Source organism: Erinaceus europaeus, chromosome 23, assembly GCF_950295315.1.
Source record: "Erinaceus europaeus chromosome 23, mEriEur2.1, whole genome shotgun sequence".
Classification (NCBI taxonomy): Eukaryota; Metazoa; Chordata; class Mammalia; order Eulipotyphla; family Erinaceidae; genus Erinaceus; species Erinaceus europaeus.
Window position 1 is genome coordinate 14,950,533 of NC_080184.1, and position 64,737 is coordinate 15,015,269.

Consider the following 64,737-nt stretch of genomic DNA (forward strand, 5'->3'; position numbering starts at 1 on the left):
ATTTACCTCCTTTTTATCAGATAGAGACAGAAACTGAGAGAGGGAGGGGGAGACAGAGAGGGACAGAGAGACCCCTGCAGCCCTGCTTTACCACTTGTGAAGCTTCCCCCCTGCAGATGGGGACCAGGGGGCTTGAACTGTAACGGGTGCGCCCAGACAGGTGCGCCTCCACCCAGCCCTCCCAGCCCCTTTCTGATGGTCTTTCCTCTAATAAAGTCACAGATCCCGATACAGGCCAGGGCCCCGGGCTCAGGGCTCGGGGCACACGGCACAGGCAGCCCTAAGTCGGGGCAAGTATCTACGTCTAAGTGAAGACGCTCGCTAGTCCCTGCGGTTTGATTTAGGACTGTTTCGCTCAGGAGTCTAGCAGGAAGGCCTTTCTGACTTTGTAATCAATATTAAATCACTAATGAACATGATGATGGTGATACAGGTAGACAGCAATATTGTTCTGCAAAAGACTCTCCTGCCTGAGGCCTCGAGGTCCCGGGTTCAATCCCCAGCACCACCAGCAGCCAGAGTTCAGCAGGGCTCGGGAGGGGAAACATTTTGTTTGTTTGTTTGTTTTGCCTCCAGGGTTATTGGTGGGGCTCAGTGCCTGCACTATAAATCCACTCCTGGAGGCCATTTTTCCCATTTTTGTTGCCCTTGTTGTTGTACTGATGGTTACTGTTGTCATTGCTGCTGTTGTTGTTGTTGGATAGGACAGAAGAGAAATTGCGAGAAGAGGAAGACTGACAGAGAGAGGGAGAGAAAGGTAGACAGACACCTGCATACCTGCTTCACCCCCTGAAGGTGGGGAGCTGGAGGCTTGAACCGGGATCCTTACGCCAGTCCTTGTGCTTTGTGCCATGTGCGTTTAACCCGATGCACTGCCCGGCCCCTGAAAAAAAAAAATCTTAAAATAAAACTTAAGTAAGGAATAAATGACTGGGCACTGGGAGGTGGTACACCTGGCTGAGCACACATGTCACCATGAGCAGGGACCCAGGTTCGAGCCCCCGGTCCCCACCTGCAGGGGGGAAGCTTCAGGAGTGGCGAGCCAGGGCTGCAGGTGTCTCTCTGTCTCTCTATCTCACCCTCCCCTCCCTCCATTTCTGGCTGTCTCTACCCATAAATAAAGATCATAAGATTTTTAAAAAGGAAAAAAAAATGAATGAACAAGGAAGTGCACCAAGTGTCCGGCTCCTCCCGTTTATTCCCCCTCAGCCTCAGGGTGGGGCCTTCCTTCTCCACAGCCCGGTCCTCAGAGTCTGAGCCAGTGCGGGCTGAGGGGAGACGGCACCCCCAGACCAGCCAGGCTCCCCGAATTCACAGGAGCCCCTGAAGTAAGGCACCCCAAAATCTCCACTGCCTCTGGGGACACTTTGTGTGTGTCCTCACCCGGGACTCCCCCCAGCCAGGGGTCCCCCAGCCCAGGGCTCTGCATTCCTCCCAGGAGGCTGGGGGACCCCAAAATTCCAGCCTCGGGGGGTGTCGCCGCCATGCTCCCCTCCCCAGAAGCCTTCTGTGAGTCAGAGGAGGGCACAGGGCCACCCTCAGGAGGCTCTGTGTCAGCCACTGCCTCCTGGCCCCAGGACCCAGGATGCATCCACCACCAGGGCCTCTTCTGGGGGTGCCTCTTCCTCCGGGCAGTCTTCTGGGCTGATCCACAGCCAGGCCTGGAGAGGGAGCAGGGCTGTGGGAACCCTATTTTTTTTTTTTTTGAGGAAACGGCCCTCCTTCTTCCACAAGGGGGACCGGGTGGGGGCCGACTAGTAAGTGAGCACCCTCTGGGTGGACCCTGAGTTTCATGGAGGCCTTGGACCTGCTGCTTTCACTTGGGGGGAGGCTGGCTCATGGAGGACGGGGGAGAAACACACTGGCAGCGCCTGGATCCAGCCCGACCTGAAGCTGCCTCCTACACGCCCACCTTTCCCTTGGATCCCTGGCTCAGCAGCTGGTTCTGAGGGGCCAGCAGCAGGTCTTGGGGACCCCACCACCAGGGGAGTGGGATTTGGGGCCCATGGCCAGGAAAGCGTCCTACCTGTTTGCTGTGACTGCTGGGGAAGTCGATGGCCGAGCTGGCCCAGGGTGTGGGCAGTGGCGGGCACAGGTGCCGGGCAGCCCTGGGGAGCGGTAGTCAGGCTGGCAGGGGGAGCAGAGCCGGGGACCCCGCTTCCCACCCAGTCTGCCCCTGCGGAGCCTCCATGGTCTGGGAAGCGGTGAGAGGTACCTGCTCAGGCCCAGTGAGCCCAGCACACCCAGAAGCAGGACACCCAGGAAGCTCCCCAGTGAGACCAGGGCGATGGAGGACACGGGCAGCTGGGCTCCTGGGGGCAGAGAGTGAGTTGGAATAATATGTCTCTGCTCAGAGAGGCAGATGCACCGCGGTGCATGCTGGGAATATCCCTCTCCCACTCAGGGATGCTGAGGCCCCGCGGTGCATGATGGGAATATCCCTGCACTTAGGGATGCTGAGGCCCCGCGGTACATGATGGGAATATCCCTGCACTTAGGGATGCTGAGGCCCCGTGGTGCATGCTGGGAATATCCCTGCACTTAGGGATGCTGAGGTTCCACGGTGCATGCTGGGAATATCCCTGCACTTAGGGAGGCTGAGGCCCCACAGTGCATGATGGGAATATCCCTGCACTTAGGGATGCTGAGGCCCCATGGTGCATGATGGGAATATCCCTCCCCACTCAGGGATGCTGAGGCCCCGCGGTGCATGCTGGGAATATCCCTCCCCCACTCAGGGATGCTGAGGCCCCGCGGTGCATGCTGGGAATATCCCTCCCCACTCAGGGATGCTGGGGTCCCACAATACTTACTGGGAATACCCCTCTCACGGGTGCTGAAGCGCTGGGGCTGGCTCCAGATGCCTGTCCTCCATGCCGTATCCGCCCGCACTTGCACGGTGTAGGCTGTGCCCGCCTGCAGCCCATAGAGTGGGACGTGGGTCTCTGTGGGCGCCACCAGCTGCTCTGTGGAGCAGGGAGGCCATGAAGGTCGGGCTGGCCCTTGCGTTGGGGACTCTCCCCTGAGCCCTCCCTGAACACACCCTCACCACTGGCCTCTACTTTCCAGGGAGAGCTATTTGGTAAAGAACTGTTTTTTCTGGGGGGTTAGGCATTGGCGCACTCAGTTAAGTGCACAGATCACCAAGTGCAAGGACCTGGGTTTGAATCCCAGCTCCCCACCTTCAAGGGGGACACTTCATGAGCAGTGAAGCAGGTTTGCAGTCCTCTCTCTCTTTCTCTCTCCCTCTCTCTGTCATCCATCCCTTCTCAAAATCTATCTGTCATATTGAATTAAAAATAAAATTGGTGGGAGTCCGGCGGTAGCACAGTGGGTTAAGCGCACGGGGTGCAAAGCACAAGGACCAGCATAAGGATCCCGGTTCGAGCCCCCGGCTCCCCACCTGCAGGGGAGTCGCTTCCCAGGCGGTGAAGCAGGTCTGCAGGTGTCTGTCTCTCCCCCTCTCTGTCTTCCCCTCCTCTCTCCTTTTCTCTCTGTCCTATCCAACAACGACGACATCAATAACAGCAATAACTACAACAATAAAAAACAAGGGCAACAAAAATGAATAAATAATTGTTTTAATTTAATTTAATTTTATTTATTTTCCCTTTTGTTGCCCTCGTTGTCTTCTTATTCTTGTTGTAGGTATTGTTGTTGTTATTGATGTCGTCATTGTTGGACGACACTGTACCATCTCCCAGACCACATAAATAAGTATTTTAAAAAATAAAATAAAATAAAGTAAAATGGGTGACCAGGAGCAGTGGACTCACTTTGCCAGCACAGGTCACAGCAATAACCCTGGTGGCAATGGAAAAAAAAAGAAAAATTATTTTTCTAATGTTAAAAAGCATTTTCATTAAGCGCCACATGGTGCAAAGCGCAAGGACCAGCATGAGGATCCCAGTTTGAGCCCCCAGCTCCCCACCTGCAGGGGGTTCGCTTCACAGGCAGTGAAGCAGGTCTGCAGGTGCCTGTCTTTCTCTCCCCTTCTCTGTCTTCCCCTCCTCTCTCGGCTTATTTCCAGGAGAGGCATCATGGCACAGCTCACTGTCCATCGGGCTCCCTGGGCTGTCCATGGTGCCCCCATGTGGTGCCAGGGCTGGGCCCCAAGGAGTCTGCCCTCTGAGCTAGGCAGCCCAAGATTAAGTCACTGATTCTAACAGAGGAAAGAGTGAGAGAGAGAGAGAGAGAGAGAGAGCAGCTGTGGTATATATAGTGCTGGGAACCAAATTCAGGATGTCCTATACATCCTGTGTTCTATCCACTGCACAACCTCACAGGCAAAAGAAAAAAAAATTTTGGCAAATTACAGTTTAGATTTTCATGATAGTAACAGACCTGGGCACCACCCTCCTATTCTTTACCATGATCCCTCTTGATTGCCTTTTTCATCTGTATCTGAAGCGAGGGATCGAACCCAGGGCCCTGTGGTCAGAGACATTGCCAGCATACACTGGGGATGCTGAGGCCCTGCGGTGCATGCTGGGAATATCCTCCACTCAGGGCCCACGGAGGCCAGTCTGTGCGGAAGGCCACAAGCCCCACCTACCTGCCACCTGGCCACCATCCTCGCCCCAGTAGCGCAGGACGTACCCCGCCAGGACCCTGGGGCAGGCACTGAGCGGGGAGGGCTCCCAGTGCACCCACGCAGAGTCAGAGCTGATGTTTCCCACCGTCCGGAGCTGGGGGGTCCCGGCGGCCGAGGCTGGAGAACACCCCAGAGCATGGCGCCAGCCTTCCCAGGGGGCGGGACCCCCACCCCACCCCGCCTCCCCGGGCCGCCTGGGACACCTCCTGTGGTTCTGGGGGGCACTCACCATTGCCCCCGAAGTGGTGTGTGAAGAAGACGGTGGACCAGGAGGTGAGCTTCCTGGGGCGCTTGGAGGCCAGGAGGCTGACTCCGTAGCAGGCTTCCTGCCCCGGGGCCACGGCCGCCAGGACCCGGCTGTGGTTTGCTGCCGGAGGAGGTGGCGGGTGAACAGGCCTCCGGCAAACACCCCCCAATGTGGGGAAGCTCATTAGAGCAACACCGGAGAGGCCCAGGCCGGAGGGTGCGAGCAGTGTTTCCCTAACACCTTTGAGGTGCGGCCTCGCACAGCCTGGGTGCCCTCCAGGCTGCTGAGGCCCGGCCCCACCACCCGGGATGCTGAGACGCCCACCACGGGGCTGCAGGGAGGAGGGGGCCCAGTACCCCAGTCGGCAGGTTCCCAGTTCTTGGCTTGAGTCACCGTGCAGGAGACCGGCTCCCCGTCCTGCGCCCACAGCCGCCACTCCATGCAGTAGGTGACTCCCTGCTCCAGGCCCGGCCAGCGCCCCAGGACCCCATTGGCTCCCACGCTGGAGTCCTGCACCCCTGCTCCTGCGAGGGGACACGGTGGCGAGGCTGCACCCTCCCCTCTACCTCCCGGATTCACGCAGGGCTCTGATACGAAACTATCAACCTCGGACAGAGGGAGAGAGCGAGAGAAACGGAGCGTTCACAGGGCCGCCCCTGGTGCCTCGGCACTGCCCAGGTGGTGCCCGGCTCCCGCCAGGAGCACGGCCAGACAGGGCTCCACCTTGCAGTCTCTCTGGGTGTCTCCGCCACGAAGGTGTAAAGTGCCCAAACCTGTAGACCCTGCCTGACTCTCACGCTCTGACTGCGGCCAGGTCCCAATAAAACTATTGCCGGGTCGGGCGGTAGCGCAGTGGGTTAAGCGCACGTGGCGCAAAGCACAAGGACCGGCGTGAGGATCCCGGTTCCAGCCCCCGGCTCCCCACCTGCAGGGGGGGGGTCACTTCCCAGGCGGTGGAGCAGGTCTGCAGGTGTCTGTCTTTCTCTCCCCCTCTCTGTCTGCCCCTCCTCTCTCCCTTTCTCTCTGTCCTATCCAACAACGACTACAGCAATAACAACAACAACAATAACTACAATAATAAAACAAGGGCAAGAAAAAGGGAATGAATAAATAAATAATTTTTTAAACTCTATTGCCAACAGCAATGGCTCCCGGGCAGATGGGGGCTGGTGGGGGGCTAGCTAGAGGGTCTCCCAAGTCTCCCGCCCCTGGGCCCTGCACCCACCCCAAGCCCCTAGCCCCAGGCTCACCTCTGGGGGGGACAGCGACAATGGACGTGCTCTGGTTGTGGGTGTCCGGGTCCCTGACGACTGTCAGGTCATAGGCGGCCCCGGAGAGCAGCAGGTGCAGGGCCTGCCCGGGGGCCAGGAGCCAAGGGGCGGCCTGCGTGGGGCCGCAGCAGGAGCGCATGCGCAGGGCCACGCGGTAGTCTAGGGGCGGCGGGCACAGCTCGCCCAGCTGCGGGGGCTGTGGGGTGAGACAGAGAGGGCTGACACGGCCCCGACCGGGTGCTCAGGGGCAGAAAGGAGGGTCACGGGGCCTGGCTGAGTGCACCAGCCAGCATGCACAGGACCCCTGCCCTGCACCCCGGGACCCCGGCCCTGCACCCCGGGACCCCGGCCCTGCACCCCTGGACCCCAGCCCTGCACCCCTGGACCCCAGCCCTGCACCCCTGGACCCCAGCCCTGCACCGCGGGACCCCAGCCCTGCACCCCTGGACCCCAGCCCTGCACCCGTGGACCCCAGCCCTGCACCCCGGGACCCCGGCCCTACACCCCTGGACCCCAGCCCTGCACCCCTGGGCCCCAGCCCTGCACCCCTGGGCCCCAGTCCTGCACCGCGGGACCCCAGCCCTGCACCCCTGGACCCCAGCCCTGCATCCCTGGGCCCCAGCCCTACACCGCGGGACCCCAGCCCTGCACCGCTGGACGCCAGCCCTGCAACCCAGGACCCCGGCCCTGCACCCCTGGACCCCAAAACTGGACCCCGGGACCCCGGCCCTGCACCCCTGGACCCCAGCCCTGCACCCCTGGACCCCAGCCCTGCACCCCGGGACCCCGGCCCTACACCCCTGGACTCCAGCCCTGCACCCCGGGACCCCAGCCCTGCACTCTGCAACCCCCGGCCCTGCACCCTGTGACCCCAGCCCTGCACCCCTGGACCCCAGCCCTGCACCCCTGGGCCCCAGCCCTGCACCGCGGGACCCCAGCCCTGCACCCCAGGACCCCGGCCCTGCACCCCTGGACCCCAGCCCTGGACCCCGGGACCCCAGCCCTGCACCCCTGGACTCCAGCCCTGCACCCCGGGACCCCGGCCCTGCACTCTGCAACCCCCGGCCCTGCACCCTGTGACCCCAGCCCTGCACCCCAGGAACCCGGCCCTGCACACTGCAACCCAGGCAATGGACCCTGGGACCCCCAGTCCTGCACTCTGCAACTCCCAACCCTGGACCCGGATATGAGGCCTGCACTCCAGGACCCCTGGCCATGCACCCCAGATTCATAGCCATGCACCCCAGAACCCTCAGCCATGAACCCTGGAAGCCCCTACCCTGCACCCCAGATCCACAGCCATGCACCCAGGGACCCTGCCCCTGCACCCTGGGACCCCCAGCCATGAACCACTGAACCCCTGGCCCTGTGCCTGGGACCCCTACCTGTCTGAGCAGGGTCAGCCGCCGCCGCCCACCGGAGCCCATTGGGGTCAGCGAGACGTCCACCGGGGGCTCCGTGGTATTCTCTGCAGCAAGGGGGGGGGGGCGTCAGGAGAGGAACGCAGGGCCTCCACCAGGCCACAGAGAGGTCTGCCTGCTGCGGCCCCACCTGGCTGGGCTGCAGGGTCCCTGCTTCACCTCTGGTTCCCGGCTGCCCCCCTGCAGGACCCACGGCCCCCTGACCTCAGGTCCTGCCAGGTGCCCCCGGTTCAGGATCCCGACACTCTAGGCCGCTCAGAACGACAGGCCCCCAGGTCCCCCAGACACACAGAACCCCCAGGGCCTAAGGAACCACTAGACAGCCAGGATCCCAGGACCCCAGCCCCTAAAGCACATTCGTCCCCCGGGCCCCCCAGACACCAGGTGCCCAAGGACCACAGAACCCCAGACCACCCAGGCGCCAGCCCCATAAGCCCTCCCCAGACCTCCAGGGGACCCAGACAGGCAGACCCCTTACACCCCCAGGCCCCACAGACCCTCAGGACCTCCAGATACCCCAGGGGCCTCAGACCCCCCCAGACCCCAAGCCCCCAAGCCCCTCGGGCCCCCAGACCTACCAGACGCCCAGAACCCCCGGCCCCGGCCCCCAGCCCCGGCCCTGCTCACTTTGCGGGACGCACACAGAATGGCCCCAATTGCTCCATGGGCCTCTGGGGCCCCGGCGCCGCCTCCGTATCTGCAGCTCCTGCGCCTGGGCGGCCGCCAGGGGGAGCAGGCACAGCTCTGGGGGCACATGGGGGTGTCAGCAGTAACCCTGGACCCCAGCCCTGCCACCACAGCACTGGAGGAAGCTCAGGGCTGGAGCCTCTGTCTCCCTCTCTCCCAGTCTCTCTCCATCTCTCTCCCATTAAAAGTTCAGGGCTGGGGAAGCATCATAATGGTTCTCCAAAAGACCCTTCTGCTTGAGGCTCTGAGGTCCCGGGTTCAGTCCCCAGCACCACCATCAGCCAGAGCTCAGCAGGGCTCTGGACTGTCTCTGTCTCTCTGTCTTTCTCTCACTCCTTAGAGCGAGCAGATCAGGGAATGAGAGGGCAGCTCCAGACCTTGCTGACAGACCCACCCCCGTGGGGAAGCACTGGGACTTACCCCTCCGGCGGCCCCGGGGGCCAGTGTCCTGCTGACGCTCACAGTCCCCCTGCAATGACAACACCACACCCGGTCACTCCCCGGGGACAGACGGGGGTGGTGGTGGTGCAGAACAAGGCAGGATGAGAGGAGAGACCCACAGCCCCACCTCAGTGTGTAGGAGCTTCCCCAGGCGTTACCACAGTGCTGCCATGTGGCGCCAGGGCTCATAGTTATAACGTGGGCCTGGGAGGTGGGTGACTGGAGGCGGGAGTCACGGAGGGGGTGAGACCCCAGAGTCCACACAGGCTGAGGACTCACCAGCTCCCAGGAGCCGCCATTCACTCGGACCCTGGCCTGCGGCTCTGCGTCCTCCTGGCGGTCGGGGGGCTCCCAGGATGCCAGCAGCCGCTCCCCATGCCGGGCCACCTCCACCGCTCCCAGCGGAGGGTCATACTTCACTGCGGGCAGAGGGGGGTCTAAAACCTTCCAGAGACTCTCCCAGGCCCGACGGGGAAGGCACAGGGGTCTGCAGACAGACCCTCCTGCCTGAGGCTCTGAAGCCCCGAATCCAAGCCCCAACACCACCATCAGCCAGAGCTGAGCAGGGCTCTGGGGAAATCATTAATTCATTAATTCAATTTCATTAAAAGTGTCTCAGGCCTGGGGGGCACATCAAGTTATTACCACACGCAAAGACCCAGGTTCAAGACCCTGGTACACAACCTCTCATTTCACCCTCTCAGTTTCTCTGTATCTCTTTTATTTTTATTTATTCATTATTGGGTAGAGACAGAAATTGAAAGGAGGGGGAGATAGAGAGACAGAGAGACACCTGCAGACCTGCTTCAACTCTCGTGAAGCTTTCCCCCTGCAGGTGGGGACTGGGGACTCGAACCCGGGTCCTAGCACACTGTAATGTGTGCACTCAGCCAGGTGCGCCACTGCCTGGCCCCCAATCACTGTGTCTACACCCTGATCTGTGAGCGGTTTCCACTGGAGGGATGAGGACACAGAACTCTGGGGGTGGAGAAGGGTGGGACTGTCCCCTGGATCTTATCATAAATATTATGAGATCCAATATTAACTCTTTCTAAAAAAATTTTTAATATTTATTTATTTTCCCTTTTGTTGCCCTTGTTGTTTTTATTGATGCCATCATTGTTGGCTAGGACAGAGAGAAATGGAGAGAGGAGGGGAAGACAGAGAGGGGGAGAGAAAGACAGACACCTGCAGACCTGCTTCACCGCCTGGGAAGCGACTCCCCTGCCGGTGGGGAGCCGGGGGCTCGAACCGGGATCCTGACGCTGGTCCTTGAGTTTCGTGCCACGTGCACTTAACCCGCTGCACTACCACTCAACCCTCCCCCCCCCATATTAACTCTTAAAGCCAAAATTAAATCACTAAATATTAAGTTGTTTTTTTTAAAAAAAAAGAGGTGGCAACTTGCTGACCAGCACTGCTTACACTGAGGGGTCGATGGGTGCACCCTGGTCACCCCAAGATGCCAGCAGCCCTGGGCTGGGACCTCAGGGTCCCCTGATGTGGGTGGGGGGACAAGGGAGGTGACAGGCCCCCAGGGGAGTGTGGAGTCTCCCTCCCCACAGAAGCCGGGGTTTTGGGGGCACTAGGTGTCAGGACACATGAGTCCGGGGGGCTCACCCCAGTTGTTGAGGGTCAGGGTGACCGGGGGGGACCTCAGGGCGAGGCCGGGCCCCCGGGTGTCCACCCACACGGTGACGGGCCGCAGGACACTCACGCCGTCCTGGTCTGAGAACGGCCGGCTGGTGGTGTTGACCGCGGGGAAGTGACAGCAGTGCCCTGACTCATTCATGCTGGGGACAGGGGAGCAGCCTCAGGCCTGGTGGGACCTCCCTGCCCAGGATGTCTGCTGTCCCCCCTGCCCTGGGGCTTCTGGGGAGACGGGTCTGGGGCTCAGGGGGTCTGGACAGGATCCTGTGGTCACAAGGGGGAAGGATGGTGGGGTGGAGGGGGCTTGGGGGGCCCCATGGTCTCAGGGGTGAGAGTGGTGGGGTGGAGGGGTGGCTCAGTGGGTAAGGAACACGCTTCACCATGTGCGAAGCCCTGGGATTGAGCCCCACGGCACGTGGGAGGTGCCGGGGCACCAGGGCAAGAGGGCCAAGGTGGGGTGCTCACCAGACCCGCAGGAAGTGGAGGACCCCGGCCACGGCCCCCTGAAACTCCCAGGAGCACTCATAGCCGACGCTGAGCACCCGGTAGCAGTCCGGGGCGCTGGGGCCCCCAGGTCCTGCGGAGTCGGGGGTAGGCGGGGTCCCCGTCACAGCCGCCCAGGACATGCGGGGGGCTCCCGGACCTGGGCCGGTCTCCCCAGGGAGCAGGTCTTGGAAGCAGCACCCGATGGAGTCACAGGAGCTCCCTGCAGAGACAGACAGCATCACACAGCTCAGAGTGGGCACAGGACACCTACTGCCCACCAGGCTCCCCCATCACCCACCACCCACCGTGCATCCGCTATCCACAGGCCATTATCATGTACCCTCCTTCCACCATCCACCGCCATCATCCATTCATACATCCTCCATCCTCCATCCATCCTTCATCCATACATCCATCATCCATCCATCCTCCATCCACCATCCTCCATCCACCATCCTCCATCCATCCATCCTCCATCCACCATCCTCCATCCTCCATCCTCCATCCATCATCCATCCACCATCCACCATCCTCCATCCATCCATCCACCATCCTCCATCCTCCATCCACCATCCTCCATCCACCATCATCCATCCATACACCATCCCCCACCCACCATCCATCCACCATCCTCCATCCTCCATCCTCCATCCATCATCCATCCACCATCCACCATCCTCCATCCATCCATCCTCCATCCACCATCCACCATCCACCATCCACCATCCTCCATCCACCATCCATCCACCATCATCCATTCCCCATCCACCATCCACCATCCGTCCTCCACCCTCCATCAAGCACCCTCCCGGCACCTCTCCACAGTCATCAGGGTCCCCTGCCCCTTTCTCAGTCTCTGGCTTCCAGCTGGCTGCCCCTCCCACCCGAGACCCACCTGAATGCTCGTTCCTGGTCCCTCCTGCACCCCCATGGCCCCCAGCCCCTCACCAACCCCCAAGCTTTGGAGAGAGAGCCAGAGGGCAGAGCTGGGGCCGCTCACACCTGCTGCTCAGACGGGGAGAGGGTGTCCCACAGACCGCGTCCTCCGCGGGGTCCCCGCTCGCCGTGAAACAGAGCCAGCCTGTTGGGGGGGGGTCACAACCGGGCGGCGGGGACCCCCAACCACCTGGGGACTCACCAGTCAGCCTGGGAAGCAGGTGGAAGAAGAGGAGGAGGAGGAGGGGGGCCCACCTGGCCCCCAGCCCCACCATGCTGGCTTCCCGCCACTGTCCTGCCCTCTGGGACAGAGAAAGAGAGAAAAGACTTGAAAAGCCAGGTGCCCCAGACTCAAAGTGAAAGAGAAAGCCAGGAAGTCAGCTCAGCGGAGGTGGCCTCATTCCAGATGCAAGCCACCCAACCCCCAGCACAAAAAAAAAAAAAAACAGGGGCTGGGCTCTGTGGCCTCCTGGGGCACCTGGCCTGGCCCATGTTTGTTTGTTTGTTTAGTTTGTTTATTTATTTATTTTTAAATATTTATTTCCTTTTGTTGCCCTTGTTTGATTGTTGTAGTTATTATTGTTATTGTTGTTGTCATTGTTGTTGGATAGGACAGAGAGAAATGGAGAGAGGAGGGGAAGACAGAGAGGGGGAGAGAAAGACAGACACCTGCAGACCTGCTTCACCGCCTGGGAATCGACACCCCTGCCGGTGGGGAGCCAAGATTTATTTATTTTTAAAACAGAGCTCTGTTCAGCGCTGGCTTATGGTGGTGCGGGGGGATTGAACCTGGGACTCTGGAGCCTCAGGCATGAGAGTCTGTTTGCATAACTATTAAGCTATCTACCCTCTGCCTCCATGTTTATTTATTATTTATCGGGGCCAGCAGGGAGCTGAGCCCGTCCAGCACCACATTAACGGGCACAAGGACCCGGGTGCAAACCCCACCACCACATAGGAGCCCTGTGAGCGTGGGGAGTTTCACAGGCAGTGGAGTCCTGCTGTGGGGTCTCTCTGGGGGAGAAAAAAACAGTCTCCAGGAGAAGTGGAATCAGGGAGACAGAAATTGGGGAGACAGCACAGGCTTCTGCAAACAGACTCTCCTGCCTGAGACTCTGAGGCCCCGAGTTCAATCCCCAGTACCACCATCAGCAGAAGCTGAGCAGGACTTTGGATAAAGAAAATAATAATAATGATAATGAGCAGGGCTTTGGATAAAATAAATAATAATAATGCAGGGAGACAGCACAGGGGTTCTGCAAACAGACTCTTCTGCCTGAGACTCTGAGGCCCTGGGTTCAATCCCCAGCACCACCATTTGGTGCTCTGGAAAGAGAGGAAAAAAGAAAAATCTAGGTATATCAATATGTTTTTGTTCACACAGCAATCAAACCCGGGTCCTCTGGGGCGTCTCCACAGCTGCAGACTCAGTGCCGTCTGGCCGCTGGGTTTAGGGGTCTCCCTCCATGGGGCGCTGGGCTGAGGACACCCCTAGGCCCTGCAGGACAGAGGCTCAGGGGAGTCTCCGGCGACAGCCCCTTTTGGGGGTTCAGAAAGGTGCCTGGCGCTGGGCTTTGGGGGTGAGGAAGGTGGTCATTTTGGGGGCAGCGGCAGAGACCTCATCGTCTCTCCCCGGGGTCAGGAGGCTCGTGGACACCGAAATAAATGAACCTCCATTAAAACCCACTGACGAGGGAGTCCAGTCCCCCCAGGACACCCCCGGGGTGGAGGCCTCTCCTCACACGGGACACCTGCGTGTTAGCTGTCAGGCCTAGGTAATGACTAAAGGCACGGCCCCTTGGAACAGACCTAAAATAAACTCCTGACTTCTTCCCACCTGAAGACCTCTAGTTTCATCTGCTCTATTCTTACTGTTAGGTTCCTGATTATTAGACAACTTAATTAGACCTATCTTTTAAAAAATTTATTTATTTATTCCCTTTTGTTGCCCTTGTTGTTGTTTTATTGTTGTTGTAGTTATTATTGTTGTTGTTATTGATGTTGTTGTTGTTGGACAGGACAGAGAGACATGGAGAGAGGAGGGGAAGACAGAGAGGGGGAGAGAAAGACAGACACCTGCAGACCTGCTTCACCGCCTGGGAAGCGACTCCCCTGCAGGTGGGGAGCCGGGGGATCCTTGCAATCGATCTAAGGATCGAACCGGGATCCTTAGCCGCTGGTCCTTGCAATTTGCGCCACGTGCGCTTAACCCGCTGCGCTACCGCCCGACTCCCTAGACATATCTTAATGCTTTTCCGCCACCAAGTTGCAGATGCTGCCATGAAGCCACCCTGACCTCCCTGGGCCGACGCCCTCACCCAGGTGTCCTGGAGCCTCCCCTCCCCAGAGCCCTGCCCCACTAGGGACAGACAGACACTGGCTGGGGGTGTGGGTCCACCTGCCAACACCCATGTCCAGCGGAGAAGCCATGACAGAAGCCACAACTCCCACCTTCTGCTCCCCATAAAGAATTTGGGTCCAGGCTCCCAGAGGGATAAAGAACAGGGAAGCTTCCAATGGAGGGGAGGGGACAGGGAATCTGGTGGTGGGAGCTGTGTGGGATTGTGCCCGTGTGAACTTGTTAATCATTATTAAACCACTAATACAAAGAGGAAAGAAAGAAAGGAAGGGGAAGGGAAGGGAAGGGTTTGTTCGGGCTGGGTGGTGGCCCACTTGGTTGACTGAGTGCACCTGTTACAATGCGCAAGGCCCCGGGTTCAAGCCCCTGGTCCCCACCTGCAGGGGGGAAGCTTCTCAAGCGGTGAAGCAGGGCTGAAGCAGGGGTCTCTCTGTCTCTCTCCCTTTCTGTCTCCCTCTCTCAATTTCTCTCTGTCTCTATCCAATAATACATAAAGATTAAAAGCAGAAAAAAGGAAAGGAAAACATAGATATAAAACAAGGGCTCGCTAAGGTTGGGGGTTCCCTGAAAGGGCGCAGAGGCGGTCCCCCCCCCCGCAGGGAAACTGGTGTGGGGAGCCCCACCCGGAGCCGTCCCCGGGGCCAGCTGGTGATGAGGTCGGCGCCAGGGAACAAAGGGACAGTGTCCGCGCTGCCCCGTGACCCCTCACAGCCGCCTCAGGCGGTGACAGGGTGCGGCACTGGCCCGGACGTGAGGGGGGCTGCGGGGACCCCACACGTGGGAGCCGGGGAGAGGCGGAGACGGAGACGGAGACTGAAAGAAGGGCCTCAAGAGAAAAGGGAGGAGCAAAGGCAGGGCGGGACCCTGAGAAGACACCCCAACACGGGGTCTTACGGGGGCTCTGCTGAGCCAGGGCTGCACCCCGCCTCCCTTCCCTGGCCTCCCGTGGAAAGTGGGGTTTGTGCTGCGGACAGAGAAGGGGTCTCTGCACCAATGTGGGGGACTCTCCAGGGAGCTCCCAAGATGAGTCCACAACCCTGGGGCTGCCTGGGGAGGGGCCCCGGGTGTGTGTGGGGGTCTCCGCGTCTGCTTGCCCCCTCCCCGAGGAGGCCGGGCGCCCTGGGCCCCCTACTTCTGCTGGCCTGCCCCACTTTCACAAGCCCACAGCGAGGCAGGAAGGAAGGGGTGAAGAGGCCCCGGAAACGGTGACGCAGAGCTGCCACTGGGCTCCCCACCCCCTCCACGTCAGCTTCTTCCTGGGACACAGAGGTGCTGAGTGCTGGGTGCTACCCCACCCACTCATGGGCTCCAGAGACACCTCACCCACGGGACACACAGACACCTCACCCACGGGACACACAGACGCCTCACCCACGGGACACACAGACGCCTCACCCACGGGACACAGAGACACCTCACCCACGGGACACAGAGACGCCTCACCCACGGGACACAGAGACACCTCACCCACGGGACACACAGACACCTCACCCACAGGACACAGAGACGCCTCACCCACGGGACACACAGACACCTCACCCACAGGACACAGAGACGCCTCACCCACGGGACACACAGACACCTCACCCACAGGACACACAGACACCTCACCCACGGGACACAGAGACACCTCACCCACGGGACACACAGACACCTCACCCACAGGACACAGAGACACCTCACCCACAGGCCACAGAGACGCCTCACCCACAGGGACAGGGGGGAATCAAAAGGGGGTATAGGGGGCCTCTCTGTTCTCAGCAAGTTCACTGCAAGGAGACTCATTCCTGAGATGAGAGAGAGAGGAAGGAGAGAGAGTCGGAGAGAGAGAGAAGAGAGAGGGAGAGGGGGGGAGGGAGAGAGAGAGACCCCCCCACATGGCTCAGGCTCTTCCTGCCCCCGGGGCTCAGGGGACCCTGTGGGCTCCTCCCCTGCGAAGCTGGGGACCCACAGGTCTGGAGAGGAGCCCTTGTTGCCGATAACGTTTTATCAACACAGGGAGGGAGGGACAGGAGGCTGGGCCAGACCAGGGAAGAGTCTTCCCAATGTGGTTCCTTGGTTACCCTGGAGAAAGCTCAGCGGGCAGAGTGCAGGACCCACATGCTGGAGATTCGAACCATGTTGTAAGACATGAATAAAAGGGAGTCGGGCGGTAGCGCAGCGGGTTAAGCGCAGGTGGCGCAAAGCGCAAGGACCGGCATAATGGTCTCGGTTCAAGCCCCCCGCTCCCCACCTGCAGGGGAGTCGCTTCACAAGCAGTGAAGCAGGTCTGCAGGTGTCTGTCTTTCTCTCTCCCTGTCTCCCCCTCCTCTCTCCATTTCTCTCTGTCCTATCCAACAACGAAGGCATCAATAACAACAACAATAATGACTACAACAATAAAACAACTAGGGCAAAAACAAAGGGAAAATAAATAAATAAATAAATAAATAAATAAATTTTTTTTAAAAAAGACATTAATAAAAGAAATCTTAGGGGGAGAAAGGGAGGAAATGAGGGAGGGAGGGAGGGAGGGAGGGCAGTTCTAAGACATGGTGCTATGGACAAGGTATTGGACACTCAGGCATCAAGTCCTGCGTTTAGCAGATATGCCAGGAGTAATGCTCTGGCCTCTCTCTCTCTCTCTCTCTCTCTCTCTAATTAAATAAAAAAATATAGGTGAGAGAGCCAGGAGAGAGTTCAGCTGGTTGAGTGCACACATTACCATCAGCAAGGACCTGGGTTCAAGCCCCTGGTCCCCACCTGCAGGGGGGAAGCTTCATGAGCAGTGGAGCAGGGCTGCAGGGGTCTCTCTGTCTCTCTCCCTCTCTAGCTCCTCCTTCCCTCTCAATTTCTCTCTGTCTTTATCTAATTAAAAAAATAGAAAGAGAAGAAAAAGGGGAAATGACTACAGGAAGCAGTGGATGTGTCGTGCCGGCACCAATGCTGGAGGCCAAAGAAGCAAATCAATCCATCTTTAGCCATTAAAAATGGGCAGTGGCGGTCCGGGAGGTGGCGCAGTGATAAAGCTTTGGACTCTCAAGCCTGAGGTCCCGAGTTCGATCCCTGGCAGCACAGGTGCCAGAGTGATGTCTGGTTCTTTCTCTCTTCTCCTGTCTTTCTCATAAATACATAAAATATTTAAAAAAAAAAAAATAAAAGGGCAGTGGTTGTGGTAGGGCAGGGCTGAGGCCTGCTCTGGTCAACCACGAGTGAAATCAATATTTATTATTATTATTATTAATCTGACTAGAGCCCTGCTCGATTCTGGCTGACGATGGTGCAGGGGGATTGAACCCGGGACCCCAGAGCTTCAGGAGGAAGAGTCTGCAAAACCGCTGTGCTGTCTCCCTGAACCTATTTTAATGGAATTGAATTGACTGTATTAATTTAGTTAGAAAAGCCCTGCTGAGCTCTGGCTGGTGGGGAGCTGGGAATCGAACCCGGGACCCCAGAACTTAGGCAGAAGACGCCGTCTGCAGTAAAGCACTCAGTGTGTGGCCCCTGGCGGGCGGGCGGGCTGCGTGGGAATGTTTACTTCTGCTCTGAGGGCGGACTCTGGAGGCTCCTCCCGCGGGGGCGTGGCCGTCGCGGGGGCGGGGCCCGGCGGCGGCAGCTCCACCTCGCGGCCAATAGCGAGCGAAGGCGGGACCAGCGCGCCGTGGGGGCGGGGCGCGGGGGCGGGGCGAGTCGTGTCAGCTGACCGCCGCAGCCATTGGCGCGCGGGGGCGGGGCCGGCGGGGCGGGGCCGGAGGGGGCGGGGCCTGCGGGGCGGACTCGGGGCGATGGACGAGCCGAGCCTCCTGCGGCGCCGCGGGCTCCAGGTGAGCGCCGGGCAGCTGCGGGAGATTCCTGGGTGCGGGGTGCCGGCGGGCGAGCCGCGGCTGCGGAGGCGGCGGCAGGGGTCGGGGCGCCCTCCGAGCGCTCCCCGCTTGCACACCCGCCTGCTGGGACGTGCGGGGTCCCCCACTTTGGCATTTGGGGAAACTGAGGCTGCCGGCTACCCGGCCCTGCACCCCGACGGGGAAACTGAGGCAGGGGATGCCATCCACCGGGGCGGCCGTGCAGGGACTCATCCAGAGAACCCCCGTCTCCCCCGCGCTGGGGTCCCCCTCCCCTGGTTTTGCCCCCAAATCTGCAGCAAACGGGGGCGCTAGTCTGGCGGAGCCCCCCGCCCACCCCTGCCCCCAGCATGCAGTCCCTGCGCCTCCCCGAGCCTCAGTTTCCCCATCCGCGCAAGGGGACTGCAGCCCCCAGCCCCCAAGTCCTTCTGTGTCCCGGGCGCACGCCACCCCCTGAGCAGCCCCGCCTGCCCCTGCGGCCTGGCGGGGAGACCCCCGTGCGGGTGCCTGCGGCTGGACGCGAAATGAAAGCGGAAGGATGGGGGGTCGCACCCGGGCCGGCGGGGGGGGGGGGGCTCAGGCAGGCGGGACACCCCTCCGCCCCCGTGAGGACGGGGAGGATCGAGGGGCTGGCGGGGCCTGGGCAGCAGAGGCCGCTGTGGGGGGTGCCAGCCCCGCCCGGAGCCCCGCAGCCGCCCGCCCGCGGCCTCCCGAAATAGAGCCGCCTCTGGGCGCTGCTGACGTCACGGGGAGGGGGCGCCGCTGACGTCACGGTGGAGGGGCGCCGCTGACGTCACGGGGGACCTTCCCGACCGGCTCGCGGCGCCCGGGGAAACTGAGGCTCCGGGCACGAGCCAGCCGGGACCTGGCCCAGGGCGGCGGGGCGGCCCCTCTCACCCTCCGTCCCTGGCGCAAGCGGGGTCCGCGCCCTGCCCCGCCCCGCCCCGCCCTGCGCCCGGGCTCCGAGACTCTGCCCGAGCGACTGTGGGGGGCACGGCGGGACCCCCAGATAGATGCCAGGGGCCGTGCGTGTCTGCCCTGCAGGCCTGAGGCCCCGGGTCCCAGCCCCGGCATCAGACACACACACGAGGGTGCAGCTGTCGGGGCTCTGGTCTGTCCTCTGGCTCCCTCTCTCTCTCTCTCCCTCTCTCTCTCTCTCAGATTGACTTATGGGAGTCGGGCGGCGGCGCCTGCCTGAGCGCACACATTACCATGAGCAAGGACCCAGGTTCCAGCCCCCGGCCCCCCGCCTGCAGGGGGGAGCTTCGCCAGCGGTGGAGCAGGGCTGCAGGGGTCTCTGTCTCCCCTCTTCTCGCAGTCTTCCTCTGTCCTATCAAATAAAGGGAAACATAAAAGCAGGAGAGACAGGTGGTGGTGCAGCCGGTTAAGTACACCAAGTAGGAAGCACAAGGACCCGGGTTCAAGCCCCCCAGGATCCCCCGCCTGCAGGGGGGAAGCTTCATGAGCGGTGGAGCAGGGCTGCAGGTGTCTCTGTCTCTCACCCTCTCTGTCTCCTCCTCCCCTGTCAGTTTCTCTCCGTTCTGTCCAATAAAATGGAAAAATGGCTGCAGGAGCAGTGGGCTGGTAGTGCCGGCACTGAGCCCAGAGTTAACCCTGGAGGGAGAGAGGCAGGTGTGTTTCTTTCTTATGGGCTGAGAGCAGGGCGTCCCCTCCGATCTACCGTAACCCGCTGCCGGGGACGCAGCGTGTGGCCTGAGGCAGCTCTCCAGCCCTCAATCTTAAAATTCAATGGGGGGGGGGGGGGGTCGGGTGGTAGCGCAGCGGGTTAAGCGCAGGTGGCGCAAAGCGCAAGGACCGGCGTGAGGACCCCGGTTCGAACCCCCGGCTCCCCACCTGCAGGGGAGTCGCTTCCCAGGCGGTGAAGCAGATCTGCAGCTGTCTGTCTTTCTCTCCCCCTCTCTGTCTTCCCCTCCTCTCTCCATTTCTCTCTGTCCTAGCCAACAACAAATATGAACGACATCGACAATAGCAATAATAATAACCACAACAAGGCTACAACAACAAGGGCAACAAAAGGGGAAAAAATGGCCTCCAAGAGTGGTGGATTCATGGTGCAGGCACCGAGCCCAGCAATAACCCTGGAGGCAAAAAAAAAAATTCAATCGGAGTCTGGCGGTAGCGCAGCGGGTTAAGCGCAGATGGCGCAAAGCACAGGACCGGAGTAAGGATCCGGGTTCGAGTCCCCGGCTCTCCACCTGCAGGGGAGTCGCTTCACTGCCATTCCCCATGCCGCCAACAGCCCTGGCTCTGCCTCCTCGGGGCAGAAGTGTCGCCAGGAAGCAGGTTTTGGGATTTGGGGGGGGTCTCCCCACACCTCACCATAGATGCCGCAGGGAAGGCACCTCAGCCAATTAGGGGGCAGCCTGCCTGTCAGAGCCAATCATAGGTGGAGGATGCCATTCCCCCAAAGTTAGAGGCTTCAAGTTGGTGCTGATTGGCCAGTGCAAACAATAGCCTGGGCCTCCTGACCAATCAGATGGCAGCCTTGAGTTGTAGAGCATGGCTTTTGTAAAAAATATATATTTTATATTTATTTATTTTTCCTATTGTTGCCCTTGCTGTAGTTATTGTTGTTGTTGTTGATGTCGTTGTTGTTGGCTAGGACAGAGAGAAATAGAGAGAGGAGGGGAGACAGAGGGGGGGAGAGAAAGACAGACGCCTGCAGCCCTGCTTCACCGCCAGGGACGCGACTCCCCTGCGGGTGGGGAAGAGAAATCACGGCTTCTTTATGTTTCTTTCCCTGTTTTTCTTCTTCCCTTCCTGTTTCTTTCTTTCTTTCTCTTCCTCTCATATTTTTCTTTAAATTTTTAAAAAACTAGTTTTGTTTGATTTATTGGATAGAAACAGCCGAATATGGAGATGGCAGGGGGAGACAGAGAGACCCCTGCAGCCCTGCCTCACCTCGTGTGGAGCCGGGGCGCACGCCCGGGTCCTTGCGCTTAGTACTTGCTGCGCTTAGTAACCGGGGGCCCCGCCGCCTGGCCCCTCTTTTTTCCTTCACTCTCTCTTTTCTCAGAGTCACTTTGGGGAGGAGCTCAGTGGTTTTCAGGACAGCTGTTGACACACGGGTGCAGTTGCTCGTGTCGCGTCCCTGACAAGTGTCTGTCGCCCCGACTTGGGTCTCTCTCCTCCAAGACCATCACCGGGACCCCAAGGCCCTCTTCCCCGAGTCCTTGCTTGGGTGCAGTCCTCCCATCATTTTTATTATGGTTGTGTGTGTGTGTGTGTGTCCCAGACACCTCCTCCTCTTTTTCATTTATTACACAGGAGAGAGAGAGAGAGATGGAGAGGGAGAGAGAGATGGAGAGAGGAAAGAGCCTGAGTCTGACCCTCCCCCCAGCTGAACTATCTCCCAGCCGAGGGCTCGGGCCGGGGTTGAGCCTGGCCCCCGGCAGAGTGCAGCCCTGTGACGTGGTGCCAGTGACGTGGCCTGGGACATGGCCTGTCCCTCGATGCCACCAGGACCACGAGGACAGGAGCCCCCTCACCCCCCACACCCTCTCGCCCATGGGACCTTCGTTGGACAGACAGCAGCACCTTTGAACAGATCCCCAGGCCAGGACTCTCTCCCTGGCTCCCTGGCCCACCTCTGGCCATTCTCCTCCTCCAGGAAGCCCTCCAGCTGCGCCAGCTGTACCTTTTCTTGCTCCCTCCTGGTTCTGTTGGGACGTCCCCCCTGGGGACATTGGCTGAGCTCCTGCCCCCCACCCCGTCCTCCCAGGCCTCTGATCTGGGGGTACCCAGCATGGGAGAGTTGAGGCTCCTGCCCAGGCCCAGAGCAGGATGGTGTTTTGGGGGGCGGGAATCCAGCTCTCCCTCCAGCTGGAATCAATCCTGGAGAACAGCCGGCACGGGGTGTGGGGGGACCTGCGGGCGGAAGCAGATGGCGCCGGGAACAACACGGCGGAGGCCGGGGTGTGCGGGTGAACTCTGCGGGGGCCCCCTTCCACTCAGCCTTTTTTTGGGGGGCTGCCATCAACGTGCCCCTCCCCCTGCCTCCCCAGTTGTTGTTTTTTCCCAGAGCCCTGCTGAGCCCTGGCTGGGGGATTGAACCCGGGGCCTCAGAGCCTCAGGCAGGAGAGTCTTTTGTAGAACCATTATTATTATTATTATTATTATTTCCCAGAGCCCTGGCTGGGGGATTGAACCTGGGGCCTCAGAGCCTTAGGCAGGAGAGTCTTTTGTAGAACCATTATTATTATTATTATTATTTCCCAGAGCCCTGCTGAGCCCTGGCTGGGGGACTGAACCCGGGGCCTCAGAGCCTCAGGCAGGAGAGGCTTTTGCAGAAGCCTTGAGCGTTTCCCCAGCTCCCCCCCCAATTCTCTGTGAGAAGCAAATGCAGGTTTCTGGGTGGGGGAGGTGGGGGCCCGTCATGCACCTCGTTGCCTTGGGGACAGGGTTCAGCCATGCTTCCCGGGACCCGGCCATCCTTGGGGAAACTGAGGCACGGGCAGGATCACTGGGGGGCCACTTGGGGGAGGGTCCGGCAGCCCCCTTCCTGCTCCCAGCTCCTCCCTGCTGATGGGGTCTGGCATTAGACCCCCCATCACAGCAGCCAGGGAGGGGGCCCAGCGGGCAGAGCGCTGAACTGTCCTGCGTGAGGTCCCGGGTTCAACCCACGGCCTCCCCTCTGCTTTTCTCTCTGTCTCCCTCTGTCTCTGTCTCTCTCATAGCAAACGACTTGAGCCCAAACAATGCAGGGCCCCTCCTCGGTGACCCACCTCTGAAGGCAGAGTCTGGGGTCACAGCAGACCCCAAGCTGGGCTCTCTCACAGTTTGCTACTGTCCCCAGGCCCCAGAGCTGGATCTGCTCTTCACGCCATGGGATGTGGGTGGGGGTCGACCCTGCCAGGGAGCTCAAGGAGGGGGCAGCTCAGGTATAAGCCCATGTTTATGTCTGGCGGACTGAGCCGGGCAGGGAGGCAATCAGGGAGGACTGCCTGGAAAAGGAGGAGGTGGCGCTGTTGCCTAAGGCTTGAGCCACAGTGGAATAGGATGAGAGGAGACAAAAAGGTGGTTGAGGGGGGGAGGGGTCAGCCTGGAAGTGAGTGGGGGACACTGCTGTGGGGGTGTCCGGGGCTTGTCTGCTGGGGAGTGACACCCCTGCCCACAACCTGCCTCCTCCTCTCTTTTCAGAAGGAGCTGAGCCTGCCTCGCCGGGGACGAAGGTGAGCTCGTGGGGGCCCGGGGTCTTAGGGCGCCGTCACATAAGGGCCACTGAGACTCGGAGCCGCCTCCCACCCGCCAGCCCCCCACACACACACAGGGACCTGGCCGGGAAGGGCCGGGAGGGGCTTGTCTGGCAGCCAAGGTGCCTGAATGAATCCTGGGGGGAGGCTGGAAAACTGAGCCTTTGGGGTGTCTCCAGGCTGCACTCTGAGGAGGGCCGGGGTCACAGGGGCCCAGGCCTGACCGCTGGGCCGTGCCTGGTGCAAGGCCGTTGGCCAGGGGCAAAGTCCCCACGGAGGACGGCAGGCCCAGCTGTTTACTTGCTGAGACTGGGGTGTGGGGACTCCCCCGCAGATCCCCCACACCGACGACAGAGCCCCCAGACGCAGACGCAGGCTCGGGGCGCGGGTGGGGCTGGGGTGCCACGGGGGCGGCTTCTCGCTGGAGGCCTTTGAGGGGGGCTGTTGGGGTGCAGAGTCCTGGTGCCAGGGCCCCTCACCCAGCGCACAGGGGGAAGAAAAAAGGAGTACAGTGGGATCAGGGTTCAGGACATCCCCAGGGGCGAGGTGTGGGGTCCTAGAGACCCCCAGGATGGGGTCCCCCAGGGGCGAGGTGTTGGGGTCCCCCAGGGGCGAGGTGTTGGGGTCCCCCAGGGGGCGAGGTGTGGGGTCCTAGAGACCCCCAGGATGGGGTCCCCCAGGGGCGAGGTGTTGGGGTCCCCCAGGGGCGAGGTGTTGGGGTCCCCCAGGGGCGAGGTGTTGGGGTCCCCCAGGGGCGAGGTGTGGGGTCCCCCAGGGGCGAGGTGTTGGGGTCCCCCAGGGGCGAGGTGTGGGGTCCCCCAGGGGCGAGGTGTTGGGGTCCCCCAGGGGCGAGGTGTGGGGTCCCCCAGGGGCGAGGTGTTGGGGTCCCCCAGGGGCGAGGTGTGGGGTCCCCCAGGGGCGAGGTGTTGGGGTCCCCCAGGGGCGAGGTGTGGGATCCTGCAGCCCCCCCACGCTGGGGTCCCCCAGGGGCAAGGTGTGGGGTCCTAGAGACCCCCACGTTGGGGTCCCCCAGGGGCGAGGTGTTGGGGTCCCCCAGGGCCGAGGTGTTGGGGTCCCCCAGGGCCGAGGTGAGGGGTCCCCCAGGGGCGAGGTGTGGGGTCCTAGAGACCCCCCACGTTGGGGTCCCCCAGGGGCGAGGTGTTGGGGTCCCCCAGGGGCGAGGTGTTGGGGTCCCCCAGGGGCGAGGTGTGGGGTCCCCCAGGGCCGAGGTGTGGGGTCCTGCAGCCCTCCCACGTTGGGGTCCCCCAGGGGCAAGGTGTGGGGTCCTAGAGACCCCCACGTTGGGGTCCCCCAGGGGCGAGGTGTTGGGGTCCCCCAGGGGCGAGGTGTTGGGGTCCCCCAGGGGCGAGGTGTGGGGTCCCCCAGGGGCGAGGTGTTGGGGTCCTCCAGGGGCGAGGTGTTGGGGTCCCCCAGGGGCGAGGTGTGGGGTCCCGCAGCCCCCCACGTTGGGGTCTCCCCTGCGTCCCGCTAGCCCCGCCGCCAGGACCCGCCGGCACTTGGGGGGTGCGGGGCGCAGTGCGCTGAGAACCGGTCCCCGAAGCCCACCGCTGGCCAGGGGCGCGGGCCGCCACATTCGGGGTTCGCCCTCCCAGGGCGGGGGCCCCACTCTCCGCGGCGCGGGGGGCTCCGGGGTGCCGTCCCCGGGGTGCAGCCCCTCATCTGGGCGCCCCTCCTCCGCCGGGCGGGGCTGCGCAGGTGCGGGGCTCCGAGTCCCGCCCCCGGGTGGAGCCAGCCCGCACCCCGCCCCCCCTCGCCGTGTCCGCCCGGCGCTGTCCCCGCGTCCGTCTGTCCGGCACCCCGCGATCGCCACCCTTGGGTGCGCGCAGGGGAGGGGGCGTCGCCATGAAAGGGCGCAGAGACCGCCTGCGCATCCCGGCGCTGAGCCTCGAGTGAGTGCCGGCCGGGCCGGCGGGGGCACCTGGGGGGCCGTGGGGGCGCAGTGGGGGGGGCTCCCCGGGGCTGCGGACACCCGCCCTCTCCGCACCCCCTGCATCCTTGTCCCAGCGCCGCCGCCTCCAGGGAGCCCTCCCGGTGTGCAGGCCCAGCCCCTCCTCCCCTCCCCTCCCCTCCCCTCCTCTCCGAGGCCTGCGGGACAGCTCAGGACTGGGGGTCCCTCGTCCCCGGAAGTGTCACGGCGGCCCCCCTGTCTTTGCAGTCTGTCTCCGAGCAGCCTGAGCCCCAGCCCGGGGAGTCCCCACAGCCCCTGCAGCCCCTCCTTGGGGCTGCACCCCTGGAGGTAAGTGACCGCGGGGGCGAGGCGCCCCAGAACTCCAGGGACACCCCACCCACCCAGGCCTCCACTGCGGGGGCTCCCTGCCTCAGTTTACCTGAGCCTGAGCCGGGGTCCCAGCCAGGGCCGGGGTCCCCCATCTCCACCCCCCACAGATGGCAGCAGCCAGGCCGGAACCTGAGCCGGGAGCCAAGGACACCCCAAGCAGGTGGTGGCTTCCCAGGCTTTGACCTCGAGCCCCGTCCCGGCCTCTGCTCACAGCGTCCAGGGGCCCCTAGTGGGGTCCCTACCCCCAGCACCCCCAAAACAAAGGCACCCCCCACCACACACACCCAGCCAAGCCGCTCTCTCTTGTCCCTTCCAGATCCCATGTACCAGCTGGGGAAACTGAGGCGGCCCTGCTGCCGGGCCTCACTGTGGATGGGGCCACCCCGAAACAGGAGGGAGTCTCAGGGGTGTGCAGGGCTCCTGGCACCGTTCCGTCGGTGGTGGAGGGGGTGGCTGGTGGCTCCCGGGAGAACTGGTGGTCTATCAGTCATTCTCACTCTAGTCTGAAAGAGTCGCTCCCTGGTGGTCTATGGGCTGGAGAATTCGGGGGGGGCTGGTCCAGTGACAGGTGCCTGTCACCTCCCTGGGAAGAGGTGGCAACCGAGGCACAGGAGTTCCTGTGGGGGACCTCGCGCGCCAGGGTGACACTGGAGGGGAGGCAGCTCCCAGAGCCTGAGCTGTGGGCCAGCAGGGGCGCGGCCAGCAGAGGGCAGCAGAGCCCCGTGCCAACAGGGTGCCCTCCTCTGCCTCCTGGGCTGCAGGCCGCTCGAGCTCCCCCAGTAAGGAGGGGTCCTGCCCCTGTGAGCCCAACACACCCGCCCTGGCTGCAGGTGCCCAGGAATGGATCATTGGGGTCCCCTCTGCTGGACCCCGTTTCTCCCTTCAGGATGCTCTCTGCCCACCCCTCATACCTAGGACGCCCGTTCCCCAGAGGGGAGGCATCTGTGGGGGCAGGGGCTCCTCCATCTGTGCTGGTGTTTTGTTTTTTGGGGGGCCTTGAAAATCATGTGGAGGAAGAAAATGGGGTCTCTCCAGAGGGCAGGGTGCAGGGCGGGAAGGGCCTGGGGGAGTCTGTCACCCCCTTCCCACACACATACCCTGTTCCACCACCACATGCAAGGCCCCCGCTCCCTCCCCCAGCACTCAGAGCAGTTCCAGAGCCCGGGAGAAACTCAGCAGGCAGAGCACACACCTTGCCAGGCAGGAGGCCCTGGGTTCAAGCCCCACACTACATGGGAGCGCCATGGATGGTACTGGGAAGCTCTATGGGTGGTGTCTGTGATCTCTGTCTCTCCCTTTCCCTCTAAAAGATAATGCACAGAAAACTTGGGCCCAGGAGGTAGCTCCTTTACCTCTCTGTGCCTGGGTGCTTCCTGGGTGCTGCATGGGGTGCGGGTGGGGGTGTCCCCAGACATCTGGCTTGCGTGGTCAACCCATCCAAACCCCCCCTTCCCAGCCCTGCCCCTGGCCCTTTTACACTTCTGAGGGCTTCCTGGAGGAGGTGGTACCAGATTACTTGGTGGGGGTGGGAAAGGCTTCCCAGGTGGTGCGGAAGACAGGGGCCAGGCCGGAAGGGGGGGGCTCGAGTGCCCTAATCAGGAAAGGGTGAGCATCCCAGAAATGGGGTCGAGGTAATTTGTGGAGTGGGGGGCAGTTCCCAGGTCCTGCGACTGGGGGATCCCAGTGCCTTAGACCACCCCGCCCTCACATAGCAACAGTTTGTCCTAGCAACGACCCATCCTGCCAGTCCCCTTAGCAACAACAGCCCCCTTCCTGGCTGGGCCAGCCACACCTTGCCCTCTGCCCAGCCAGTCCCGCCCCACGTCCGTGGCCCTAGCAACGCCCCGCCCCATCACCAGCCTCCCTAGCAACGCTCCGCCCCATCTGCGGTTATAGCAACGCCAACTTCCGCTGCCCTAGCAACGCCCCGCCCCTCCTCCCGCAGCCGTAGCAACGTCCCGCCCCATCACCCGCAGACCTAACAACGCCTCCTTCCTCTGCGTGCTGCCCTGGCAACGCCCCATCCTGTGTTCCGCCGCCTTGGCAACGCCCCGCCCCTTCTCCCGCCGGGCTGGCAACGCCCCGCCCCCTTCGCCCAAAGCGGCCCCGCCGACTGCTTTCTCGCCCCCGGCCACGCCCCCGGCCACGCCCACGGTGGGCGGGGCTCCCGCTGGCTCGGGCGCTTCCTGCTCGCCCCCTCCCCGCGGCGCCCCCCGCGGCCCCGCCGCCCCCCGCCCGCCCGCGGCCCGGGATGTCGGACCCCAGCTACTGGACGGCGGGGGCGGCTGGCCACCGGGGCCGCCTCGCCAGGGGCGCGCTGCTGCAGCGCTCCAAAAGGTAGGCCCCCCGCACCTCGCACCCCCATTTCTCGCCCCCCACCCCCCGCGATCGCGCGTACCTACCAGGGCGGGGGGGGGGCGGGCATGGGCACCTGGGGTCCCCGGGGCTCGACCCCCGGTCTGGGCCGCGTAGCCCCCGGAGTGGGAGAGGACCTGCTCAGAAAAGCACTCGGGGGCCCCAGAGTGGAAAATTTGGGGGCGCCATCAGCTGGAGCTGAGCGCGGTCGGGCCTCAGTTTCCCCTTCTGAAAACGGCGCCGGCTGGGGGTGGGGGCGCTGCTGGATCGGGGTCCCCCTGCTCAGCCCCCGCTGGGCTGTGTGTCCTCAGCCGGGGCCGTCACCTCTCGGTGCTGGGTGCATCCTGGGTGCCGCGTGGGGGGCTCCGGGGGTCCCGTGTTGGGCCGGCGGGTTCCTATGCTGACCCCAGGGACCCCTGACTCTTCTCAGTTCTGGGGGAGCCCCACTGCCCAGGCCTGCCAAGACACCCCCTTCCCCAGGATGGGGTGTAGACGGCCGACCTCACGGGACCCCGAATTCAGAGACCCCCCACTCCCCCAGGATGGGGTGTAGACGGCCGACCTCACGGGACCCCGAATTCAGAGACTCCCCACTCCCCCAGGATGGGGTGTAGACGGCCGACCTCTGGGGACCCCGAATTCAGAGACCCCCCACTCCCCCAGGATGGGGTGTAGACGGCCGACCTCACGGGACCCCGAATTCAGAGACTCCCCACTCCCCCAGGATGGGGTGTAGACGGCCGACCTCTGGGGACCCCGAATTCAGAGACCCCCCACTCCCCCAGGATAGGGTGTAGACGGCCGACCTCACGGAACCCCGAATTCAGAGACCCCCCACTCCCCCAGGATGGGGTGTAGACGGCCGACCTCACGGGACCCCGAATTCAGAGAACCCCCTACTCCCCCAGGATGGGGTGTAGACGGCCGACCTCACAGGACCCCAAGTTGTGAGCTGTGACACGTGGCCGGGGTCATTGACCCTGGAGGCTTCTGGGGCCCCTGCTTCCTGCAGGGAGGGCTGGCCAATCTTGGGGAGCCCCCAGGAGACCCCCAAATGGGGTGTTTTCAAGAGGGCGGAGTGGGGAGTCCAGGGCGGTGCCCCGTGTTTTTCCACCTGACAGAGGACACCCCTCACTATGAGGGGCCAGGTGGGGCCCCGGCGGATGTGGGCGGGAGGGGCAGGAAGTGCTGTGGGGACCGGAACCGGCTTCGCTTGGCTCCAGCCTGGGGTTCTGGGGGGCCTCCGATCTCAGGTGCTGCCCCAGGCGCCCCCAGGACCCAGAGTCTGGCACATCTGCAGACGCAGAGGGGCAGGCGGGTGGCCCCAGAACCCCGCTTTCTGCCCCGTCACCTCTGGGGACCCCGTCCCCCCAGCTCGGAGACGCTGGCTGCGTTGGAGGCTGTGTGGGCAGCAGCAGCTCAGCTCAGGCAGCCCGTTGCCGGGAGACAGCTCTGGGGGGGCGGGGGGGTCGGCTCAGCGGCTAGGGCTGGGCCCCGGGTTCGAACCCCGGCACTGTGGGGCCCTGCTCACTCTCCTTGTTATTACTCAGGTCGTATATGTGAATACATATCTGTCGCTAAGGCTTCACTGCTCAAGACTGACTTTTTCAGACAGAGAGTGACAGCCCCACACGCAGTGGGGGCCGGGTTCCAACCTGGGTGGCACTCACGTCAAAGCAGCCGCACCATCCAGGCAGCCTGTGTGAAATCAAAAACAAGTGCTTGGGGGCAGGGCACTAGCTCAGGGGTTGGGCCCAGGACCTGCATGCCTGGGACCCAGGTTCGAGCCCCAGCACCCCCTGCAGTCCTCTGTTCTAAGAGATCACTGACAGCGTGTGACAGTTAGTAGTAGTGACCATGATTTGAGAGGGCCACTGCGGTTTCCGGTGAGGGGATGGGGACACAGCCTCTGCTGGTGGGGACGGTGGGGTGTGAGACACCTGTGATCTCAGGATTTTGTAAATCAATATTACCACCAATAAAAGAATAAGAATGAAGTTAATATATATATATATATATATAATTAATATATATATATGCGCTCTGGGGTGTGGACTCTCAGGCGGGAGGTCCCAGGTTTGATCCCCATGTTGCAGGAGCCAGAGGCTCTGCTCTCTCTCGTTGCTAACTAAGTCTTAAGAAGGAGACCCCCCTTCAGGGCCAGGCAGTGGCGCACCTGGTTGAGCGCAAATGCTGCAGTGCTCAAGGACCCAGGTTCGAGGCCCCGGTCTCCACCTGCAGGGGAAAAGCTTCCCAAGTGGTGAAGCGGGGGCTGCAGGGGTCTCTCTGTCTCTCTCCCCCTCTTCCCTCTCCATTTGTGGCTATCTATCTAATAAAGATTAAAAAAAAAAAGAGGAGACCCCAGAGTGGGTTCTGAGGCTCCAATGAGCAGTGGAGGGAGGTGTCTTGGGGGCTCACCTCCCCGTGGTCCTGGGGCGTGCATGGGGTGGACGGGGGCCCTTGCTCCTGCCCCCAGGCTCCGGGGTTCCCTCTTTTCAGCGGGGGGGGGGGCAGGATTTGCAGTCAGAACTGGGGGGCACCAGCTGGCTCAGGGCTGCTGGTTCAGAGGTAGCCGGGATGGCCTCGGGGCCCCCATTGTGACCTCCACCCCCCTGCCCCCCACAGCTGCCGCAGCGGGAACCGTAAAAGCCTGGTGGTGGGCACGCCCTCGCCCACTCTCTCCCGGCCACTGTCGCCACTGTCGGTGCCCACAGGTGAGTGGGGGGTCCTGCGGGGCTCGGGGTGCCGGCTCGGCCCCCCTGACTCGGCGTCCCCCCCCCAGGCAGCAGCCCCCTGGAGAGCCCCCGAAACTTCTCGGCCGCCTCTGCTGTCAACTTCCCTTTCGCCCGCAGGTGAGGCCCCAGTTTGGGGGGGGGGGGCAGGAGGGAGTGCGAGGGCCTAGCATTTGTCCTCACCATTTGTCCCCCTCTCCCCCCCGGCCACTGGTGGTGCCCCCCAACACACTCGGCCCCCCACAGCCACCTCCCCCGCACAGACAGGTAATTCCACCTCTTTAACCCACTCATGGGGAGCCTGCGGGGGCTGGGGGGCCGGGCAGGAGCACCCCCACCACCCTGGAGTCCCCCCTCAGGTTGGGAAGCAGCCAGTGCCCTCCCACTTGTGTGGCAATACAGGCTCAGCCGGCACAGTTTGGGTGAGGATGGCTGTCATCAGGGAGGGCTTCCTGAAGGAGGCGGCTTCCTGGCAAAGCTGCTGTGCCCTGGCTCTTCAGGGTTCTGGGGGATCTCTGCTTTTAGAAGAGGTCGCCCCTATGGCCCACCAGTGGCCTTGTCCCGGCTCTGTACCCCCCCCCCCCCGCCTGACCGCTACTCTTTTCCTGTGCAGGGCTGACGGGCGAAGATGGTCCCTCGCATCCCTGCCGTCCTCAGGCTATGGGACCAACACGCCCAGCTCCACCGTCTCGGTACCCGCGGTCTCAGGGGGTGGGGGTGGGGTGGGGGGGTGGACAGGGTCCTGGTGGGCCGGGCACTGCAGCTGGGGGGGTTGATAGCTGCATAGTATGGGCCGGGCATTGCAGCTGGGGGTTTTGACGGCTGCATAGTAGTCCAGCGGGAGCCCCTCGCTATCCGATGGCCGGCCTGGCCTTGCTGGTGGGCGGACGCGGGAGCTGGGGCTTGAGGGTGGCGCAGTGACAGCGACCCCACCCGCAGTCCAGCTCCTCCTCAAGAGAGCGCCTGCACCAGCTTCCCTTCCAGCCCACGCCGGACGAGCTGCACTTCCTGTCCAAGCACTTCCGCAGCTCGGAGAGCGTGGTGGACGACGAGGGCGGCCGCTCGCCCCGCCTGCGCCCTCGCTCCCGCAGCCTCAGGTGCGGCCCCGCGGCTGGATGGCCCCGCCCACGACGCCTCGCGGGCCCCGCCCACACCGCCGGGTCTGCCCCGCCCAGCCGGCCAGGCCCCGCCCACCCGCACAGTCAGGCCCCGCCCCACGGCCTCGATAGCACCGCCCTCGCAAACCCCACCCGTTCAGGCCACGCCCACACGCCACGGCCACGCCCCATCCCCGTGCTAACTATCCCCTGTGTCCCCCCCGCCACCCCGCAGCCCGGGCCGTACCTCGGGGACTTTCGACAATGAGATCGTCATGATGAACCATGTGTACCGGGAGCGGTTCCCCAAGGTGCCGCCCCAGCCCTGCTGCCCGCCCAGCCTGCCCTGCACCCCTGCCCCCCAGTTGGCTGCTTTCTGGGGAAAAGCATCACAAAGACAGAGCGGAGAGACCCCCACAGTCCCGCCCACCAGCCACGGTGCCCCTATGGGCTGTGGGGCCCGAACCCGGCGCCTTGAGCTCCGCAGGGCTGACCCCTCCCTGCTGCCTGGCACGCCTGACCTGCCCAATCTAGACCCCCCCCCTCCGCTCCCCTCTGCTCCCCAACCTTGCCCCCTGAGCCTCTGACCCCTTGACCCTTGACCTTGCTCTCTGACCCTCAACCCTGCCCTTGACCCTCTGCCCCCTTGACCTTCAACCCTGCCCCCGACCCTCTTGCCTCTCTGACCCTCTGCTCCCTGACCCTTGCCCCCTGACCGCCCCCGCCCCCAGGCCACGGCGCAGATGGAGGGCCGTCTGCGCGACTTCCTGGCCACCTTCGAGCCAGGTGCGCAGCTGGCGCTGGCGGATGGGGTTCTGGGCTTCATCCACCACCAGGTCGTGGAGCTGGCCCGAGACTGCCTGGCCACGTCCGGGGAGGCCCTCGTCACCTCCCGCTACTTCCTCGAGATGCAGGAGAAGCTCGAGCGTCTGCTGCAGGACGTGCGTGGGGGCGGCGGGTGGGGGGACAGAAGACAGGGACAGGGCCGAGGGGACAGAGGACAGGGGGACGGGCCAGGGACCCGAGGATGGGGGTAGGGCCAAGGGGACAGGACGGGGCAGGGGTGGAGGGGCACCTGCACCAGGGACCCAGGAGCCCCGCCTGCCCACCCACCCCCAGGCCCACGCGCGCTCGGACAGTGAGGAGGTGGGCTTCGTGGCCCAGCTGGTGCGTAAACTGCTCATCATCATCTCGCGTCCGGCCCGGCTGCTCGAGTGCCTGGTGGGTCCCGGCCCGTGTGTGTGTGTGTGTGTGTGTGTGTGTGTGTGTGTGTGTGGACCGGGAGGGCTTCCTGAAGGAAGAGGCACCCACCCTCCTGCCTGTTCCCTGCAGGAGTTCGACCCTGAGGAGTTTTATCACCTGCTGGAGGCAGCGGAGGGCCAGGCCCGGGAGGGCAGTGGCATCAGCTCCGACCTGCCTCGCTACATCGTGCGCCAGCTGGGGCTCGCCCGGGACCCGCTGGAAGGTGGGCTTGAACCCAGGCCTCTCGGACCCTGAGGGCCAGTGCTCAGGACCCTCCCTGGGGACCTTCCCTGCGTGAGAGCCCAGGTTCCCGCCTATGCGGGCGGGCGGGCGGGGTGGGCTTCCTGAGGCCGCCTGTGTTCTCTCTCCCTGCCTCTCCATTGTCTCTTTTCTGTCTCCTGTCTTCTGTTTCTCCTGCTGTTCTCCCTGTCTCTCTGTCTCTCTCTCTGTCTGTATCTCACTCTCTGTGTCCCTCTGTCTCTTCTCTCTGTCTCTCCTCCACTCTGTCTCTCCAGAGACCTGGGGACAGGAGCAGGTGGTGGGTGGTGGAGGGCGGGAGAGGCCCCTCATGGAGGCCTCACTTCTTGCAGAGATGAGTCACCTACATGAGAAAGCGCCACCCCCCGCTGCCCCCGAGTCCCCCCAGGTGAGCTGCCCACCGCCTGCCATCGGCCCCTCCCCCAGACTGGATGGGGGTGTCACCTCACAGGGCGTAAAAAATTGATTCTGGGGGCGTTCAGGGTGGGTTCAGCGGGGGTTCCCGGGGACAGGACTCGGGGCCGGGGGCCAGGGGCCACAGGAGCGGGGTGGGGGGCCCCAGGAGGGCCAGATCCCTGGGGAGACGGGCCTTTCTCACAGACCCTGGGAAGCGGAGACTAGAGGGCTTGGGGGGAGGACGACTCGGATACAAGGGGGGGTCTTTGGGGAGCACTGGGACCTTGAGCCCCTCTGCATCCCAGAACCGCGCCCTGGGGGGCCCGTTAAGGAGGAAGCCGTGTGAGAGCGACTTTGAGACTATCAAGTTGATCAGCAACGGGGCCTATGGGTGAGCCGGGCTGGCTGGGGTGCAGGGGGCCCCACGTCATGATCCCCGTTCCCTCAAGGGCCAAGTACCTTGAAGCCAGGGTGCAAGGAGGGTCCCCATGTCCCTACCCCTAGCCCCTGTCCCCGGGCTGTGTAGCCGGGAGCTGGGTGGTGGCAGGGGCCCCTGCCCCCATGTCCCCCATGCCCCCTGGTCCCCGTGTCCCCGTGTCCCCCATACCGCCGTCCCGTGTCCCCTGCCCAGGGCCGTGTACCTGGTGCGGCACCGTGACAGCCGGCAGCGCTTTGCCATCAAGAAGGTCAACAAGCAGAACCTGGTCCTGCGCAACCAGGTGCATCAGGCCTTCGTGGAGCGCGACATCCTCACCTTCGCGGAGAACCCCTTCGTGGTCGGCATGTTCTGCTCCTTCGAGACGCGCCGCCACCTCTGCATGGTCATGGAGTACGTGGAAGGTGGGCAGAGGGGCCGTGCGGGGAGACAAGGAAGGCGGGTGCCGGGCGTCCTGACTTCAGGGCTCAGACCTGGGGCCGCTGGGGCTGGGGGCCGGTGGGAGGGGCGGGGCTGGCTGTCGAGGGGGCGGGGCTTGTTGGCCGGGGCGGGGCTGGGGGCGGGGTGTGGTTAACAGACCTGGGGATGGGGCTGCCTGGCCTGGGGCAGAATTGTCGCACACGGGGCAAGGCTGGGCTGCCTGGGGAGAGGCTGGCTGATCTGCTAAGGTGTTAGCTCACTTGGGACCCTGCTGGCTCGGATGGGTTGGCCAGCCTGGGGGCGGAGCTGTATGACCTTGGGGCGGGGCTGGCCAGCCTGGGGGCGGAGCTGTATGACCTGGGGTGGGGCTGGCCAGCCTGGGGGCGGAGCTGTATGACCTTGGGGCGGGGCTGGCCAGCCTGGGGGCGGAGCTGTATGACCTGGGGTGGGGCTGGCCAGCCTGGGGGCGGAGCTGTATGACCTTGGGGCGGGGCTGGCCAGCCTGGGGGCGGAGCTGTATGACCTGGGGTGGGGCTGGTCAGCCTGGGGGCGGAGCTGTATGACCTCGGGGCGGGGCTGGCCAGCCTGGGGGCGGAGCTGTATGACCTTGGGGCGGGGCTGGCCAGCCTGGGGGCGGAGCTGTATGACCTTGGGGCGGGGCTGGCCAGCCTGGGGGCGGAGCTGTATGATCTCGGGGCGGGGCTGGCCAGCCTGGGGGCGGAGCTGTATGACCTCGGGGCGGGGCTGGCCAGCCTGGGGGCGGAGCTGTATGATCTTGGGGCGGGGATGGCCAGCCTGGGGGCGGAGCTATATGATCTTGGGGCGGGGATGGCCAGCCGGAGGGGCGGGGCTGGCCGGCCAGGGGAGGGCCCAGGGGGAGAGTCCGGGTGGAGCCTAGCTGACAGGGGCGGGGCTGGGGTGGAGCCCACCGCCGGGGCAGATGGTCAGCTACGCCCGCAGGTGGGGACTGCGCCACGCTGCTCAAGAACATGGGTCCGCTGCCGGTGGACATGGCCAGGCTGTACTTCGCCGAGACGGTGCTGGCACTCGAGTACCTGCACAACTACGGCATCGTGCACCGCGACCTCAAGCCCGACAAGTGAGGGCCGTGCGTGGGGGGGGCGCCCCGGCCTGCGCCCCCATGGCCAGCGGCCTGCCCGGAGTCCGGGGGCCACGTCTGCCTGGCCTTTGGGCGTCGCCGGTGCTTTCTGGGTCTGGGGTGCCCCTTCACGCCCTGACACCCCCTGCCCCCCCAGCCTGCTCATCACCTCGCTCGGCCACATCAAGCTGACGGACTTCGGCCTGTCCAAGATCGGCCTCATGAGCATGGCCACCAACCTGTACGAGGACCACATTGAAAAGGACACGCGGGAGTTCGTGGACAAGCAGGTGGGCGGGGTTGAGTGGGTGGGTGTGGCCTGCGGTGGAGCGTGGCCAGAGCAGCTAGGAGGGGCCAGTGGGTGGGGAGCTTGGCTTGTGGGGCGTGGCCAGAGAAGCAGGGGCGTGTCTTAGTATGCCAGGTGGGCGGGGCTTTGGGGACTGGGCGGGGCCATCCTGGCAGCAGGTGTGGCCCTCCCTCCGCGACCGCTGCCCCTGCCCTTGGCCCACTCCCCCGCCGCCCGCAGGTGTGCGGGACTCCCGAGTACATCGCCCCGGAGGTCATCTTCCGCCAGGGCTACGGCAAGCCGGTGGACTGGTGGGCCATGGGCGTGATTCTCTACGAGTTCCTGGTGGGCTGCGTGCCGTTCTTCGGAGACACCCCGGAGGAGCTCTTTGGGCAGGTGGTCAGCGGTGCGTGCCTGCCGGCCCCGGGTTCGAGCCTTGACGAGTCCCTCACCCCCACGGTCACACACACACATACCGCAGGGCAAGGGGCAGCCAGCCTTGGCCGGCATGCGTCCTGGGTTCCAGCCGCCGGCACCTCATGGCACCCGCAGGAGCTCCGGGGTGGTGAAGCCCAGCGGGCGGGGTGGGGGTGTCTCCTCGCTGTCAACGTGGGGAGCGTGAGAACGAGGGCTCTGCAGTATGTCCGGGGCCTGCGGGGGCTCGGAGGACCAGGAGGCCTCACCGCGCCCCCTCCCGCCCGGCAGATGAGATCATGTGGCCCGAGGGGGAGGAGGCCCTTCCGGGGGACGCGCAGGACCTCATCACCAAGCTGCTCCGGCAGAGCCCCCTGGACCGGCTGGGCACAGGTGCGGAGCTGCGGCCGGGCCTGGAGGGCTGCGGCTGTCGGAGGCCTCCCTGCAGGGCTTTGAGGGATGCCTAGGAGCCTGAGGGCGTCCCGTGTGAAGCCCGGGAAGGAAGCTCAGGAGCTGAGCTCTGCAGAGCCAGTGCGCCAGCCGGGGGCAGGGTCCCCGGGGCTCAGACTGGCCCGTTGCAGGTGGCACCCATGAGGTCAAACAGCATCCCTTCTTCTGGTCCCTGGACTGGGCAGGGCTGCTGCGTCACAAGGCGGAGTTTGTGCCCCAGCTGGAGGCTGAGGATGACACCAGCTACTTTGACAGTGAGCGATAGGCTTGGGGGGCCCCCCGGGGCTGGTGGAGGTGGTGGGCCAGTGTCCCCCACCCGACCGGGAACTTTCCAACCCCCTGAGCTTTCTGAGAGTCCTCCTGGCGTCTCTGGTCACCCCCACGCAAGGCCCCTAGTGTCTGCTGAATGTGACTAGAGCATGGCAGAGGTCCACTCTGAACCTCCGTCTCTTCTGTAAGAATGAGGCTCAGTCTCATTGATGGAAAGGCCCCCTGACCTGGACACTCAGGCCTTCCTGCAGGGTTCTGGGAAGGCCCCGCACCCCTCAGAACTGAGCTGGCCACCTTCCCCCACCCCCCACCCAGCACGCTCGGAGCGGTACCGCCACTTGGCCTCAGACGACGAGGAAACCAATGACGAGGAGTCATCCACAGAGATCCCCCAGTTCTCCTCCTGCTCCCACCGCTTCAGCAAGGTAGCCAGGACCCCCTTTAATTTGGGATGGGGGAGACGTTCTTCTAGGTGGCAGTGGGGACAGAGCTCAGCTGCCCCCCCCCCCACACACACACACACTGGCTGCTTTATTCTTTATTCTGTTGAGACTAAGGTCGTGAGTACTAGAGAGAGGCAGAGCTGAGAGCTTCCCCTGGTGCTGTTGTGATGCCTCCATGTAGTGCCCGGGCTCAAATCTAGCAAGGTGTGAGCGCTACCCACTGGGCTGCTCACTGGGTCTGCCCACTGTCCCCGGTGTTTGGGTGTTTGATCAGTTCTACAACTGGTCCCCAGCTTCATCCCTGGGCACAGGGGGGACACAGGAAGTGAGGTTGCGGTCGGAGCCTGGAGACCTCAGGGGGTGACGATATGCCCCCCCCCCCAGGTCTACAGCAGCTCCGAGTTCCTGGCCGTGCAGCCCGCCCCCACCTTCGCCGAGAGAAGCTTGAGTGAGGACCGAGATGACAGCTGGGAGCACGGCCCCATAGATTACCGTCGGCGTCTGAGCTCCGACATCCCCAGGTGGGCCGGTGGGTGGGACCTGGGTGCAGGGAGGCATTGCAGGGGCCCCTCAGTCGGCCGTCCCAACGCTGTCACACCCGGCAGCGATGGGCCGGGCATCGCAGGATGGGCTTTGCCGCGGCACACCTCGCCAAGGGGGTTGCCTCATGTTTCCTCAGGGCCAGGAGGGGGGGTAGCCTGGGCTGGCGCTGCCCGGGGTGACGACCCCTTTCCTGCCCAGGATGAAGCCCTCCGGCCCCCAGCAAGAGCAGCCGGCCCTGCTCAGCACTGTCGGCTTGAACGTCATGCCTAAGTTCGCCTTCTCCTCCGAGGACGAGGTGGCCAGCCCTGCCCCCGCAAAGCCCGTCTTCATCCTGGGGGAGCCCGACCCACCCCCAGCAGCGCCCCCAGGGAAGCCCAAGCCATCTAGTCTCTCCGGTGCGTGGGGTCCTGTGGGGGTAGACAGGGCCTCAGAGAGGGCCCCAGAGGAGGGGGGCCCTGAGGCTCATTCTGACAAGGGCTTTCATTCACTCATATGTTGCATAGAGACAGAAATAGAACAGGGCAGACAGAGAGACACCTGCAGCCCTGCTCCACTGGTCATGAAGCTTCCCCCCGCAGGTGGGGGCTGGGGTTCTCGAACCCGGGTCCTTGTGCACTCTAATGTGTGTGCTTAACCAGGTGTGCTACCACCTGGCCCCCTTGAAGATCTTACTGATTTGTTTTTGCCCTGGGCTCCTCGGGGCTCCGGCCGGCACCAGGAATCCACTGCAGCCAGTGGCCATTTTCCTTTGGTTCTTTGCAAAACCATTATGCTATCTACCCCCACCCACTTTTTTTTTTCTGCCAGAGCGCTGTTCAGCTCTGGCTGATGGTGGTTCTGGGGATCGAACCTGAGATCTCAGAGCTTCAGATGGGAGAGACTCTTTATAGAACCACTAGGCTGTCTCCAGCACCGTTTATTTGTTTTAAGTTTAATATTTTACTTTATTTACTTACCGGGTAAAGACAGAAATTGATGGGGAGGGGAAGTAGAGAGACAGAGACACCTGCAGCCTTGCTTCACAGCTCATGAAGCTTGGGGGTGCTCAGACCCGGGTCCTTGTGCATAGTGCCGCCACCCAGCCCCTTGCAGACTTAATTGCTTATTCACTCGTTTATTCTTTTTATTGTCTCCAGGGTTATGTCTGGGGCTCAGTGCCGGTACTAGAAATCCGCTGCTCCGGGAACCATTTTTTCCTTTAAAAAAATTTTTTTTTTTATTTGATAGGAGAGAGAAATTGAAGGGGAAGGGGCACAGAGAGGCAGACAGACCCCTGTATCCCTGCTCCCCTCTCGAGAAGCTTCGCCCTGCAGGTGGGGCGGGGTGGGGTCGAACTCGGGTCCTTGTGCCTGGGACAGGTGCGCTCGGCTTTCAGATAGTGTCGGAGCCCACGGTCCCCCAAGCCCAGTGTGGGGTGACCCCCAGCACCCGGGGTGGGGGGATGCTAAACCCCGACCCGCTGTCCCCAGCTGACCCCGCGGCACTGAGCCAGGCGCGCCTGCGCAGTAACAGCACCGGGGCGCGCCACTGCACCCCGCGGGCGCTGGAGGCCGGGCGCGCGCGCAGGCTAGGGGCGCCCAGGGACCCCGAGAAGGCGAGGAACCCCGCCAGCCGGGTCCCCAAGTCGGCGTCCGTGTCTGCCCTGTCGCTCATCGTCACCGCAGGTTTGGCCCGGGAGGGGTCCAGGGGCGGGTTAGGGCGGGGTCTAGAGCGGGGTGGGGGGGGGCCCTGGGGCAGAGGGGCGCGGCGGGTGGCTGGACAGGGACAGGCCCTGGGGCGGGAGTCAGGGAGGAGGCGGGGCCTGGAGATGTGGGCGGGGCCTGTGTTTTGGAGGTGGGGCCAGAGCCTGGGGCGGGAGTCAGGGAGGAGGCGGGGCCGGGTGCTGGGGGCGGGGCCTGGACTTTGGGGCCGGTGAGGGGCCAGAGCCTGGGGGAGGAGCCTGGGGCGGGAACCTGGGAGGAGGCGGGGCCGTGGTGCTGGGGGCGGGGCCTGGACTTTGGGGCCGGTGAGGGGCCAGAGCCTGGGGGAGGAGCCTGGGGGGGAGTCTGGGAGGAGGCGGGGCCGGGTGCTGGGGGCGGGGCCTCGACTGTGGGGCCGGGGAGGGGCCAGAGCCTGGGGCGGGAGTCAGGGAGGAGGCGGGGCCGGGCGATGTGGGCGGGGCCTGTGTTTTGGAGGTGGGGCCAGAGCCTGGGGCGGGAGTCAGGGAGGAGGCGGGGCTGGGTGCTGGGGGCGGGGCCTGGGCTTTGGGGGCCGGGGAGGGACCAGAGCCTGGTGCCATGGGGCGGGGCCTCAATGAGAGGGGCGGGGTCTTGTGGTAGGAAAAGGGATAGGGTGACCATGAGGGGGGCTCAGGGGTGAAGGCCCCGGGGACTGGGGGGGCTGAGGGCTGGAAGGGTTGGGGGGTGGCTGAGCCATGGGAGACGGTATTAAGGGTGGGGGCCTGGAGGGCGGGAAGCCTGGAGTCTGGGGAACTGAGTGGTGCTGTGGGGTGCTGAGGGTTGGGACCCCAGTTCTGGGCCGGGATCCCAGGACTCTCCCCTCCCCCCAGACGACGGCGGCGGTGCCCTCATGAGCCCGCTGTCCCCGCGGTCACTGTCCTCCAACCCGTCGTCGCGGGACTCGTCGCCCAGCCGGGACCCCTCCCCGGGATGCGGGCCACGGCCCCCCGTGCTCATCCGCAGCTGCGGGAAGAAGTTCGGCTTCAGCCTCCGCGCCATCCGCGTCTACATGGGCGACAGCGACGTCTACGCCGTGCACCACGTGGTCTGGGTGCGCCTGCGGCCTGGGTCGGGGGTTCTCGAGGGGCACACCCAGGGGAGCTGTGAGGCTGATGGGGTGCACCCCACGGTTTGGGGGGTCCCAGGGTGCAGTGGGGTCCACTTCCAACCAGCCCAAGGGTCGAGGGGGGTGGGCACGGCCTGTGGCCCCCTCCAGCTCTGCCCCGCTGCCCCCAGAGCGTGGAGGAGGGGAGCCCCGCTCAGGAGGCCGGGCTGCGGGCCGGCGACCTCATCACGCACGTGAACGGGGAGTCCGTGCTGGGCCTGGTGCACATGGACGTGGTGGAGCTTCTGCTCAAGGTGTGGGGCCGGGACCCCCAAATCCTGTTCCCTGCAGGACCAGAAACCCCATCTGCCCCGGGACCCCAGACCCTGTCCACGCTGGTACCCCAAGTCCCATCTGCTCCATGACCCAGGAGCCCCCTCCTGCCTGGGACCCCAAAATTCATCTCCCCCAGGACCCCAAAACCCATTTCCCTAATGACCCTAAAACAGGATTCCACTCTGGGACCCCAAAACTCATCATCCCAGGGACCCCAAACCCATCCGCCCCACCCAGGGCCCCTGGGCCCCCAAGCCCCTACTCCCACACCCCAAGGCCCGCGGAGTGTCCAGGTGGGACGCTGACTCGGGGACCCACAGAGCGGCGGCTCTCTGACCCTGCGCACCGCGGCCCTGGAGGACACCAACATCCGCGAGGGACCTGCTCGCAGGGGTGGGGCCGCGGGGCGCCTGGCGCGGAGGACCAAGCGGGGCCGGCGGAGGGAGCCCCAAGACCGGTGAGGGGGGCCCCTGGCTGGGGGAGCCCTGCTGGGTAAGTGGGGCGCCCCGGAAGGAGGAAGGAGGGTAACGGTGGTATGCGGGGTGGGGACTGAGCCCCAAGGCCAGAGAGACAGGAGCAGGGGTCAGGGAGGGATGGGGAGCCCCAGGGCAGTGCGGGGACCCCTCTGGGCGTCGGAGTTGGTGTTCAGGGCTCCAGGGCCTGGATGTTTGGTTGGTATCTAAGGCTGGGGTTCGATTTTCTGGTCCTGGACTTGGGGTGCTGGGATGGTGGGTTCCTGGTGTGGGGGGTGCAGGGATGGGGCTCCTGGGGTTGGGGGTGTCCCAGTGTTGGGTGCTGGTGTTTGGGATGGGTCCCGAGGCTGCAGTCCGGGTGGGGGGTCCAGGTGTTGGGTGCTGGTGTTTGGGATGGGTCCCGAGGGTGCAGTCCGGGTGGGGGATCCAGGTGTTGGGTGCTGGTGTTTGGGATGGGTCCCGAGGGTGCAGTCCGGGTGGGGGGTCCAGGTGTTGGGTGCTGGTGTTTGGGATGGGTCCCGAGGCTGCAGTCCCCTGCCGGGGGTCCCGCTGTGGAGTCCCGGCAGCGGTGTGGCCCTGAGCCCCGTGTCCGCAGGCGCAGGTCGGTGTTGAGGAAGCCGTCGCCGCAGGCGCCCGCCCTGCACCCCAGCCGCAGCTTCTCCGCGGGCCTGCACCACTCCGTGTCCTCCGGCGACAGCCTGCCCGGCTCGCCCACGCACGGCCTCACCCCGGGGCCGCCCACGCCCGACGGGCCGCCAGGTGGGCACTCGGGCAGGGCCGGGCGCTGTGGCTGACGGGGGCCGCAGCCTGACCCGCCGCCTCCCTCTGCCCGCAGACGGCGCGTCCCCGCCCGGCGGCTCCCCCGGCTCCAGCGGCCCCGCGTCACCCGCCCCCGCGCCGCACGCGCGTCCCAGCTCCCTGCACGGCCTGGCCGCCAAGCTGGGGGCGCCGCGGGGCCCGGGCGGCCGGCGCAAGTCCACCAGCAGCATCCCACCGTCCCCGCTGGCCTGCCCGCCCGCCGCGCCCGCGCCCCGCGCCCCGTCCCCGCTGCCCGGTCACCCCACGCGCTCCCCGCGCCTGCGCCGCGGACAGTCGGCTGACAAGCTGGGGGCCTGCCCGGGGGAGGCGGCGCGCCGGGCACGAGGCGCGGACAGCGAGTTGGTGGTCATGCGCCGCCTGCACCTGTCGGAGCGCCGGGACTCCTTCAAGAAGCAGGAGGCGGTGCAGGAGGTCAGCTTCGACGATGACAATGCCGCGCCCAAGTCCGCAGGCAGCCGGGAGGGTGGCCTGGAGGAGGCGGGCCTGGACTGAGCAGACTGTCTCTGGGGACCCCGTGGAGGGCGGTCTGGACATGGGGCGCCGGAACTGATCCCTGGGACCCCAAACACGATGACAAGAATGGAAGGGTGGGACTGACCCCTGCTGCACTGGGGGGGGGGACCCCACGGAGGTCACCCTGGAATGGGGAGGACTGACGGCCCCCGTAGTCAGGACCCCATGGGAGGCACCTTGGACTGGGGGTCTGGGCTCATACCCCACTGTGCCCCGGGACCCTGCAGAGGGCAGCCTGGACTGGGGGGCGAGACTGGCCCCTACTGCTCCTGGGGACCTCTTGGAGGTCACCTGAAATGGGAGGACTGACCCCCCTAGTGCTCCCCGGGACCCCACAGAAGGGACCCTGGCCTTGGGGAGCTGGGAGTGACCCCCAGTGTCTCCTGGGGACCCCTAACAGGGCGGTCGGGACTGAGGGCAGCTCTGACCACTGGGCTCCCACATAGTGCGGCCTGGAGGTGGGGCCTTGAATGACCACCCACCCACCCCCAGGGATCCTGTGAAGGGCACCCTGGAGGCAGGGGCAGGGGGCACTGAGAATGAGCCCACCGCTATCTCCTGGGAGTCCACAAAGGGTGCCCTGGAGAGGGGCCTGGAATGACACCCCCACTGTCCCCTGGGGGGACCCCCACCCTCCTAGGCTTGTAAATAATGCCCCCCACTAATTTATTACTTTTATAAGCTCTGCCCGCTGCCGCACCACAGCCATCCAGACCCCTTGTCCGTGTTTCTGTGAATCCCAGAAGAGCGTTTTTGGGGTCCCCTCTGGGAGGGAACTCCAGTGAGACCCCTCCCCCGGGGGGGCAGTGTGGATCTTGGAGCCTCTGCACAGCTTCCTCTCCTCCAAGCCTCAATTTCCCCACAGCATTTGTGGGGTGCACCCCCCAGTGTGCGAGTGACGCCCAGGCCAGATGCATGTGAGCAGGGGGGCTGGTGTCCCCCGGACCCCGTGCTGAGCTGCCTGGCTTGGAGCCACCGCAAATAAAAGCCCTGTGACCAAGCTGAGCCCTGGTGTCTCTTTGGCGAGGGGCTGGGCTCCAAGCAGGGTGTTTGCACAGGTGACGCCCTGGCAGATGGAATATGTAAGAGTAACTAGATAAATATAAATAAATATACATGTCCCCAGCTGCAGGGGGGAAGCTTCCCGAGTGTCGAAGCAGGGCTGCGGGTGTCTGTCTGTCCCTCCCCTCTTCCTCCTCCCTCTCAATTTATCTCTGTCTCTATTCCATAGTAAATAAAGATCACAGAGTTTTAGAAAACAAAAATCTATATGCACACACATATATATGTTGCTCTCAGGAACCGTTTTCCTTTTTTAATTTATTTTTATTATTGGATAAAGACATTTTAAATTCTTTTTATTATTATTCTTGGATAGAGACAGAGAAATGAGAGGGGAGGAGAGACAGAAGGAGAGACACCTACAGCTTCACCAATCGTGAAGCTTCTTCTTGCAGGTGGGGACCAGGGGTTTGAACCTAGATCCTTGTGCAGCGTAACGTGTGCACTTAACCAGGTGCGCCACTACCTGGCCCCAAGACTGAGAGATTATGGGGGGAGTCAGAGACAGACACCTGCGGCCCTGCTTCACCACCCTTGAAGCTTCCCCCCTGCAGGTGGGGATCGGGCGCTCGAACCTGGGCCCTTGTGCACTGTAATATGTGTGCTCAACCAGGTGTGCCACCCCCCAGCCTTTTTCTGTTCTATTTGATAGGACAGAGAAATTGAGCGGGGGCTAGGGACAGAGACAGTGGTGCCTGTAACCCAACTCCACACTCGTGAAGTCCTTGTGTTCGGTAACAGGTGTACTTCACCGGGGTGCTACCGCCTGGCACCCCCATGTCCTCTTGGCGCCCCAGAAGCCATGCCCCCCAGCCCTGCCCTGGCCGGTAGGAAGGCCGCTGTCATTCGCCCCAGCCTCGGACCACGCCCCCCCCCGCCGAACCCCTTCGGCCATTTCCGGAAACCGTCGAGCTCGCACAGCTGTTTCCGGACGTCACTAAGCCCCGCGGACAGCAGCCGCTGAGCGCTCGGCTGTTTCCGGAACCATTCGGCTTCCCAGCCGAACCGCCGCTCTTTCCGGAGCCATTCGGCTAGCCCCGTCGGCCTTCGGCCATTTCCGGAAGAGCTCGGCGCACCCTCGAACGATCCGATGGCGCTCGGACCTTTCCGGACGCGCTCGGCGCTCTCGGGGACCCATTCCCGCGGGAGTTCGCTCGGCTCTTGTCGGAAACACTCGGGCGCAGCTTGGCTCCGAGGCCCCTGCTCGGCCCGAGCGCGCTCGGCTCTTTCCGTCGGGGGCGGGCCGGGGCCTTCGGAGCGGCGGCCGCGGAGGCGGGGACCCCACGATCGCCGCGACTGAGAAGGGGAGACACGGCGTGGGCGGCGGCGTCCGCGGCCAGGTGCGGCCGGGGGACAAGGGGGAGCCCCTTTCTTGGCGGGACTCCGGGATGGGGACTCGCTGGTGGCGAAACCCGGGCATGGGAGAATCGGGGGGGGGGGCAAGGGGAGCCCCCCAGGTATTGGGGTGCGGAGGCCCCGGACCTGGGAGCCCTCACACGCACGAACGGGGCTCGGGGGTTGCCTCCTTTCATGCTGCGCCGATCGGGCGCGAACCCCGGCCCCTGGGGAATCGGGCTGCAGTGGGGAGCCCCCGCACCCCAGGAATCAGGGGTGCGGGGCCCCGACCTGGATCCCCCGGGGCAGGGCGGAGGGCCCGGAGCTCTGGGGGGAACCCTCCCCGGAATCGGGGCGTCGAGCACGAACGAGGGGCGCGCGGGCATTGTGTGGGCCGTAGCGGGGGTGCAGCTGGGTCTGGGGGCGCCCACACTTCCGGTTCCCGGCTGGACCGTGCACCCCACTTGCACCCCACAGGCACCCCACCTCGGGGACCCCGGGACATCCTGCACGTCCCCTCCCTTGGGCCTCAGTTTCCCCACCCGGAGACCCCGTCGGCAGGGCCCTGACTGCGTGCACGGGGGCCGTGGGGTGGGGGGCTCGGGGCCCCTGCAGGCGCCCCAGCTGGCCCGCAGCCCCGCCGCCAGGCCCGGACACGCACACTCTCCCCGCCGCGTCCCTCCTCCCTCCGCCAGGCCCCGCCCCCGCGCTCCGCACCTGGGGCCCCTGCACCGCCAGGTCCCCCCTCGGCCGGCCGTCACACCGCCTTGCCTCTGCCCCCCAGGCCATTGCAGCCCTGCTCCCGGGTGCTGCCTACCCCCAGCCAGGCTCCCTGAGGCCCCCCCTTGTGCTCAGCTTGGTATGGGAGTCCTCCCTGCCTGCCCCCCGTAGCACCCCAGCTCTCCATGAAGCGGGGTTTTTTACAGCCAGGGAAACTGAGGCGGGCGGTTCCCTCGGACTGAGCCCCCTGCCCCTCCCCGCAGGTGCAGGTGCCCGTCCGCAGGAGATGGTGACAGCTGGCTGCCGGGTCTGGCGCAGCCAAAAGTGCCAGCCGCCCCTCTCGGCCCCCCAGGTGAGGGGGTGAGGGGCCCCGGGACTGGGGGGGACCAGTCCGGCCTCCCAGCCAGCCACGGATGGTGGCCGCGGCCCCCGGGGGCCCCGCCTGGGCGGAGGGGAGCAGCCGTTGCCCCCTGAGCTGTGACCCCCTGCTGGACCCAGAGGCCTGAGCCCCCTGCCCCCATGGGGCCCCCGGGGCCCTGAGCGCCCCCCCCCCACACCGAGAGCCCCCCGCCGCCCGGCCATGGCCAGCGCCGACGGCTTCCAGTACCGGGCACTCTACCCCTTCTGCCGGGAGCGGCCGGAGGACCTGGAGCTGCTGCCCGGGGACCGGCTGGTGGTCAGCCGCGCGGCCCTGCAGGCGCTGGGGGTCCCCGAGGGCGGGGAGCGCTGCCCCCACGCCGTGGGCTGGATGCCGGGCTTCAACGAGCGCACTCACCAGCGCGGGGACTTCCCCGGCACCTACGTGGAGTTCCTGGGGCCGGTCGCCCTGGCCCGGCCCGGCCCCAGACTCCGAGGACCTCGGCCGCTGCCTGCCAGGCCCCACGAGGGGCCCCCCGAGCCAGGTGAGCAGGCCAGACCCTTGGTGTCCTCCTTCTCTGAGGAGGCCTGGGGCCACTGACTTGCCAAAGAAAGGGACCAGGGGCTGTGGGGGGGGGGAGCACATGCCTGAAGGGCAGGAGGCCCCCTGGCACCATCTGGCAGGTCCCTTGGCACCAGAGGAAGCTCCAGGCTTTGTTGGCCCTGCCCTAGTGAATACAAGTCCACGGGGAGAAGCAAAACCCCAGCTGTGCAGAATGAAGTCACAGGAACCCCCAAGTTGGGTCCCAAGGAAATCGGCTCTGAGGCAGCGGGCAGGGGTGTGGGGGCAAAGCCTGGAGGCCTGGCAGCACCCGAGCCCGGGCTCCCCGCCAGCACCTGCCACTTCCCAGGGCCAACACCTCCACCCTCGCCTCTGGCGTCACCACCTCCTGCCTCAGTTTCCCGTCCAAATTAGGGCAGGGAGGGGGGGGGAATGGGTCTCATGGAGACCCCAGGGAGGGACTGTGCACCCCTGGGAGGCGTCACCCCCTCTCTGAACCGGAGTCTGGGGTCTGTGCATTGGCGAGGGCTCCGTGTCTGCTCCCAAGTGCGTGCGACGTGGGGCAGGGCTCAGGGACTCAAAGGTTGGGAGCAGGGAGCCCAGGCTGAGGGGACTGACGGAGGGGGCGGCAGGTGGCCAGAAACTGGGGTGCAGGGACCCTGGGCTGGGCGGGAAGCCACCCACATTGGGAGAAGGGACCCAGTCACTTCTGCGACTTTATTTCTTTGTTAACAAGAAAGAGAGAGAGAGAGTAGAGCCCTGCTGAGCTCAGCATGAGGCAATGCTGGGGCTCGAACCCAGGGCCTTTGGGGAGGCCTCAGGCCTGCAGTTGGTGCGCTGAGAGTCTAACGTGACCTGGGCCTAATTTGGTGTATCGATCAACTGACTGATTTTTACGAGCGAGAGAGAGAGAGAGAGAGAGAGAGAGAGAGAGAGCGATCCTCCCTCTGGCACAGTGATGCCTGGGATCAAACCCAAGACCTCATGCCTGAGAGCCCAGTGCTTGAGCCGCTGTGTCACTACCCCCCACCCCACGCTAGATTTTACAGGCGATCAGAGCACCGCTTCACTCTATGGAGTGGTGTGGGGGTGACGGGGGGGGCTTGCTGAGCCCCCGGCGCTGCTTGGGCAACTTGGGGGCATTCGCCCCACAGCAGAGCACCCCTCTGCTGTTGGCTTCGGGGTCCTGGGACCCTGGGGTCTCGCTCTGTTCCTCCCTCAGGCTCTGCCCCCAGGGCCCCGCCTGGACCCCAGTGGGTGGCCTGCCTCGAGGGCCACAACCCCTCTTTGGGGGGTGACAACAGGCCCCAGGGCCTGGGGCCCAAGCCGGGCCTCCCTCCCCAGCCCTCGCCCTTGCTTCCGGGGAAGGTTCCGCAAAGACCAGGCTGCAGGCAGAAGATGTGCCCTGGTGGGTGGGGGGTGTGCTCAGCACCCCGCCCCGTCCCCTTGTGGGAACCAGTATAGAACCCCAAAAATGCCTCCCCTGTTGTGGCCTCCCCTGGGGGTGCAGCGGGGAGTGCGGGCGGGCCCCTGGCAGGGTCACCCCGATCACCCCTCCCGCCAGGCCTGGCGCTGCCCGACCTGCCGGAGCAGTTCTCCCCACCCGACCTGGCACCCCCGATCCTGGTGAAGCTGACGGAAGCCCTGGAGCACACAGGTGCGCCCCCACAGCTACGGCCTCTGGGGGTGGGCGGGCGGGCGAGGGGCCGCCCTGCTGCTCCGGGTGTGGGGCTCCGGGGACCCGCCCTGCGGCCAGCACCGCAGTGCTGTGCGGCCCTGGCATCTGGACTTGAGGGCAGGAGGAGGGGCCCCTGGGACCTGGGGGGGTGCAGCTGACAGCCTGGCCCCCCCCTGCCCGCAGGGCTGGACGGCGAGTCGGTGTACAGGCCGGAGCTGCCCGCCCCGCGCACAGGTGAGCCCGCCGGGCAGGTGGGGGCTCGGCCTGGGGCTGGGGGGACCCCCGCCCACACGCCCCCCTCCCGCAGACTGGACGCTGGGGGACCTGGAGCAGTGGCAGCCGGCCGCGCTGGCCGACGGCATCAAGGCCTTCCTCCTGGCGCTGCCCGTGCCGCTGCTGACCCCGGAGGCGGTGGCCGAGGCCCTCCGAGCCCTGCGCGGTGAGCCCACGGGCCGGTGGGCACCCCGGGGTGGGGAGGCTGGGTCCCCGCTCACCCGCCTGGTTGTGTCCGCAGAGGCCGCGGGGCCCGTGGGGCCCGCACTGGAGCCGCCGACGCTGCCGCTGCACCGGGCGCTCACGCTTCGCTTCCTGCTGCAGCACCTGGGCCGCCTGGCCCGCAGAGCACCTGCCCCCGGGCCCGCCATCCATGCCCTTGGGGCCGCCTTGGGGCCCCTACTGCTGCGTGCCGGCCCACCGCTAGGGGGCGCGCCTGAGGGGTGAGCACGGGATGGGCGGGGCTTCACAGAGCCAATCACGGGCGGGTCTCGGTCTGGGGGCGGGGCTTTGCCCAACCAGAAACCTATGAGGAGAGGCGGCTGGGGGTGTGGCCTCTGAGGGGAGCCTCTGTCTTCTGGGGCAGGGTCTTTACAGGGGGGCGGAGCCTCTATGAATAAGAATGTCCAATGAGGACGCAGGACGGGTAAGGGGGTGGAGACTTAGCAGACTGGGGGCGGGGCCTCAGGCTGTGGACTTTACTATTTGCTGTGGGGCTCTTCAGGGGCGGGGCTTCAGTCTGATGGGCAGGGTTTCCAGTGGGCATGCCTTGATTTATATGGGCGGGGCTTGTCGAGAGTTTGGGGCTTTGGGGGGAAAGTGGGGCAGATCCCACCTGGAGGTGGCGCACCTGTTACAGAGAGCACACATGTTACAGTGCTCAAGGGCACGGGTTCGAGCCCCTGCTTCCCACCTGCAGAGGGAAGCTTTCCACAGGTGGAGAAGCAGGGCTGCAGGTATCTCTCTGTCTCTCTTTCTCTCTGTCTCTTCCATTTTGATATCTGGCTGGCTCTATCCAATAAAGATTAAAAGAAAAAAGAAGGGACGTGTCCTGAGAGGCCAGGCTGAGCCTGGAAGCGGACCTTTGATCTGGCATTGGGGTGGGGGTGCGAGGAGACGCTGTGACCCTTCCCTCCATGACCCTTCCCTCCAGAGTGGCTCCCTGCTTGTAGCCCTTTCCGCCCAACCAGGGGGCACCCCCCAGCCGCTGACCCCAGCCCCCCACCCCCAGGCCAGAGCCCACCCCTGACTTCCCGGCTCTGCTTTTGGAGAAGCTTCTACAGGAGCACCTGGCGGAGCAAGAGGTGCCCCCCCCAGGTGAGTCTCTCTCTGCCCTCCCCGCCCTGGCTCTGGAGGGTCGGGCACCCACTCCATGCCCCTGTCTCCCCAGCTCTGCCACCCAAGCCCTCCAAGGCCAAGCCGGCCTCTGCTGCCCTGCCCAACGGGGGCAGCCCAGCCTCTCTGCAGGACGCCGAGTGGTACTGGGGGGACATCTCCAGGTAGGCGAGTGCTGGGCACGGGGGGCGGGGGCTGCAGGCAGGCACCCCCAACTCGCATCCCCGCAGGGAGGAGGTGAACGAGAAGCTGCGAGACACCCCGGACGGCACCTTCCTGGTCCGCGATGCATCCAGCAAGATCCAGGGCGAGTACACACTGACCCTCAGGTGGGTGCCACCATGGGGGCCGAGGGAGGGGAGGGGTGTGGGGGCCACGGTGGACCGGCTCAACCCTCTCGCCCCCAGGAAGGGCGGCAACAACAAGCTGATCAAGGTCTTCCACCGTGACGGCCACTACGGCTTCTCGGAGCCACTGACCTTCTGCTCTGTGGTGGACCTCATCACACACTACCGCCACGAGTCGCTGGCCCAGTACAACGCCAAGCTGGACACGCGGCTGCTCTACCCCGTGTCCAAGTTCCAGCAGGTGGGTGGGGTCTCGGGGCGGGGCCTGGGCTGGTGGGCGGGGCTGGGAGAGGCCTTGGTGGGCTGGCCTCGGCCGGTGGGCGGGGCTGGGAGAGGCCTCGGTGGGCGGGGCCTGGGCCGGTGGGCGGGACTGGGTCAGTGGGCGGGACTGGGAGAGGCCTTGGTGGGCGGGCCTGGGCCGGTGGGCGGGGCTGGGAGAGGCCTTGGTGGGCGGGCCTGGGCTGGTGGGCAACGCCCTGCTAAGATGGGGCCTGGGCTAAGGGAGGGGCTGGCACTGGTGAGTGGGAGCTATGCTGGGGGTGTGACTGAGTGTCCTTTTGGAGGTGGGGGCTGTGGGCGTGGTCAGCACAGCTGTGACCAAAGGGCCTGGTCTGTGGTTGGGGCCAGGACCTGGAGGGCGTGGCCTGTTGCTGGGGGCGTGGCCATGTCCAGCTCTGATTGAAAGGTATAGTCTGGGGTGGGGCGGGCCTTGGGGCTGGTGGCTGGGGTCTGAGAACCCCAGGGAGGGTTGCTGAAGGCAAGACCCCCAGGGACTTGGGGGTGGCTGGGGGGGTCTGAGAGCTAGGGATTTGGGTTGAGTGTGGGACAAGGAGAAGGTGGGGGTTGCCAGGCACAGAGGAGTAAGGAGTGGGGGGGCCTGGGCAGGCAGGATTCTGGGGGTTCTAGAGAGGGACTGAGTAGTGGGTCTTAAAGGATGTGAAGTTCACGGGGAGGGTTCTTTCACAGGAGTGGGCTTCACAGAATGACAAGTTCTCAGGGAGAAGGTAGGGGCCCCTAAGTCTCGGGGAGTTGTAGTTCATGTGCCCTGACCACCCCCACCCATCCCCCCACAGGACCAGATAGTCAAGGAGGACAGCGTGGAGGCGGTGGGCGCCCAGCTGAAAGTCTATCACCAGCAGTACCAGGAAAAGAGTCGCGAGTACGACCAGCTGTACGAGGAATACACACGTACCTCCCAGGTGGGTGCGCCAGGCCAGGCGGGGAGGGCGCAGGGTCCCCCGTCCTCCACTCCCGCGGCGAGGGCAGACGGCCCGACCAGTCAGCCTCCCTGCCCCCAGGAGCTGCAGATGAAGCGCACCGCCATCGAGGCCTTCAACGAGACCATCAAGATCTTCGAGGAGCAGGGCCAGACGCAGGAGAAGTGCAGCAAGGAGTATCTGGAGCGCTTCCGGCAGGAAGGCAACGAGAAGGAGATGCAGAGGTGGGGGCTGAGTGGGCTCTGAGGGTGCGCCCTGTTGGGTCTGCACTTCACCCTGTGCGACGACCTGGGAACACCCACCCCCACCTGCGGGGGAGGCTTCCCGAGTGGTGAAGCAGGGCCGCAGGGTCTCGTGTCTCTCTCACTCTCTCAGTTTCTCTGGCCCAGCCAGTAAAATGTAAAAATGGCCACAGGAGCAGTGGGTCCTAGGACCTGTAGTGCCAGCACCAAGCCCCAGCAGCAACCCTGGAGACAAACTTAAATGAATAAAAGAGAGAGAGAGAGAAGAAAGGAGAGAGACAGGAGGAAGGAAGGGAGAGAGGGTTTGGGTTGAAGCGGGCCTTGCATCCCCAGGATCCTGCTGAACTCGGAGCGCCTCAAGTCCCGCATCGCGGAGATCCACGAGAGCCGCACTAAGCTGGAGCAGGAGCTGCGCGCCCAGGCCTGCGACAACCGCGAGATCGACAAGCGCATGAACAGCCTGAAACCCGACCTCATGCAGCTGCGCAAGATCCGCGACCAGTACCTTGTGTGAGCACTGCCCCCAGAGGCCGCCGGGGGGACTGCACCCAGCCTGTCTGCCCCCAGAGGCCGCCGGGGGGACTGCACCCAGCCTGTCTGCCCCCAGAGGGCGCAGGGGGAACTGCACCCAGGCCCAGCTGGTCTGCCCTGGGAGGGCAGTGGGTCGGGCTGCCCCCCGTGGCCGCTGGCAGCATTGCACCATGGGGCCCAGCCTGCCCTGGCCCCCAGACTCAGTGTGGCTCCCCGCAGCTGGCTGACCCAGAAAGGTGCCCGGCAGAAGAAGATCAATGAGTGGCTGGGCATCAAGAACGACACGGAGGAGTGAGTCCTGGGGCGGCGGCCGCGCGTGGGGGAGCGAGGGCAGGCAGCCGGGCGGGCGCTGACCTCTGTCCCCGCAGCCAGTACGCGCTGACGGACGAGGACGAGGACCTCCCGCACCACGAGGAGCGCACGTGGTACGTGGGCAAGATCAACCGCAGCCAGGCCGAGGGCATGCTGAGCGGGCGCTGTGATGGCACCTTCCTCATCCGCGAGAGCAGCCAGCGCGGCTGCTACGCCTGCTCCGTCGTGTGAGTGGGGGCTGGGGACAGGGACAGGGGGACAAGGACAGAGACAGGGACAGAGGTGCAGGAGACAGGGACAGAAGGACAGGAGACAAAGAAAGGGAGAGAGGGACAGAGACAGGGAGAGAGGGACAGAGACAGGGACAGAGACAGGGACAGAGGGACAGGAGACAAAGAAAGGGAGAGAGGGACAGAGAGACAGGGAGAGAGGGACAGAGGGACAGGAGACAAAGGGAGAGAGGGACAGAGACAGGGAGAGAGACAGGGAGAGGGACAGAGACAGGGAGACTGGGACAGAGGGACAGAAACAGGGAGAGACAGGGACAGAGAAAAGGAGAGAGGGACAGAGACGGGTACAAGGACAGAGGGACAGAGACAGGGACAGAGGGACAGAGAAAAGGAGAGAGGGACAGAGACAGGACAGAGGAACAGGAGACAAAGAAAGGGAGAGAGGGACAGAGACGAAGAGAGAGACAGGGACAGAGGGAAGAATTCAGGGAGAGAGGGACGGGGACAGAGACAGGGACAGAGGGAAAGGAGAGGGACAGACAGAGGGACAGGAGGCAGAGGGGCAGGGGCCAGGATGGGAGCAGGGACAGAGGGAGAGAGGGACGCGGGCAGGGACCCAGAGACAGGGAGCGCGGCATGGGGACAGAGATGGGGCATAAAGGCAGGGACTGAGGACAGGGAGACAGAGCCAGGGACAGGACCCGGGACGGGGACCGGTGATGGGGCCCAAGGACCAAGGGATGGGGGCCGGGACCGGGACCTGGCGAGCCTCAAGCCTGCGCTCGGCCACCCAAGCCGGGGGAGCCGTGGGGGACGGTGGGGACGGTGGGGACGGTGGGGAGCACCCCTGGGCGGAGGGAGGGTCCGGGGCCCCGGAGGAGTCGCAGGGTACCGGCTGTGCCCAGGTCGGGGTGCTGGGCTGGGCGGGGGGCGCGCACGGCAAGCAGACTTGGAGGGGCTGGGGGCCCTGGACGCGCTCCGCTCCCGGGGGACAGGAGGGTTGGGGCGGCGGAGGGGACCCCGCGGGGGTGGGGGGCGTCCCGGCGGAGGGCGGCGTGGTGGTGGCGGCGGCCTGGAGAGCCCCGGCCCCACCCGGCTCCCTGCGCGGGGCGGTTCTGGCCGCGGCCCCCTGACCCCCGACGCCCCGCAGCGTGGACGGCGACACGAAGCACTGCGTCATCTACCGCACGGCCAGCGGCTTCGGCTTCGCGGAGCCCTACAACCTGTACGGCTCGCTGCGCGACCTGGTGCTGCACTACCGCCACGCCTCCCTGCTGCAGCACAACGACGCGCTCAACGTCACGCTCGCGCACCCCGTGCGCGCGCCCGGGCCCGGCCCGCCCCCCGCGCGCTGACCCCGCCCCCGCGCTGGCTCTGACCCCGCCCCCGCGCTCTGACCCCGCCCCCCTCTGACTCTGGCCCCGCCCCGCGCGCTGTCTCTGACCCCGCCCCCCGCGCGCTGAGCCGTGCCCCCCCTGACTCTGACCCCCCCCCCCCCCCCCCCCCCCCCCCCCCCCCCCCCCGCGCGCGCTGAGCCGTGTCCCCGCCCCCCACCGCTGACTCTGGCCCCGCCCCCGCGCTGGCCCCGCCCTCCGTGTGTTGTCTCCACCCCGCTTTGGCCCCGCCCCGTGTGTTGACTCCGCCCCGCTTTGACCCCGCCCTCCCACGCGCTGGCCCCGCCCCCTGACCACCCCCGCCGGGGACTCCAGGCCCTGGCCCCTTCTCCCAGTCCGAGCCTCTCATGGCCTCAGTGTCTCCATCTGCATTTCTGTCTCTCTGTCTCTGCCTCAGCCTCTCCAGCTGTGTCTCTCAGCCCGCTGTCTCTGTCTCCGTGTCTCCCCTGCTGTCGCTGTCTCTCAGCCTCTCCGGCTCTGTGCCTCTCATTCCCTCCCCTCCCGCCTCTCTCTGCCTTTTCTCTGGAGTCCAGGCCTAAACTCTGGAACGCTTTTTCTAGTACCAGAGCACTGCTCAGCTCTGATTTGTGGTGGTGCGGGGTATTGAACCTGGGATTTTGGAGCCTCAGGCATGAGAGTCACTTTGCTTAACCATTATGCTATCTGCCCCCCACCCAGAATGCTTTTTCATTGAGAGAGAGAGAGAGAGACACGGAGCTCACGGCACCAGAGTTTCCCCCAGTGCTGTGGCTCCTCCCATGTGGTACCAGGGGTTGCCCAGTGCACTCCCCCCAAAACTTTTTTTTCTCTGTAATAGTCTCTGGATCTCTGTCTCTGCCTCCTTTCCATTTTGTTTCTTTCTTTTCTTTTCTTTTTTAACCAGAGCACTGTTCAGCTCTGGTGGTGCGAGGGATTGAACCTAGGACCTCAGAGCCTCAAGCAGGAGGGTCTGTTTGCAGAAACTTTATGATCTCCCCCCCCCTTCCTTCTTTTCTCTTCGTCTCCATCCCTCTGTGTCTGTGCTGGGCTCTGAGCCCGTGGACCCCATGTGCTGCCCCCCACCCCAGGCCCCCCAGGCCTCCCTGGCTGTCCCACCATGTTTACAGAGCCCTCCAGCCAGGCCCCCCCACTCCCACTCCGAAGCCATAGCCACGAGGGGTGGCTTCCAGGAACCTGGGGTGATGGTCGGGCCGGGCGGGACCCGCCCGCAGACCCCACTTCCCCTGCAAACCCTGAAGTGAAACCAGCTGTGGTTGGGGGGCATGGAGTCAGCTGCTCAGAGCCCCCATAAATGAAGGGGGTGGGGCACTCGACCCTGCCCGGCCTGGGGGTCCACCTTTCTACAAAGCCCCCAAGCTCTGCCTGGTGGGGGATCCCCGATTTTGTACGCCCCCCCGGGGCCCACCTGCCCTTTGGGGCATTTTTTATGGTACCTGATTCAAATATAAACATCCAACTTGTGTGCTGTGTGCTGTCTGCACGCCGCTTCCTGGGGTCCCAGAGCCAGGCTGGGGGCTCAACTCCCCACCCACTGGGGGTGAGGCCTGCTGCCTCCTGGAGCCTGGGGGGGGGGGGGCGAGGACTCAGCCTCCGCCCACTGGGGACCCCGCTGGAGCCCCCTGGCTGTCCAGGCAGTGGTGTGACTGGTTGGACCCCAGGAACCCCCTCCTCAACTCTGGCTCTGGTCACCGTCTCCCCGTGGGTGTGCTCAGACCTGCCTCCACCAAGTGGGGTGCTCCCTGCCAGACCCCCCAGTTGCTGTCACCCGGTCTGTCCACACGCAGCCCATGGTGGCCAAGGTTCGGAGTGGGGCTCCGACTGGGCTGGGGGGGTGGCTGGGTCTCCTGAGTGTCCCGTGGGCGCCCCAGAAGCCAAGCCCCTCCGCCCGCCCGCCAGCTCAGGGGAGCCCCCATGTCCGGGCTGCATGTGCTCCAGAGGGAACCGAGACCCCCGCCCCGGGATGGTGGAATTGGGGCGAGACAGGAGCCGCCCCAGACGGCTTCTGCTTTCTGCAGACGGGCCTGAGTCAGCTCCTCGGGACTTGGGGACCCCGGCACCCAGGGGCGGGAGGGGGCGGGCCGGCCGGGGGGCTGGGCGGGTCCCAGGTTTGCCCCCGCCAAGGGCGGCGGGGCGGCGGCGGGCGGGGCGCGGGGCGGGGCGGCCGCAGGGTGAAAGCCTGTCGGTCCAGGGTCCGCGCACAGCTCCTCCGACTCCCGCCATGGCCCGGTCCGCCCTGCTGCTCCTGTCGGTGCTGCTGCTCCTTGGGGCGCCCTCGACGGCGCGGGGGGAACCCAAGGGTGCCGGCCTCTGCAAGGCAGGTCGAGGGGGGCTGGAGCCCCGGGACCTGGGAGGACCCTGGCTAGTCCGGGCGTGGGGACCCGGGGCTGGAGGGACTGGGGGACCCGGGGCTGGAGGGACTGGGGGACCCGGGGCTGGAGGGACTGGGGGACCCGGGGCTGGAGGGACTGGGGGACCTGGGGCTGGTGGGACTGGGGGACCCGGGGCTGGAGGGACTGGGGGACCCGGGGCTGGAGGGACTGGGGGACCCGGGGCTGGAGGGACTGGGGGACCCGGGGCTGGAGGGACAGGGGGACCCGGGGCTGGATGGACAGGGGGACCCGGGGCTGGTGGGACTGGGGGATTCGGGGCTGGAGGGACAGGGGGACCCGGAGCTGGTGGGACTGGGGGACCCCGGGTTTTGAGGGACCCGTGGACTAGGGGGCCTCAGAGGGAGGCGTGCTGGCACCTGGGGGGATGCGGTGCCTGTTGGACGGGACAGGTGAGCTTCCACCCGGGCGGCGCCCAGTGTCAGCAATGGGGCCAGGGCGGGACAGACCGAGGATGGGTCAACCTGGGTGCCTCCCCCGCGCCCGGAGGAGAAACCCGGCAAGGCCTGGAGTTGGCGCCTGTATACACGGCCCTGATCGGTACCAGGCGCCTGCTGTGTGGGGGTCCTGGGGCCCTGGGTCAGTACCAGGCGCCGGCTGTGTTTGGGGTGAGTTCCAGCCGTCACCCCCAAGTTCAGGCGTGTGACCTCCGATCTGTGGGTCCCCATTGTCCCCCAGTCTGGGCCCCTGGGCCTGTCCTCGCCTTGCAGGACGCCCAAGGCGCCCCCGGTGAGTGTGGAGCTGTACTACGAGGCCCTGTGTTCCGGCTGCCGCGCCTTCCTCGTCCGCGAGCTGCTGCCCACCTGGCTCATGATGCTGGAGATTCTGAACGTCACCCTCGTGCCCTACGGCAACGCACAGGTGCTGGGCGGGACCGGGGGGACACACGGACGTCGGGGCACAGGACAGGGGCTGGGGGACACACAGACAGGGTGACGGGCACAAGGCCGGGGCCTGGGGGACACACAGACAGGGTGGCCGGGCACAGGGGACTGGGGGACAGGGACAAGGGGACACACGGACATGGGGCTGGGGGACACACGGACAGGGTGATCGAGCACAAGGGACTGGGGAACAGGGACAAGAGGACACACGGACAGGGTGACAGGGCACAGGGGACTGGGGAACGGGGACATAGGGTCACAGGGATGGAGGATGGGGCACAGGGGTCAGGGGGACACAGGGGCAGGGCACGGGGGGGTGTGACGCGAGTCTGAGTGGCAGCTGCCCCCAGGAGCGGAATGTCAGCGGCCAGTGGGAGTTCTCCTGCCAGCATGGGGAGCGTGAGTGTCAGCTCAACAAGCTGGAGGTGAGGGGCTGACTTCCCCTTTGGGGGGCCTGGTTCGCGAGGCCTGGCTTGGCGGCAGGCGGGGGGGGGGGCCCACCCGAGCTCAGCCCGCCCCCTCCTGGCCCGTGAGGACCCCTCCCGCTGGTTCTGCCTGACTCTGGCCCCGCGCCCCCAGGCCTGCCTGTGGAGCCTGCTGGAGCAGGACATAGCCCTGCTGACCATCTCCTGCATGGAGGAAATGGACGACATGGAACAGAACTGGAAGCTGGTCAGCCTGGGCCCCGTTCTGCCCCCCCAACACACACAGACCCCGATACCATTACAGTGCGGCCCTGGGGAGAACACCGTCTATAACTGACAAAGGGGGGTAGATCCTGGAGGGCTCCCTGGGGGCAGTGTCTCTGAGCCAGGAAAGTGCAGGTTTTACCACCTGGTCTTTTTTGTTTGTTTTTGAGGGAGGGGGACGGAGAGAGTGGGGTTTGCCCCCTCAGCCTACCCCCCAGGGCCCATGATGAAACCCGCAGGGTGGGGGGGACCGTTGGGGAGATAAGAGGGAGGAAACTGAGCTGTGTGTCCTCCCCTCCAGTGTCTGCAGATCTACCAGCCGGACCTGTCCCCACAGAGGGTGGCCCAGTGCGCCAGCGGGGAGGAGGGCAGCAGGCTTCTCCATGTCAACGCCCAGCGCACGGACGCCCTGCAGCCCCCTCACCAATACGTGCCCTGGGTGGTGGTCAACGGGGTGAGGGGATTTCCCGGGGCTTCCCCAGGCAGGCGGAAGGGGCCAGCGGGTTCCCGCGGGGCCACCCTGACCCTCTGAGTCTTTTCTGCAGAAGCCCATGGACAAGCCGTGGAGACTGCTGCAGCTGGTGTGTCAGCTGTACCAGGTGGGGCCAGGGCAGCGGGCGCTGGGGCTGGGCCGGGGTCCGTGGGCTCTGCCAGGTGGGGCCAGGGCAGCGGGCGCTGGGGCTGGGCCGGGGTCCGTGGGCTCTGCCAGGTGGGGCCAGGGCAGCGGGCGCTGGGGCTGGGCCGGGGTCCGTGGGCTCTGCCAGGTGGGGCCAGGGCAGCGGGCGCTGGGGCTGGGCCGGGGTCCGTGGGCTCTGCCAGGTGGGGCCAGGGCACTCGGACACTCGGGCTGGGCCGGGGTCCGTGGGCTCTGCCAGGTGGGGCCAGGGCAGCGGGCGCTGGGGCTGGGCCGGGGTCCGTGGGCTCTGCCAGGTGGGGCCAGGGCAGCGGGCGCTGGGGCTGGGCCGGGGTCCGTGGGCTCTGCCAGGTGTGGCCAGGGCAGCGGGCGCTCGGGCTGGGCCGGGGTCCGTGGGCTCTGCCAGGTGTGGCCAGGGCAGCGGGCGCTCGGGCTGGGCCGGGGTCCGTGGGCTCTGCCAGGTGGGGCCAGGGCAGCGGGCGCTCGGGCTGGGCCGGGGTCCGTGGGCTCTGCCAGGTGGGGCCAGGGCAGCGGGCGCTGGGGCTGGGCCGGGGTCCGTGGGCTCTGCCAGGTGGGGCCAGGGCAGCGGGCGCTGGGGCTGGGCCGGGGTCCGTGGGCTCTGCCAGGTGGGGCCAGGGCACTCGGACACTCGGGCTGGGCCGGGGTCCGTGGGCTCTGCCAGGTGGGGCCAGGGCAGCGGGCGCTGGGGCTGGGCCGGGGTCCGTGGGCTCTGCCAGGTGGGGCCAGGGCAGCGGGCGCTGGGGCTGGGCCGGGGTCCGTGGGCTCTGCCAGGTGTGGCCAGGGCAGCGGGCGCTCGGGCTGGGCCGGGGTCCGTGGGCTCTGCCAGGTGTGGCCAGGGCAGCGGGCGCTCGGGCTGGGCCGGGGTCCGTGGGCTCTGCCAGGTGGGGCCAGGGCAGCGGGCGCTCGGGCTGGGCCGGGGTCCGTGGGCTCTGCCAGGTGGGGCCAGGGCAGCGGGCGCTGGGGCTGGGCCGGGGTCCGTGGGCTCTGCCAGGTGGGGCCAGGGCAGCGGGCGCTGGGGCTGGGCCGGGGTCCGTGGGCTCTGCCAGGTGGGGCCAGGGCAGCGGGCGCTGGGGCTGGGCCGGGGTCCGTGGGCTCTGCCAGGTGGGGCCAGGGCAGCGGGCGCTGGGGCTGGGCCGGGGTCCGTGGGCTCTGCCAGGTGGGGCCAGGGCAGCGGGCGCTGGGGCTGGGCCGGGGTCCGTGGGCTCTGCCAGGTGGGGCCAGGGCAGCGGGCGCTGGGGCTGGGCCGGGGTCCGTGGGCTCTGCCAGGTGGGGCCAGGGCAGCGGGCGCTGGGGCTGGGCCGGGGTCCGTGGGCTCTGCCAGGTGGGGCCAGGGCACTCGGACACTCGGGCTGGGCCGGGGTCCGTGGGCTCTGCCAGGTGGGGCCAGGGCAGCGGGCGCTGGGGCTGGGCCGGGGTCCGTGGGCTCTGCCAGGTGGGGCCAGGGCAGCGGGCGCTGGGGCTGGGCCGGGGTCCGTGGGCTCTGCCAGGTGGGGCCAGGGCAGCGGGCGCTGGGGCTGGGCCGGGGTCCGTGGGCTCTGCCAGGTGGGGCCAGGGCAGCGGGCGCTGGGGCTGGGCCGGGGTCCGTGGGCTCTGCCAGGTGGGGCCAGGGCACTCGGACACTCGGGCTGGGCCGGGGTCCGTGGGCTCTGCCAGGTGGGGCCAGGGCAGCGGGCGCTGGGGCTGGGCCGGGGTCCGTGGGCTCTGCCAGGTGTGGCCAGGGCAGCGGGCGCTCGGGCTGGGCCGGGGTCCGTGGGCTCTGCCAGGTGTGGCCAGGGCAGCGGGCGCTCGGGCTGGGCCGGGGTCCGTGGGCTCTGCCAGGTGGGGCCAGGGCAGCGGGCGCTGGGGCTGGGCCGGGGTCCGTGGGCTCTGCCAGGTGGGGCCAGGGCAGCGGGCGCTGGGGCTGGGCCGGGGTCCGTGGGCTCTGCCAGGTGGGGCCAGGGCAGCGGGCGCTGGGGCTGGGCAGGGACCCCGCACACTCAGCACAGCCTCCTGGCAGGGAGAGAAGCCCGAGCAGTGCCAAGCGGCCAGCAGCCCGGCCTGGGACGTCTGCGTCAGGTGAGGGACCCTCGTCACCCCCGACCGGACGCCCCTGGAGACCCCCCACCCGTGGTGCTGGCTGGAGAGATCTGATTACACATCGGAGACCTGGATGCCCGTTTACTCAAAGACAGAGACGGGGGCTGGGTGGCGACCCTGGTTAAGTGCACATAGCACAGTGCTCAGGGACCCGGGTTCGAGCCCCCAGTCCCCACCTGCAGGGGGAAGCTTCATGAGTGGTGGAGCAGGGCTGCAGGGGTCTGTCTGTCTTGTCTCTATCTCCCCCGCCCCCTCAATGTCTCTCTCTCTGCCCAATAATAAAGATGATTTTTTAAAAAATATTTGAAAGAGAAAGGAAGCAATGGAGCCTGGATGCTGTCCTTCCTTCCTTATTATGTTGCCCTGAGCAAGGCTCCGGGTTCGAAATCCTGGGGATGGGGGGCAGCAAGTGTCTGTCTGTATGTTCCCCTCCCCTCCTGATTTCTGTCTGTCTATCCAATAACTTATAACAAATATATCTTTTAAAAAGAACATGCAGTGGCCCGGGAGGTGGTGCAGTGGATAAAGCCTTGTACTCTGAAGTGTGAGGTCCTGAGTTCAAGCCCCAGCAGCACCTGGACCGGTGACGCCCGGTTCTTCTCTCTCTCCCGTCTTTCTCCTTCTAAATAAGTATTTTTTTCCCCTTTTATCAGAGCGCTAACAGCTCTGGTTTATGAACCTGGGACTTTGAAGCCTCAGGCATGTGACCCTCTTTGCATAACCACCGTGCTATCTACACCCCCACCCCACGCCCAGTAAATAAATTCTTTAAAAAAAATAATAAAAGAATTCAGACCCCCCCCACACACAGCCCAACTCCACCCCGCTGCAATGCGGGTGGGCAGCCAGGGGCTCGAACCCGGGTCCTAGTGATGAGGGTGCCGACCGGCCGAGCCCCCTTCCCCGGGGCAGCCGGCTCACGGGACGTCCCTGACGCCATGGAGGGGACAGGCCGCCGGCTCTGGGCTTCCCCGACGCCGACAAGTCCAGCCACCCGCGGCGGGGGGACGAGGCCCGTGGTCCTGTGTCTCGCCTGGCCGCCCCCACCCGCCAGCCACACACAGACAGACGGACAGACGGCCGCGGAGAGTCCCGGCTGGGCCCAGGGGACGCTGGGAGGCGGCCCGGCGTCCGGTTTGGGGAAGTGGGGCCCAGAATAGCCTCGCGGCCACGCCTGGGGAAGCGCCCGCACCCGGGGCCCTGCCTCTCCAGAATCGCCAGACGCAGGTGGCTGCCTTGGGGCCCCCACCCCTCAGAGACACAGAGCCCTGCACGGCTCGAACCCGGGGCCTCAGAGCCTCAGGCAGGAGGGTCTGATAGTATTATTATTAGTTTTCCCGAGCCCTGGCTGACAGTGGTGCTGGGGCTTGAACCTGGGGCCTCAGGGCCTCAGGCAGGAGGGTCTGTTTGACATTATTAATTATTATTATTATTATTATTAGTTTTCCGGAGCCCTGGCTGACAGTGGTGCCGGGGCTCGAACCTGGGGCCTCAGCTTCATGCAGGAGGGTTTGTTTGATATTATTATTATTAATTTTCCCAAGCCCTGGCTGACAATGGTGCTGGGGCTCAAACCCGGGGCCTCAGCCTCAGGCAGGAGAGTCTGTTTGCAGAGTTATTATCATTATTATTATTAATTTTCCCCAGAGTCCTGCTTAGCTCTGGCTGAGGGTGGTGCTGGGGCTCGAACCCTAGACAGGAGGGTCTGTTTGCAGAGTTTATTATTATTATTATCATTATTAATTTTCCCCAGGGCCGACGGTGGTGCTGGGGCTCGAACCCGGGGCCTGAGCCCGGGGCAGGAGGGTCTGCTTGCAGAGTTTTTTATTATTATTATCATTATTATTATTAATTTTCCCCAGGGCCGGCGGTGGTGCTGGGGCTTGAACCTGGGGCCTGAGCCCGGGGCAGGAAGGTCTGTTTGCAGTTTATTATTATTATCATTATTATTAGTTTTCCCCAGGGCCGACGGCGGTGCTGGGACTCGAACCCGGGGCAGGAGGGTCTGTTTGCAGTTTATTATTATTATCATCATTATTATTAATTTTACCCCGGGCCGACGGCGGTGCTGGGGCTCGAACCCGGGGCAGGGGGGTCTGTTTGCAGTTTATTATTATTATCATTATTATTATTAGTTTTCCCCAGGGCCGACGGCGATGCTGGGGCTTGAACCCGGGGCCTGAGCCCGGGGCAGGAGGGTCTGTTTGCAGTTTATTATTATCATTATCATTATTATTATTAATTTTCCCCCGGGCCGACGGCGGTGCTGGGGCTCGAACCCGGGGCAGGAGGGTCTGTTTGCAGTTTATTATCATTATCATTATTATTATTAATTTCCCCCGGGCCGACGGCGGTGCTGGGGCTCGAACCCGGGGCAGGGGTGTCTGTTTGCAGTTTATTATCATTATCATTATTATTATTAATTTTCCCCCGGGCCGACGGCGGTGCTGGGGCTCGAACCCGGGGCAGGAGGGTCTGTTTGCAGTTTATTATTATTATCATTATTATTATTAATTTCCCCCGGGCCGACGGCGGTGCTGGGGCTCGAACCCGGGGCAGGGGTGTCTGTTTGCAGTTTATTATCATTATCATTATTATTATTAATTTTCCCCCGGGCCGACGGCGGTGCTGGGGCTCGAACCCGGGGCAGGGGGGTCTGTTTGCAGTTTATTATTATTATCATTATCATTATTAGTTTTCCCCAGGGCCGACGGCGATGCTGGGGCTCGAACCCGGGGCAGGAGGGTCTGTTTGCAGTTTATTATTATTATCATTATTATTATTAATTTCCCCCGGGCCGACGGCGGTGCTGGGGCTCGAACCCGGGGCAGGGGTGTCTGTTTGCAGTTTATTATCATTATCATTATTATTATTAATTTTCCCCCGGGCCGACGGCGGTGCTGGGGCTCGAACCCGGGAAGGAGGGTCTGTTTGCAGTTCATTATTATTATCATTATTATTATTAATTTCCCCCGGGCCGACGGCGGTGCTGGGGCTCGAACCCGGGGCAGGGGGGTCTGTTTGCAGTTTATTATTATTATCATTATTATTATTAATTTCCCCCGGGCCGACGGCGGTGCTGGGGCTCGAACCCGGGGCAGGGGGGTCTGTTTGCAGTTTATTATCATTATCATTATTATTATTAATTTTCCCCCGGGCCGACGGCGGTGCTGGGGCTCGAACCCGGGGCAGGAGGGTCTGTTTGCAGTTTATTATTATCATCATCATTATTATTAGTTTCCCCCGGGCCGACGGCGGTGCTGGGGCTCGAACCCGGGCCCGGGGTGTGTCGGCTGCCGGCTCCGCCCCAGGCTCTCTCCTGCCGGCGCCACATCCGGGTCGGGGCCCGCGAGCGGCTCATCTGCAGCCCGGCTTGACGACACTTTGCGACACTGCTCGCCAGGCGCCGCCCAGGTTTCCATGGAGACCGCCGGCCGTCCCGAGAGGGGACTAGGGGTTTCGTTCTCCCCGCTGGGCAATGAGTCGAGGCGCCAGATCGACCCCAGAAAGGCCTTTGGCTCCGAGGGGGCCTTTCGACTCTGGGGCAAAGGTCACGCCCAAGGTTAAAGTTCGCGGCAGGGGCCCTGGATGGCGCCGGGGCATGGTCCGTCTCGGTAGCCGTCACGGCGGCACCCGGGGGAGGGAACTTCCGGGTTAAGCGGCCCAGCTGCCTGCGACTGG

The 64,737-nt window shown here is 64.8% G+C and overlaps 4 protein-coding genes across 14 annotated transcripts; 3 read left to right on the forward strand and 1 right to left on the reverse strand.

Annotated features, from left to right (window-relative positions):
• Positions 1–202: 202 nt before the first annotated feature.
• On the reverse strand, positions 203–12,077 carry IL12RB1 (interleukin 12 receptor subunit beta 1). Of its 2 annotated transcripts, XM_060182321.1 has the most exons (15): positions 11,936–12,077; positions 10,777–11,017; positions 10,282–10,454; positions 8,941–9,080; positions 8,641–8,689; positions 8,161–8,277; positions 7,498–7,580; positions 6,092–6,308; positions 5,198–5,365; positions 4,824–4,961; positions 4,556–4,711; positions 2,814–2,966; positions 2,216–2,312; positions 2,027–2,108; positions 203–1,661 (listed from the first exon to the last, which is right to left on the reverse strand). In XM_060182321.1, exons 1-15 carry the CDS (start codon positions 12,006–12,008, stop codon positions 1,554–1,556), a joined length of 1,995 nt encoding a protein of 664 aa, XP_060038304.1. In that variant the 5' UTR covers positions 12,009–12,077; the 3' UTR covers positions 203–1,553. The 2 variants fall into 2 exon arrangements, with proteins under 2 accessions (XP_060038304.1, XP_060038306.1); XM_060182323.1 differs by lacking the exon at positions 4,556–4,711.
• A 5,747-nt stretch (positions 12,078–17,824) lies between these two features.
• Positions 17,825–43,770, forward strand: MAST3 (microtubule associated serine/threonine kinase 3). Of its 9 annotated transcripts, XM_060182271.1 has the most exons (29): positions 17,825–17,895; positions 23,074–23,105; positions 25,303–25,383; positions 30,406–30,494; positions 30,563–30,632; positions 30,759–30,779; positions 31,126–31,204; positions 31,452–31,609; positions 31,845–31,920; positions 32,341–32,550; positions 32,729–32,830; positions 32,942–33,074; positions 33,442–33,497; positions 33,811–33,896; positions 34,137–34,345; positions 35,322–35,460; positions 35,618–35,750; positions 35,987–36,152; positions 36,452–36,553; positions 36,742–36,864; positions 37,196–37,305; positions 37,708–37,844; positions 38,065–38,261; positions 39,336–39,530; positions 40,415–40,635; positions 40,821–40,943; positions 41,286–41,422; positions 42,034–42,197; positions 42,274–43,770. In XM_060182271.1, exons 1-29 carry the CDS (start codon positions 17,857–17,859, stop codon positions 42,747–42,749), a joined length of 3,864 nt encoding a protein of 1,287 aa, XP_060038254.1. In that variant the 5' UTR covers positions 17,825–17,856; the 3' UTR covers positions 42,750–43,770. The 9 variants fall into 9 exon arrangements, with proteins under 9 accessions (XP_060038254.1, XP_060038255.1, XP_060038259.1 ...); XM_060182272.1 differs by lacking the exon at positions 30,759–30,779; XM_060182276.1 differs by lacking the exon at positions 25,303–25,383.
• A 1,264-nt stretch (positions 43,771–45,034) lies between these two features.
• Positions 45,035–54,600, forward strand: PIK3R2 (phosphoinositide-3-kinase regulatory subunit 2). 2 transcript variants are annotated; one of them, XM_060182313.1, is made up of 17 exons: positions 45,035–45,172; positions 46,151–46,789; positions 48,371–48,463; positions 48,668–48,718; positions 48,792–48,923; positions 48,999–49,200; positions 49,989–50,074; positions 50,148–50,256; positions 50,323–50,421; positions 50,500–50,680; positions 51,513–51,638; positions 51,738–51,880; positions 52,232–52,408; positions 52,649–52,720; positions 52,798–52,968; positions 54,122–54,331; positions 54,544–54,600. In XM_060182313.1, the coding sequence occupies exons 2-16, from the start codon at positions 46,468–46,470 to the stop codon at positions 54,324–54,326; spliced, it is 2,169 nt and encodes a 722-aa protein (XP_060038296.1). In that variant the 5' UTR covers positions 45,035–45,172; positions 46,151–46,467; the 3' UTR covers positions 54,327–54,331; positions 54,544–54,600. The 2 variants fall into 2 exon arrangements, with proteins under 2 accessions (XP_060038296.1, XP_060038295.1); XM_060182312.1 differs by lacking the exon at positions 54,544–54,600 and having other exon boundaries at positions 45,036–45,172; positions 54,122–54,338.
• A 1,983-nt stretch (positions 54,601–56,583) lies between these two features.
• IFI30 (IFI30 lysosomal thiol reductase) lies at positions 56,584–61,375 on the forward strand. Its single transcript, XM_060181415.1, has 8 exons — positions 56,584–56,679; positions 57,145–57,292; positions 57,366–57,613; positions 57,987–58,061; positions 58,216–58,308; positions 58,627–58,779; positions 58,871–58,924; positions 60,977–61,375. The coding sequence occupies exons 1-8, from the start codon at positions 56,584–56,586 to the stop codon at positions 61,037–61,039; spliced, it is 930 nt and encodes a 309-aa protein (XP_060037398.1). The 3' UTR covers positions 61,040–61,375.
• Positions 61,376–64,737: the final 3,362 nt, after the last annotated feature.

Coding starts and splice junctions, on each gene's coding strand:
- IL12RB1 (XM_060182321.1), bottom strand. CDS start 12,008: ATGGTGGGGCTGGGGGCCAGGTGGGCCCCCCTCCTCCTCCTCCTCTTC. Junction 8,278..8,640: donor CCCCCGGGGCCGCCGGAGGG/GTAAGTCCCAGT, acceptor ATGTGCCCCCAG/AGCTGTGCCTGCTCCCCCTG. Junction 4,712..4,823: donor ACACCACTTCGGGGGCAATG/GTGAGTGCCCCC, acceptor GGTGTTCTCCAG/CCTCGGCCGCCGGGACCCCC.
- MAST3 (XM_060182271.1), top strand. CDS start 17,857: ATGGACGAGCCGAGCCTCCTGCGGCGCCGCGGGCTCCAG. Junction 37,845..38,064: donor CTGAGCTCCGACATCCCCAG/GTGGGCCGGTGG, acceptor TTTCCTGCCCAG/GATGAAGCCCTCCGGCCCCC. Junction 42,198..42,273: donor CACGCCCGACGGGCCGCCAG/GTGGGCACTCGG, acceptor CTCTGCCCGCAG/ACGGCGCGTCCCCGCCCGGC.
- PIK3R2 (XM_060182313.1), top strand. CDS start 46,468: ATGGCCAGCGCCGACGGCTTCCAGTACCGGGCACTCTACCCCTTCTGC. Junction 48,719..48,791: donor GCTGCCCGCCCCGCGCACAG/GTGAGCCCGCCG, acceptor CCCCTCCCGCAG/ACTGGACGCTGGGGGACCTG. Junction 52,721..52,797: donor ATCAAGAACGACACGGAGGA/GTGAGTCCTGGG, acceptor CTGTCCCCGCAG/CCAGTACGCGCTGACGGACG.
- IFI30 (XM_060181415.1), top strand. CDS start 56,584: ATGGCCCGGTCCGCCCTGCTGCTCCTGTCGGTGCTGCTGCTCCTTGGG. Junction 56,680..57,144: donor AGGGTGCCGGCCTCTGCAAG/GCAGGTCGAGGG, acceptor TGGACGGGACAG/GTGAGCTTCCACCCGGGCGG. Junction 58,780..58,870: donor CCTGGGTGGTGGTCAACGGG/GTGAGGGGATTT, acceptor TCTTTTCTGCAG/AAGCCCATGGACAAGCCGTG.